Source organism: Acanthopagrus latus, chromosome 19 (genome assembly GCF_904848185.1).
Source record: "Acanthopagrus latus isolate v.2019 chromosome 19, fAcaLat1.1, whole genome shotgun sequence".
NCBI lineage: Eukaryota > Metazoa > Chordata > Actinopteri > Spariformes > Sparidae > Acanthopagrus > Acanthopagrus latus.
This window is the reverse complement of record NC_051057.1, coordinates 13,041,124-13,113,011: the sequence shown is the minus strand read 5'-3', so window position 1 is coordinate 13,113,011 and position 71,888 is coordinate 13,041,124. Positions and strand designations below refer to the sequence as shown.

The 71,888-nt window shown below is 42.9% G+C and overlaps 4 protein-coding genes across 7 annotated transcripts in view; 1 reads left to right on the top strand and 3 right to left on the bottom strand.

The window, feature by feature from the left end:
* flj11011l (probable ubiquitin-conjugating enzyme E2 W-B) overlaps positions 1-8,497 on the bottom strand; it is a 10,766-nt gene extending 2,269 nt beyond the window's left edge. Inside the window, exons 1-6 of one of the 3 annotated variants that reach the window (XM_037079531.1) lie at positions 8,318-8,497; positions 7,343-7,434; positions 2,943-3,045; positions 401-556; positions 221-296; positions 1-122 (exon numbers count right to left, since the gene is read on the bottom strand). The exon at positions 1-122 is cut by the window's left edge and continues 2,269 nt beyond it. In XM_037079531.1, the coding sequence (XP_036935426.1) occupies positions 109-122; positions 221-296; positions 401-556; positions 2,943-3,045; positions 7,343-7,434; positions 8,318-8,332 (456 nt within the window). In that variant the 5' untranslated portion in view covers positions 8,333-8,497 and the 3' untranslated portion in view covers positions 1-108. Of the gene's footprint in view, positions 123-220; positions 297-400; positions 557-2,942; positions 3,046-7,342; positions 7,435-7,548; positions 7,894-8,024; positions 8,279-8,317 lie in introns of those variants that run through there. The other 2 variants (XM_037079529.1, XM_037079530.1) reach the window with 2 other exon arrangements.
* A 716-nt stretch (positions 8,498-9,213) lies between these two features.
* Positions 9,214-11,668, bottom strand: eloca (elongin C paralog a). Of its 2 annotated transcripts, none has more exons than XM_037080179.1 (4): positions 11,538-11,668; positions 11,009-11,036; positions 10,649-10,792; positions 9,214-9,675 (listed from the first exon to the last, which is right to left on the bottom strand). In XM_037080179.1, exons 2-4 carry the CDS (start codon positions 11,010-11,012, stop codon positions 9,485-9,487), a joined length of 339 nt encoding a protein of 112 aa, XP_036936074.1. In that variant the 5' UTR covers positions 11,013-11,036; positions 11,538-11,668; the 3' UTR covers positions 9,214-9,484. The 2 variants fall into 2 exon arrangements, with proteins under 2 accessions (XP_036936074.1, XP_036936075.1); XM_037080180.1 differs by lacking the exon at positions 11,538-11,668 and adding an exon at positions 11,155-11,432.
* Positions 11,669-20,289: 8,621 nt separating this feature from the next.
* On the bottom strand, positions 20,290-58,090 carry jph1a (junctophilin 1a). The gene is made up of 8 exons (XM_037079777.1): positions 57,925-58,090; positions 56,158-57,805; positions 55,489-55,997; positions 50,868-51,636; positions 33,024-33,142; positions 23,129-23,865; positions 21,664-21,760; positions 20,290-21,475 (listed from the first exon to the last, which is right to left on the bottom strand). Exons 3-7 carry the CDS (start codon positions 55,865-55,867, stop codon positions 21,680-21,682), a joined length of 2,085 nt encoding a protein of 694 aa, XP_036935672.1. The 5' UTR covers positions 55,868-55,997; positions 56,158-57,805; positions 57,925-58,090; the 3' UTR covers positions 20,290-21,475; positions 21,664-21,679.
* Positions 58,091-58,205: 115 nt separating this feature from the next.
* gdap1 (ganglioside induced differentiation associated protein 1) lies at positions 58,206-63,532 on the top strand. Its single transcript, XM_037078958.1, has 7 exons — positions 58,206-58,252; positions 58,939-59,102; positions 60,414-60,606; positions 61,019-61,192; positions 61,338-61,432; positions 62,517-62,631; positions 62,758-63,532. Exons 2-7 carry the CDS (start codon positions 58,944-58,946, stop codon positions 63,108-63,110), a joined length of 1,089 nt encoding a protein of 362 aa, XP_036934853.1. The 5' UTR covers positions 58,206-58,252; positions 58,939-58,943; the 3' UTR covers positions 63,111-63,532.
* The last annotated feature ends 8,356 nt before the right edge of the window (positions 63,533-71,888 follow it).

Here is a 71,888-nt window from a genome sequence, read left to right as displayed (position 1 = left end):
TCCATTGTTCCAGTCAAAGGTCAGAGTTCAAAGACTGAATGATTTAAAAAGTGCTTTACGTAGGTCAGTAGGACTTCTCTCTTCTACATTTATTACAAAGTTTGTACACTAGCACGTATCATCTGTGAAGGAAAAGAAAAAAATATTTCAATGACATCGCCTTTGGAGTCACATGCTTTTGTGCTAAGTGAAAAAGGCATTAAAAGCTGAAAATACTCACCATGATACCACCATTTTGTCTTCTTTGGATTTTTGTTACACGTTCTTACATAAAAGGAGTTATCAGGCGGTCGTCTCTGCAGAAAACAAAACATTTAGAATTAACATTTAACAGGCGATTTATTCACATAAATCACTGCATTTTTCCCCATGCATGCATCATTACAGGTAAAAGGCTTACCTTTTCTTTGCAGCTGGACAACATGCTGATAATGCTAAGACAAACTGATTGCACTGAGAGGGCTGGCGACCAATCTTCCGTTAGAATGGATAGACAGATGTGACCGTTACTATACACATGAGGGTGGACAGGTATATTCTCTCCTGTGAACATTACCTGCAATGAAACAAAGAAAAAAATAAGGATTATTCATTAAATATGTCATCGTAATAAGCCTGTAAAGGTGTTGAGGATCTGATGCCTAAAAGATAGATTTTGGATGACTTAAATAACCACTTCTATTTTTTTCCACTGTATTGAGGGCATTTTGTAGGTCAAAGATACAACTTGGCTGTGTCTGGAAAAAGTTGAGATTTTTTTCATTAATGACAGAAAATAATGAGACTATCTGTATAAGCCCAGGCTTAGCCCTGTACAGCGACATGAGGCTCTGGGATTAGGACAGAGGGGCCGGGATGGGGTGAGAGAGGGGAAGGGAGAATGGGAGACTAAGAGGAGAAATGTTTTATGTACAAAAAAAAAAAAAAAAAACCCACACAGGGACATTAGCCGATAAAAGGGTGTAACAGTAAGGGAAGATACAGAAAGTGTGATGAGAGGGAATCCAAAACTGAGGTGCTTCAAGTGCAGAGAATGGGAAGTCAGAATAGGTAATGAAGGGTAACAATGGGTTGAGGCAGTCTGGCACCAGATAGGGCCTCACAGGAGAGTGCAGCCTCCACATCACTGGGGCTAGAAGGGGGGGTGACAGGGTGAGTGTTACAGATAGGAGCAGAAAGTAAAAGGCGGCACTACACTCAAAGCATCAAGACAAATGAGCGCTCGTATCACAGATACTCTTGTCCTGCTCTTGCTTGTTGTGTGCTGATTTTTGCTGTCCATCTTCTTTCTGGTGTAAATCTCAGATCTAATTTTTCAAAACACTAAGTATACTTAGAACCGCATCCACTTAAATTAAATCACACTGTCTGTTTTGCAACCAACACAGGTGGGGCTTTTACATACATAATATACTGGCTCATATACTTTAACTGATCACATGCTCATCCTGAATACTAAGTCAATGGAGCAGCTTTAATTACTCTACTCTTCCGGACCAGAGTACTATTGAAGAATCGTTCTTGTGTTGATTGTGAAGCAGCAAAATCCTGAAATGCTGGGTTTTCACCAGCAGTACCTGAACACAAATCCTAAGCAGCAGCTGAAGGCAGACATTATGAGACTGTAAAATACAGCTAATGTTTGAAGCTACAAAATTACTGGGAGCTGAATGTACAAAGACTTTTAAAAATGTTTTTCTTTCAGGTTTACGAACTGACGTTAACTAAGTATTGCTTGGCCATGTTTGTGTTGTCACGGGTTGGCCGCAGTCAAAAGACGTCACCGCAGCCAGCCGCTGTAAAACTGGTAATTGAAGAGCAAATCAGTGTGGCATGGTTTGACTCGGTGCTGTGAAAAGTGTCAAGAGGAAAACCCCAAAACTAGGTAGCCTATATCAAGGACATATACAATACAAAATCAAATGTAAGACAAGAGAGTGTATGGTGAGAAAACTAAGAAAACAAAGCCTTAATAGACCGTGGTAAAATTGAATCCAAAGGCATGAAATTGCCGACCAAAAATGTATTCCTACGTGTTGGACAAAGCTATGTGATGCAGTTCATCAAAACTAACAACATAAATGTCTCCCAGTGAACATGCAACAGAAACAGTATAACAGGACCTCCGTGACAGGCCTTTATCAAGCAGAAGCTAAAATGATCATCTTTGCTGTGACATTAACATTATTCAGTATACATATAGTACTATCACAACTACATATGTGCCATATAGATTTACCGCTGAAGCACACAACCAGTAATGCACTGTAGCAGTCACCCTGAAGTACATTCAGGGGCCCCAACAGAAGTATAACAGAGGGCCGATCCTGTCCTTCCTGTTTGAGAGGACACTAGCTAAGTGGCTAAGTTTATCTAATTTTCTCTACACCAACTCATCCTCTATTTTTAGGTGGCCAGGCTCCTGATGAGTGAGTGAAACAAGATTGCTGAGTTAAACTAATCCCCTCAAACGTGGCATCAGTGCGAGCTCTGTATTGATGGCTGTCAGTGAATCCTGGCTCCAATGTTTCCAAGCCGAGGTTCATTCCCTGAACAACTGCAGAGCAGGTGTGTTCTTGTTCTCTGTGATTATTGCAGGCATTCAGACAGTGGATAAGAGAGGACTGTTTACACAGGTCTTCAGTTTTTGAATTGGTTTAGCAAAGAGCATCAATGTAGACTGCACCTGTATAAATGGCAGCATGTGCTTCTGTTTTGGCAACCACTTTCATAATAAACTACTTTATACTTTTTATCTAACTATCACAGAGAAGTACTAGATAATTGGTTAGGAAATCCAACAGTATAGTTGAGACTTGGGGGTTACGGGTGAGCAGCCGGGACACAGAAAATTAACTGCACTTACATAAGCGTCACCTCACGTTTACCCACATAAAAAACAAACAAACACTGACGGTTGCCGCAGAGCTAGTTCTACTTACCTGAGGTGAATCAAAGGGATATCGACTACTAAATTTGAAAAGCAGCTGAAATTTCTCTCCTTCATACAATGTGCCGGGTGCTCCCTCCATGTCTACAATCCACCTGAAAAAGAAATGCACAATGTTAAAATATGTTCAGTGTTCAACATTTCACACAAACAAAAAGAGAAAACATACAGATCAACCAACAATTAACACAAAAAAAGGTAGTGTCCAAAACGTATATAATATTAAACCCATTTTGATTTAAAATACTGTATTTTTATGGTGCAAAAGAAGCAGTTTTGTGTACTTTGTGGACAGATCTGTGGACAGATTGGAGTGTGAATACTCATGTTATAAAAACATTACCAGCTGATGCAGTCATGGTACTCACGTAATAACGTAGTGATGACTACATGTGCAGGCATTGTGTCTGGTGCGATCCCATCACAAGATGAACTTTAGTGCAATTTTGTCATTCATTTTCTAACCTTGTTAATAATTGAAGACTGACATTTGGCAAAAAAAAAAAAAAATCAAGGAAGAGGAGCAGAGTTAAATTCCTGCTGTCATGCCATAATATCAGGTTAAAACTTCCTTTAACAACAAACTGTTATTGTGCTTTGTTAAGACATGGTTTTATGCAATTCAGGATTGTTTTTTTCCTTTTACCAGCCATCTCTATACTAGCAGCATGGCCCTTGGGACAAAAGTGTCAGTCTGTCTGTACACCACTTTGTTCCAGACTGAAATATCTCAACAACTACTAAGTAGATTTCCAAAAGATTTAGGGCTGACATTCATTGTAATGTATCCAACTACTTTGGCAGTGCCTAGATTTTTCCTTTAGCCCCACATCTGCATGTAGTTTTGAGTGAATCGTCTTAACAGCTATTGGGTGGGTTGCAATGAAACGTGGTGCTCATATTCATGTCTTCTCTCCGGATGAAAAACACTAACTTGACTTTTCATCTAAAATCCAAAATCTCTATCTGTCTCATTACCCAGAAAAGCGAATGCCGTTCCCCATCACCCTCCACTGTTCTTTGTGTCACCTGCTAATTGACATATGTTGTACATATACTGTGCACATGTAAATGCCAACGCCTCACACAGCTGCTAGTATGGCCATTGACTCTTATTTTGTTAACTAATGATCAATGACGTGCTCTGTTCGCAGCACCCTGGAGTACATTAGTTTGAAGTGTGAACAGAGTGACTTGCAAGAATCATACAAAATGTGAGCTGCCAATGCTGCAGTAAGTGTGTAATAAAAAGCTTTTAGTCTGACTCATTCCAGTGACATTCAATATTCAGCTGGGTTATGACAGTGGTTTAGTAATAATGTGATACTCTATTGATCTGGTGGACAAAATCTATTTTTGATCCTGTAGCCTGGCTACAGAACTGTGCTGACTGAGCTGTGAGGGATTCAATGTCCTGCTCAGAATGGGAGCTGATGACAAACAGGGGTTTGATCCTAGGTCTTTGGGATGAAGGACAGTCCACCTTCTAAATATGACCCCGAGGCTAGATGTTGCTTCGCTGGTCACAACATTGAACTGTAGTGCAGAACATTTATGGGGATTGCCTGCTCACAGTAGAAATCTTGGTGGAGAAGAAAAAGGAACATTGATAGCAGCATCACAATCTCTGGCCTAATTTCTTCCAGGCATGAAGTGCAGATAGGGCACCGAAGAGAACTGTTGTCATTGTTCGGGTTCATGGCCTTATGTCTTCTTCAAATGGACCCTCGGGCACAGGATCATTCAGGCCTACATACGAGGTCAATCCTTTTTTGAAACTTCATCCTTAGAAAATCCAACTGTAAGAGTATCTGAAAGCAGCTTTGTTTTGCTTCAGGAAGTAAAGCTTCGAGGCCAGCAGTATCACTGTATGTGATGCTGAATTACACCTGATGCAGCCCACGCTGAACACAGGCAAGGACTCCGAGGACATTATGCTCAACTTGCTCAAATTCCCCATGGCCTGGTGATTATATGATCCAGTCAACAAAAATAACATCGAGCCATTTAGTGAGAAGAGGGGGTCTGAGTGCACAGATGAGAGACACTGTAGTACTTTAAAGAAGCAATTTCCTTGTTTGCAACTGCTGACAGCAATCAAGCCATCTGCATTATCACAGTCAACTGGAGGACTTTATAATCTAACTAGCGAAGCAATTGCTGAAGATATTGCAGTAAGAATTTTGAAAAGCTGTTGCCAATACTTAATTGTGGTCATTTATTTGTTTTTAACGAGAAGCAGATAAAAGGAGTATGAATAGTTGGAAAATTTGAATTTGACCAAATTTGTCTGAATGGGATTTTAAGGCTAAATAAAACTCGTACTGTATGAAAGAAAAAAGCAGTAGATTAAGTTGAAAGGAGTATGAATAGTTGAAAAAAGTTAAACTGGGCTTAAGGGTAGAAGATAAGGAATATGAAAAAAGGGTAAACTGGGAGCTAAACTGCATTGCTGTTTTAACATTGTATTTGGAAGCAGCTGATGGGGTATGAAGTAGGGGTGGACCGGATATCGGTCTGTCTGATTATCTGGGCCGATACTCAGCATATTAAGACGATAGCTTTTTTTTGCGTCTCACTGCCGATAAAGATATTTCAAATTTTAAAATTTAGTACTTTAGCTCTGGGGTCTCATTCACCGTCATCTAATGTCACAAATAATAGCCAATCAGCAGTGAACAATTTTAATTTAAAAGGTAGTTTATAAGTACATAAGTACAGCACTTGAGTAAACTGTAGTGGACATATTCCATCACTGGCTTTTCTCAACTTTGAGACGAGTATTCCTGTATATGTATTTCAGTTATCAGTCCCCAGAATTACCAATAATTGATGTCAGCCCTGAAAAAAAACATACTGGTTGAGCACTTGCATGAAAAGCTGGTTAAGTTGGAAATGGACAAATCAATATGAAGGGAATTTAAAAGACCATTTACACTCCTACATTTCATGGGGCAAACTGCACCAGTTATCGCATCTCAGTCCCACTGTGCGTCCCCAGCTGTAATCAAGTGTCACCATGGTGATGACAACTGCTTTGTGACTCCTGACTCACAGAATTAATTTCATGGAGATTTTAGCTGAGACGTTCCTCTAACACTCCTGCCTTCTAACTCCAAGATCATAACTCATGACGCCTAACTCAAGATATTGTAAACACCCCTGCTGAAGGGGCTGTACTAAATCTATGTGCATACTGTCAAAAATCTCAGATTATGAGCAGATTGTGGCTGTTTCTTCTTGAAAATTCTGTTTTCAATTTCTGTTGGAGTCAATGAGCGGTTGCTTAACACTCCTGTCATTTGGAAGCCTGCACTGCCAAATGTGTAAGTCTGTCTGATGCCATTTTTACTTGGGTCAAACCAGCGCACATTCCTGCACGTTTTTTGTTGTTGTTTTTAAACGACAGGGTTAGCTTGAATGTCAAGCCAGGACACAGTCTGCCCTAGGACAACCATCACAAAATTCAATCAGTATGACACAAAACCTACCCAGGGTCATAACCTAAAAGGTGAAGATGCATCTACACATAGCATCTCAACCCTGGGATGCACAATGAACATAGAAGCCAGTTAAACTGGTTGGGATGCTTGTCACTCTGCAAAACACAAAACATTCACTTGGTGTGGCCAGGTGATTGTTATCTGACGTAATAAATCTTCCATTGTTACAGGTATTCTTTAAATAACCACGGCACAGTAACATGTAATGTCTCACCAAATTGGCAAATGTGCCAAACTGGAAGACATTCTGACAAAGTAATAGTAACCTTTAAAGTCAATGTTGGAGCTGAAAGACATTTGAATGCCGGCCAGAACTTTGTCTCGAGTCCATTTACAGGACCACAACTGACTTCGTCCTCACTGCTTATCATACACAGTTTGATACACTCAGTTGAAGTATTCACGGGCATTTAAAGGAACAACAAGACAGACACCCAGACAGAAAGGTCAGCCTCTGCTCCTCGATAACCTAGCCCAGCTACTGCATGCCAGCCGTTAAATATTTTATAAGGATGAATAGTGACACTGTGCATTAGAGACACTCTGCTGAGGAGGGGGGGTGAGCTGACAGTCCCTGGAATGACCCTGATTCCTCCTCGCTAGTCACTGCTGAGGCTAAGAGAGCTTTGTGTCCTAATACCTCCTATCATTTCTACTGCACCAGTAACCTTTAATGTCTTTAAAGCATGCTCACCACACCGCCCCGTCACAGTGATGACGAGACATGGCATTTTGAAAACCCACATTAGATTTGTGTCACTCAAACAGGCGAACCTTTTTTTTCCAGTGCCCACTGTAGGTGTGAGGTGTTTACTGTGAACAAATGAACCGCATTAAATCGTAAAGAAAAAGAAGAAGAAGAAGAAGCAGAAGAAGAAAAAACACTTACTGTGTGATGGTGTTCTGTACACTTTTCTCGTTTAGGGTCATTCCTGGGGGTGGATCATTTTGCAGGGCTAATAATTCCTTTTGTAGCCTTTTCTGTTGGAGAGAATGTGTTTGGGTTTTCTAGCACATTCAAACGTGTAAATGCAGCATCACAACTTGTACACAACATAATGAACAAAAACGGCAAACACAGAAAACGATGCCTACTTGTTCCTTCGTTGTATTAAGGGATAACATAACCAAACCGCAGCTAAAAAAAAATAATCTACGATTTTGAGATACGTTGCTTAATGACGCGACGTAGCTAACGTCCAGCTAAGCTAACATTAGGTGTAAATTCAGTACAACTCCACCCCGGCTGATATGAACACTTTATCTTATACATAACTCAAGCGGGTTGTGTCGGACATAAGCAGCAAACCCATCTCATTGGTGGATTGGTTCATGTGTTTGGGATTTACGGGTTGTTGTTGTTGTTTTTTGTTTTTTTAAATGTGAAACAATTCGACACAGCTGTCCCGAGAAAGCGATACACCTGTTCAGCTCAGGAGGAAACTGGAACTACTCAATCTGCGCACCGCCTCGTTAGCTAGCTAACGCCAGCGTCAGACAAATAGCAGCTAGCACTCGTTGAAAACACACGAATTGATACCAACTCAGAACACCCCAGTCCCTTGAGTTACCCTCGGCATAAATACATCGGCACTCAGCGATGTATACATCCAGGAAGCTGGGGTCTGTGCTAGCCCCTCGGCTTGGTGCTGTTGGTGATGATGGCTACTTGTATTGCTAGCAGGAGAGCGAGCGCTAACCCCTGAGCAGTTAGGGACACGTCTCGTCGCTTTGGCGTTAATGTCACCGCTGCCTCGAACAAACGCGCATACCCAAATTAAGTGGTCAACAAACGAGCAGGCGAGGCATCAGCCGAAGGTCAGGTAAATTATAAATACGCGACCGCTGTCAATTGTATTCTTACCTGCATCGACGCCATGATGGAAACCCCCCCTGCATAAGCGCAGAGTGGAGGACTGTACGTCAGGGAGTCACGTGAGAGGAGAAGTTGTTTTGACAGACGAAAACAATCCAGTGATGTGCGCTGTCAGAGCCCAGAGCCTGCTCACCTCCCACTCCGTTTCACATCCTCCACGGACCATTTAGGAGTTTTACCACATTATGTAATAAAGTCTAGGAATGCACGTCGCGTAAACAAGCCGCTGAGGTCACATGTGACATCAGGGGAGGAGGGTCGATGACCTCTGCTCAAGGATGGAGCCTGACAACCGTGATCCAGTCCCACCAAACACTATTCATTTTATTGTCTTTTTTACGTCTTGGTTTGCGTTTAAGTGAAATATTTAAAAGCCCGTATTCCCTGATTCACCATATTACCATGCTGTTTGCTATCAATCTTTGATTACAGTTTAAATGGATGAATGAGGCTTAACAAAGTCATCAGAAGCTAAAAAATGTGAGTTAAAACCTTGTGTCTAATTACTCCACTTTGTGTATAAAAAAGCCAGATCATCTCAAGCACAGGATCGGTAGGAATGTATTAATACATCAGCAGTTTTAGAACATTTTATTCAGCTGCAGTGTAATTTGACCTAGCCTTCTAAGGTTTCTGCAGAAATAAAACAAACCCTGAATCTTTTGGCCAATGGTAACTGTAATGTGATAGCAGCTCCCACCTGATATGGCTGACGCAAGGGGCAACACGATAAGCGAGATAATAGCTCAACAAGAGACTGTGTTCTGTATTTGTAGTAAGATATAGGACAAAGGAACATGTGACCACACTGACATTTTTTGTATGTAAAGTCAGTACTACTACAGTTCTGTACTTCATAAGAAACAACACAGCAACTGTCAACAAAGTGCTCACCAAACAGGTTTTTATTCAGCTGGAGAGGTGAGGAAATATGTATGGGGCAGGGGAACATTTGTCACATTCTGGGGCAAGTAATGAAGCCTGCCATATCCATTTATAACATTAAAATTAAATGCTTTAATACTATTAAAATTATGACAGAAAAAGCCAGGTGCAAAATGAAAAAAGTTTCATGTGATGTAAATGGCAAAAACAATTTAAATATTCAAAAAAAAATCTAAAAGTGTTGTAAGCTGCTACATTATCTCCATAACTTTAGCAATCCAAAAAGTTTGCAGCCATGAGCAGTTCCAGTGCGATCTCCGGAGCGATGGGGAATTCGGGTATTTCTGTGGAGCTGTTGGTGTAGCGGACTTTGTAGGTGAAGTACATGCAGACCTTGGACAGGACGTGAGACGGAATCTCCCTGAAGTTCACTTCGTTGGTTTCGTTCTCAGCAAACTGACCTGCAGTGGCAGAGTTACAGCGAGAGTCAGGAGATGAAATGATGAATTGGATGTTTGATTGAGTCTAACGGTAACAGTTGTATGGAGGGAGCATAGTGCCACCACCTGGACAGCAAGAACTAAGTAAACACCAATAAAAACAACAGCAGGCTCAACCCCCACAACATTATAAATCTTAATAAAGAAAAACATCACCAACGTACACGTTCCATATCCAGCCTTATGCACACCGTAATAGGAGGCAAGCCAACATGGTTATCAAGGGGAAACATGATATATGGCAAATTTTAGAGGACGCAGAAGCTACTTCTCCCCAGAAATATCAAATCACACTTACACCATGCTAGGTAAGAAAACATTTTATCATAAGTAAGCAGATTCATGAAAAAAAATCCTATTTCTACAACTGTGTTTTGTGATGCACATCATGTGTATGTGTGATTTAAACAGGTTAAAAACAATGATAGGAATCTGGACTGACAACACTTTGAGCAATTCCCCACTTACTTCTGACAGCTTTGACAGTGTATCACCTTGCTGCATTTTATATAATTTCAGCTCAAACTGGATTTCATTAACCAATAAACACTGGGTGTATTGAGGAGTTTATTAATCTGTACATTATTATTATTATTTTGGAGTGATATTCATTTGCACTACTTCCATTTTCTGCTGCTTTATTCTTCCTCTCCACTACATTTATTTGATAACTTTAGTTATTAGTTACTTTGTAGATTCAGATGATTCAGTGTTTCCAATCAGATATTGTTGTGGTGTGGGATGTTGTGTGGGGGGATTTTGCATCAGAGCCAAAGTGGCACAGTTTTACATTTGTTTAGTTTATCTGCAATCTGATAGATAAATGACTGAAACTGATAATCGCTCTACCCCTTATACACAGCTAAGATATTTACACCATTATGGGACATTACAGCTGTTTTCTATACTTTGACTACTTTGCCCAAGTCCTCACCTGGCCCGCTTAACATGGCTTTGATGGTCCCAGATGTCAAGGCGTGTTCTCTTTTCACAATAAACTCATGGCCATCCGAAGAGATCAACTTTACATACATGGCATCTGGCCCTTCACAGCCGCCGTAGGTTCTCTCTTCCCCATCTGTGAAGCAAACTGACAATCTCAGACAGGTGCAGGACAAATGCTTAAATACCACACATGCACACACACATTTGACCAGCTGTTTGGACGCCAGTAACTTTAATTACAAATGAAGGAGAGTAACAATCGAACCCCCTGTGACCCGACACACTATGATGTGAACAGAACATGTTACGAAATAATTAATTAATATCTGGAAAGGTACATATTACTCACCCATCCTGTTCAGATATTTCTGTTAATCCTGAAGGGGAACATTAAAAAAAAAAAAATCACAATTATGACACATACTATAAAGTTGCCTAGGTTGGATATTAGCTGTGATACTGTTATGAGGCGTAAAAACAATCAATCAATCTTACGTGGAGATGCCTGTTTTATGTGAATTTGTGAAAATCGCCGAGTAACGTCAACGTTTAGCCAGCTCAAACAAATGGCTAGCTAACCAGTAGTTAGCTTCAAAATACATCTGGATCCCCACAGCTATATTATGTGAAGCTCGTATCAAGTTAACAGATGGACTGGTAAGTGGCCAGGTCTTTCTCAATCAACCAAAATGTTTTCAAGGGAGTTCGCGGCCGTCGGCGTTAGCTAGCACTGGCTAAAAATGCTAATGTCTTGCCAAACGTTTTCAAATTGAATTTATTTTATCGATTGTTTAGCGCTTCACGTTCATTTCGGATAAACCATCACAGATACACCAACACACATGGGCATATAGCAGAAAGACAAGACTGTTTCTTACCACTCCGTTGAAGAAGGTGGATTGGAGATTTCTGCTAATGTTAGCCAACAGGCTTTTGAAACCCGGAACTAGTTTGCAGAGGCATCCGTCCGCGATAAATGTCTTCCGTGACTTTCATTTGCAGAGACAAACGGTCCCCCTTGAAAACATCGCTCATCACAATAATGTATATTTGAAAAATAGATATTGCTATCTTTTCTTGTACAATCACACAAGGAGACAAGACCTTTTTTTCTAAATATAAGTAACATTTACATAAATAATTAACAAAGCGGAGGCTATTTCTGGATAACCTGCGCTGTCCAATAAGCCTGATGTACGTAATTTCCACAAGATAATAAGTTAGAATTCGAGGTGGAAATAGGCTTGTTAATTTTTAATTCTAATAAGGAGCAGAAATTACTTCTTATATTTACACTGGCTTGCAGGCCATGAATTGAGGAGGTGAGATTGTGCTGTGGAGCCTATAGGGGGCGCCTGTGCTTCAGGTTCCCCTCCATGACTGTCTGCACTGGCTGTGATGAGCGACAGCAGGTGCTGATTGGACTTGACAGAGACATTTTGCAGGCCCATAAATCTGGATTCAAGAAAGAATTTGAGAGAGAGGAAGGAATGCACCCTGCACTATCATGCACTCTCCAGTCCAGTTAGTAGAAACCATTCATTTTAATCACACCGTGCTTTATTTGAATTACAAAAGCATGGCTGGACAATTAAAAGAGTATTGACCTGTACTGGTAGAGTTATGACCACACAGAAACATCTAAAATAACCCACTCCTTTTTTTTTTAAAAGAAACCATTACATCTCTTCTAAAGGGAATGTAATGGTTACTTTAGAAGTGGGCACACACTCTAGTCACGGTCAGGTTCGGCATGTGACTTTGCCCTGATCCTGCCTGGACTTCTTTCATGCAGGAAAAGTGTCGACTGTTGAAATCTGAGGCTTCAGAATGAACGCGGAGTCATCTGAGCTGTGACACCAAGAGTACTGAGACTACTGAGCGTGCCTCTAAATTGTGCCGTTTGACCCAGAGGTCGGGTTCTCCTGATGGAGGATGAAAAGGAAATTGACCATTTTTATTTATTTTATGCTGCATTTGGAGATCAGGCATCTACAACTGACCCGCAGGTGGCATGTAGGCGATCGTTTTTTTTTTTCTGGACTGCTCAGGTCAAGTCTCCTTTAATTGAATGTGCTCACTGCTCCCGATTACATCTCAATGGTGACTTCTGCAGAGGTGACACCTGACCTGGTATTTGTCTTACAGTAATGCCAGGCTTAGCTATGCTGTCAGTGTGTGTTCCAGAAAGTTCTAGTCGCTTCCCGCCTGTTGACTGCTTTTGACTCACACGCTTAACACGCGCACGCACTAACACGCGCGCGCTCACACACACACAACCAAAAACAATCACTGACCTTCCAGTCCCCCATTACACTATTAGTGCTTATGATCAGAGCGGGTGGATGGCGGCAGCCGCTTTGATGTCTCTCTGATACGACCCGCCCCGCTGCAGCTGCTCTCAGCTCTATTTTGGGGAGGCTGCTGTGGGCCCTTAGAGCAGGGCTTCCTTAACACACAAGCACACACACAAACACGCACAAATACACGCAAGCTCTCTTGTCATGCCAAGTGATATAATCCATCCTTTTAAAACACTGACTGTATGCTTTGTCAGATCACACTCTGGTCATTCTGGAAACAGTGAACTTGCTAGAAAAGGCACCTCTCCATCTGTGTGCTTGTCAGTATGTATAATATGTATTCATTCTGAGTTGAAATGTGTTAAAACGACTTTGTTGTATAATTTGTTGAGTTGTGTTGCCTTCGTCGTAGAAAATGTTTCCGACAATCATCAAACCCGGAGAAATCCACAGCCGTACTCACGTTTCAATAGGTCAGTCTCAGGATAGCGAACGCAGCCGAACAAGACAACACTTAAGGTGAATAAGACTTTCAAACATTACATCATCTGCGAACATTCATGCCTTTAGTCACATTTGATGGATTTTCTTTGCAACGGTGGTTGTTTAATGTTGGCAGGGTCTGCCAAATCTAAACAAAGTGAAACAGTATGAAATTGTGCTGTTCTTTCAGGTTGGTTTGTTCATTCAGTCATGAAAACAAAGACAGTTTGCTTATTTAGTTTGCTTAGGCAATAAAAAAAGAGATCTTTCTCCTCCTCCCCAAAACTACATATCGCTCCTTTAAATGTCGGTGTTTGTCTGATGTCTGAAACTGAAATCTGTTACATTCAGCACTGTTTGGATTCTTACAGGCCGACACACTAGCAGATACAATGATGTTGACTTAAGTAGTATAACACCCTCACCCACCCCCTCAACCCCCTCTTTTGCCACCAGTTTCATCACCAGTGGGCCAGTCAAATGTCAATACATGAGATCATTTATGAGCAGTACAATAGCTCAGCTGTGGAGGCCCTCTGAATGAAACCAGGTCAGAATTTTGGTCATGATAGTGAAAGATGGGGGCGGGGGAGGAAGTGTCTTTGGGCAGTTCTCCTCTGAAAAGAGGGAAAGGCCTGTCACAATGAATTCCAGGGTGCCGTCCCTTTTGCCTAGAGCGAGTTGTGTTGCCCCGCTATTCTCATGGCGCTCCTTATCTCATGAATCCTCGCTGGGAAGGAACATCATCGACCCGTGGCATGTCACAATTATGTCTCACTGGATGAAAGGTGAAATAATTATGTGCACCATAGATTATATACCTATTTAATAGGTTTATTATAAGTATTTCTATAATATGCTCATCAAAATAAACTTATTTTTATTAATAACAGCTATGTTCTAATTTACTTATCATCAAAATATATCTATGCCTGTTTGAATCATGGTATAATCTAAAAGATCAGATTCTCGCTTTATTAGATGACTTCAAGCTCAGACATGCTGAAGCCGATCAGCTCCACCACCCTCACTAATATTATTTGGCGACGGTTTGAACACTGACTCACGCGGCACACATCTGTCGAGTGCGATGCTTGGACGGACACAACGTCTGGCGAATTGTTAAATCACTGGGTTCCTCAGGAATCCTGTCACACGCCGACGGGTCGACACTGGCATCCAAAACGCGCTCTACCCAACAAAAAAGAAGCGCGGTCATCACGACTGCTGTTCCGTAATGTGATACCAAAAACACAGTGGTGGGGCCTCTTAATCATGTGCCACTTGGATAAATAGGCGCACAGGTTGCAGAGCTGTTTGCAGACACAAGAGTGGCAAGAGAAGAAGAGGCTTTCATTATGAAAGAATGTCTCCACAAAACGACAGCATTAGGAGCATGTAGCAAAGTGGTAGCAGTAGTAGCATGACAAGCCCTGAGTCACAGAGGCCGCAGTCATTGCAGTCATGATAAAGAGTGCAGCCTGCAACACAATAATGTTCATGAACCCATTAGGACAGAGTAGACTGCTCGTGGTCACAAGCGGAGAGTGGTGCAACATCTTCACAAATCACAAAATGGTCCCAAATGTCCTTGAAAAGATGTTCCTGCTTTACATGTTTGTTTTGAACTAAACAGTGTCAGTTTATTGCCCCCACTCCCCACATGATGAGAGCTTCAAATGGCATAACAGACAGATAAGTGGATGTGACAACCATTTACTTTCAATAGCCCGAGGCTAATGCACTGTGTTGAGGCCCTGCTTGTTTGACCTATAATGAGTCACCCAGCAGACCCCCCGATGATAAAACCTTCAGCATAATTCCCGGGGAGATGAACAGGACGTGAAAAGTCTTGCGCTTCACCGGCGTGGCTGAACGTAAGGACCCCAGCGATAGTTTTCTTTAGATGACAGGGTGATTGGTTTACGCTTTTTGCAGCTGAGGTTTGTTTGTGCAAATTTAACACACGAAGTGATGCTAAGCTAAGCTAGCTATGCGAGGCATGGAAAGGGGATCTGCTTAATACTGATGTCTTAGCAGCGGTTTTTAAAAAACGCCGGGCACTGATATCCCCTCACTGCTTACAAGACTTAATCCAATTTTAGAAGCACAACCAAGTTGCTTTTTAGTCAGAAGGTGGAGGCTTGAGTCTCAGAGAGGGAAGTTAAATATACACACACGAGGAACTCTGGCTTTCATGAAAGACTCAAGATGCCCACGGTATGTTGTGCGTCCGAGCCGATCCTCACATGCACAAAGCAGATAAAGACATATAATTATTGAAATTGATCAGAGTTATTCTTAATGAAACAATCAGCAACAAATGTACAGATTTTGTAACAATCTATAAAACGTCCCCCCTTTATACAGTAAATGACAAATGGTTTGTATTCAACAGTAAATAAATATAGAATGTTTGTCTTTTTGTTAATGTAGGCCTATTAAATCCTTCATAACTAGTGTATATACACTTAGTAATGGATGCTTAACCACGCAGTATAACATACGTGTAATCATATATAATATATAATAAGCAGATGCGCTGACAGTTATTGCTCATCATTGTCCACCATGTTTATTCTCTGTCTGCTTATGGAGATAATTCAGCATATGATTACATTATATAGTATGTGATATAATTATAAAAGCAGTCAACAAACTCTTTATGTACCCGTTTTTTGGCCGCTTGTCATAGCATCAGTAAAGACTAAAAACAATCACAACATGTTTGTAATACTTACTGTAAGCATCATAACAGATTCTGTGATCGCAAAATCTGTCAGATTCTCACCTTACTCAAACTGGTATGAGCTAATAACCCTTGGAACTGATCATGTCTAAATAGAGAATATAATTAAAGGCATTTCACTAACTGCTATTAAAATTGGAAATAAAAAGCAGAATTGAAAATAAAGCACAAACGAATGCATGAATCTGTCAATAAATAGGAAAAATTAAAAAAGAGGCCCTAAAAAACAACATTAATCTATCAATATACAGTATATATCATCTGAAAATCAATCACCCCCGTAGTTTTTCCTTCTCTTCATACGTATTATATCATATCATCTTCTTGAAGCTGCACTGTCCAGTTTTGAGGCAAGAGTTTTAATCAGAAGATGAAGATGTTCATTTACTGACTTTTTTATGCTTAAAACAAACTGTATAAACAAAATCTTTGTTTTCATGACTGAATAAAATGAATAAATAAACCGACCTTAAAGGACAGCGCGGTGTCATACTGCTTTACTTTGTTTTATTGTGGCGGACCCTGCCACCTTTCTACCTTCGAACAGCGTTCTGGGACCTCATTTTCCCCTGAGAGCAGCTTGTCTATTCAGTTATGGCAAAAAAATATATATATATATCTCTGGGTTCATATTATTACCTCATAAACACCAGGACCTTTAAATACCACCTAATGAATACTATAATTTAATTGCATTTTGTTTATTTATTCTCTGGTTAACTAAATACATGTTTGATAACCTTTTTTTGTGGCACTCGTGGGCCTCTGTAGTGCATCTCTAAATGTGACCTTCTCCTTCAAAATCCCCCTCTGCAGCTGTAAAAACGTTACAGACAATACAATGTGGCTGGTCGGTTCGTCAGATGGGGAAGCTTCTAACAGGCGCAGCACCAAGAAAATGAACACATCAAATGCATGTCGGGTTGTGTTGCCAACCACAGCCCTGCGGTCGTGAGTCTGCTCCCCCGGTGCAGTTTGCCGAACACAAACAAGACGTCGCTGTCACTGGAATTAGTCAAACAGCCTTGATGAAGGTGTGATACGCTTATAAGGTTTTGGTTTATATTTGTCCGGGAACCGCTTGAGCAGCTAAATCTCGTCCAGCGCGCCGTGTCACATCAGAATAGTAACAGAGATATTCTATACTATTACTGACAAGTTCAGCTTTACATCAGGCTGTCGGGTGTCAAGATTATACACTTTTTTTCAGAACATCCCCTTCAGAGGCAGTGATACTATAATAAATACATAAATGATGAGGCTGCCATGTGGGGTTAAGACAAACACGTGGCAAATCAGAAGCGAGTTGAGGAGTGACATCTAGTGCTGGCTCCATCAGCTCCAGGCACAGAAAAGCCACGTTTACAATCCCAAACAGCAGCTGTGGTCACACGGACAGTGTTGCTTCAGTCCGATTAGACCGTTTGCATGGATGCTAAAACAAAGTGTCCGATAAGATGTGCAAAGTGGTGCTGCCCCCTGCGAAGCGTCCGCAGCAGATGCAGAATAACAAAGTCAATTCCTTTATCCAGTCATTAGCTCCCTCTGTTACTACACCCACAGTGCATCCTGGGAACACGTTGGTTCGCCCCTTTCAATCATGGAAGGCATCGTCCTTAGATCTCTGACAAAAAAGTGGTAAGCGCCACAGGCCATTTCCTTTTGCCAGGGCACAATACGATATAGTTGCGTATTTACATGATCATTAGGTGCTATGTTTCCCCTTCTGGACGGCTTGTAAGAGGCTTAAACTGCCCACCATCTCAATCTGATTGAAAATTCAACCAGATTCAGGAGGCCTGATCAGATCAGTCTTTCCCCAAGTGAGCTGTTTACGTAAGGCATCTCGTGACTGGGCTTTTATTCTGATCACAAGTGGAATATCAGGGTCCGTGTAAACGCGGCTAGTGTGACATGTGAAAGTTTTTGCCATTTTTTTTGCAGCGTCTGCCGTCGCCAGGGCAGAGGGCACAGCAAGTGCCTGCCATGGCGTCACAGATTCCTGGCAGGTGCCGCTGCTGGTGTAACCCTACACTAATCTGAGGCCGATCAGCAGTGGAAACAGGACAAACTGACCCCAGACAAACTGTGGCACCTGCCTGTGCTCTGTGCTCACACCGCTAATGTGAGACCCCGACCAGGATACTTTGATTTCATGCCCACCCCCACCCGAGGTCTCATTACGAGTAGGTCACCATGAGGCCGTGACTGCCGAGAGGCTGAGCTCAGCTGAGACGAGGGGCCTCAGAGATGCAGAGGAGCCAACGTCAGAGTGGAATTTAGCATGTTCTTGTGAGACTAGACATCCATCTATTCAAATCTGTTTGTCGACCTAGTTGATCTTATACTATTTATGTTGATATACCGTATATCAAAGGTGCAACATGTGTGAATTTTGGTTGAGAACATTCAAACTTATCCAAAGTAAAATTACTAATGGACGGTTATGGCATTGTTAGTTGTATGAACTGTGTTGTGAGGCATGTTCAGAATGCTAACCAGCTAGCTCTTATGCTAGCAAAAAATCTAAGTGCTGTATCGCAGGCAGCCAGTTTCTTCAAGAAACTGAAACAAGTCCAGCTGCCTGCGATACAGCACTTAGATTTCCCATCACCCGGATGACTGAGAGCCTTCATCAACATCAACACCGACATGTCCAAGCTCCAAGTCCGGACGACGTTAAAGCATCACGTCTCCTGGATCCCCTTCTCACCTGGAAGTTGTCAGGTAGTGATACTTGGAATGACGCGTCGGCTCAAAAAGAGCAGCAAAAATGTCAGAGACGAGCAGAGTTCAGTTTAACAAGGCATAACATCTTTATTGTTATACACATAACTTCATCTCCAAAGACTTTGCACAAATCAGTGGGGTAACACGAACCTTGAGATATCAAAAGTCTCACGCAGTTCCTCGTTATATCCTTAAAATACTCAAAACAAGTACATCTGCCTTTCACATCCCCAAATGGTACATACAGTACATCCAATTAGAAATAAAGTATTTTTTTTTCCACTGTCAAACATTATCATATGTGCATTACATTACCAATTACAAACAAGTTTATAATCATTGTCAAAATACAGGTGTGCAAATTGTTAGAAAAATACCAACTCATACCAGATTCTGGATTGTGCTCTGTAAAAATCCTTACAAATAGTATATAATAATCTATATATAAATGACTCCAACATGCAATGTTGCATTTCAAAAAATATCCCATAAACAGGCTGCTCTGTTAAACCCTCTGAAACCTCGGTCTTCACCATGCTCGCGTGAAGACGGATAAAACAAGAAAAAGAGGGTGTAGCAAAGAAAAAGGGAGAAAGTTGTTAGTCAATGCATTACATTTGTAATATAATAATTTATTTTTCTTGGTCTGCGTTTATTGTCTATTCCAGATTTTGTCAGTTTTCCTCCAGTAGTCATGTGGACAGTTTTGCAAACATCTAGCTGGCTGAAGCGTTCTCCAAATGTGCTGCTCGTTGTGTCACAGACAATAGAGTCAAGTTGAACTAACAGCAAAGATTAACCATAATAAAGCCCTTTTTTTTTTAATGATGACCAAAGTCCACAAACACATCAGTTGTACAATGAATAAATAATTAATCTTGGTAGTGATGACAGTAAATGTCAACCTTATAAATAACCACTTTTTTTTTTGTTTTTAAATCAAAGAAACTCATGCCATAACTGCAACAATGACTACCAACAGCTACGATGAGGCAAGTTAAAAGCATGATTCAGGTGATGACAACAGTCAAAGTATCCCCCCCACCCCGCAACATGACAAAGTTAAGACAAGGATGGCATCTCTTTACCCCCCACCCACCCCCACCCTTCCTCATCTTTATCTGAGGTAAACAGTAGTACTGTTAAAGACATTTAAAGGCATCTCTCCTTCTCCCTGGTGCCACATTCCCTATGGCCTCAACCTGAATAAATTCAACTTTCACCGTCCACGAGACTTATCCAGTCTCAAAAAGTACGCAAGCACTGACGGGCCGACAGGAGCAGCCGTGGGAGCTGCGCCTTCGTGGTTTTACACTGAAACAATGAAAGCAAAGACTAGAATGAGGGAACACAAGCAAAATGGTCTATCATTTTACCCAGGATTTAATAAATAACATAAGACATCTGTTACTTCACTCTCACAGAGATAGGTAGCTTTAAACGCGTGAACCTCCATCCTGAACACAGTGCCGGATATGAATCGACACCTTCGATCAAAACCAGTCGTCGGGATCGGGATCAAAAGGATTTTCTATAACTTTTTGTTTGGCAAAATATACTAGAAGCTTTCCTTTGAAAAAATAAAACATATTGCACTTTCAGTGACATGAATGTGTCAAATTAACAAACTCAATTTGTTAGAAATGAGTACAATTTCTAAATAAAAGGGAAAACAAATTGATTTGCTCCTTTGAGAAGAGATTTCTTTTGTCAACAACAAGCATATGACTTCAGGTAACCAACATTCAGAGAACAATGAACAAAAGAAAAAGCTACAGTTAAAACAGAAAACAAACAAAAACAAAAATGTTAAAAACTGTACCATGCACGGGGAGTGTTTCAAAGCAGTGTATCCTGGGTTACAATGGACGGAGCTCGAGGGAGCCGCTGCTGTGATGATTGGGTAAACAGAGTAAGACTGGCGAGTGACCGTGCTAGCACTGACTGCTGGCAACGGCCGTGCCCAGTTTCCTGCTTGCAAGAGTGGTGTGAACCCCCAGAAAACTCTCCGTGCACCCGAGCACGCTCCCGCTGTGGCTGTGACCCCCTCCCACCCCGGCCGCCGGGCTCACATCTCCCCATCAAAACGTCAGATGGCAAAATAGAAAGGCAGCTGTTTGCTCCCATCATCTAAAAGTGCATCTCCACACTCTTCCAGCAAAGTCCGTCAGCCCACCGCTATCTCTGCCAAGGCAGTGGGAGTGGGCTACAGACCAGTGCTTGGATCAGCACACGTGTGGGTTTCAATTACTTCTTTTTTCAGACTGTGTATGTTTGGTTGCATTTTTTAACTTTTTTTTTAAATATATATATATATATCTTACTAGATACGACATTTCACCTCAGCTTTAAGAGAAGCCAAAGGAGTGCTAATTCACAGGGCTGGCCCTAAAAAAGGCCCATGACAGGTTGGTGGTAGCGATGCCTTTCCTCCTGATTCTCTTCGGTGTCACGTTGATTCCTAAACACCTACGGCCGCCCCCGTGTCTCACTGGCGCCATTTTCATTTCTCAAGGCCGGCGATGCAACTGTACCGGTTGCCATGGTTTCACTGCAACATAAGATGGTTTTGTTGGGATTTAATTGCCTGCTTGTCACATTTCAGACACACATTGTGGCACACAGGACACACTGGACATGGATAAAAACACACTGATCTTTAGAAATGCATTAAATCATCTGCTCCTTTTGCATTTGTGTTGATGAATAAAGGTGTTTAGGGAAAATAAGTGAACTTACCTGAGAAGCAGCATCATCATGTCAGAAAATGGACAAATATAATTGCAAGGCCAATATTCAACAGCATTACCATAGCAACAAGGATGGAGTTAGGACCCTGCAAAATATGACACGATGATAAAGATCAGATCTCACATTCCTCACAAAAAAGATTGAGAAACATTTGAATAAAAGAAGTAGGCAGTGAGTGAAACAGGAAGTCCTAAACCTGGAAAATGAGTAGGCATTCCTGCACCTCCGGTGCCCTCATCTCGAGATCAGTGGGCATGAAGTGAGGCCTGTGGTTTTGTTCTACAACATACATCGGTGAATATCCACTTGTTGATTTTGAAGCTTCAACATGTCTTAGACGGTCAGTTGTTAAATAGCAGGAGTGGAGGTAACTAATTACATTAACACAAAATACTGTAACTAAGTCACTTTCTGGGGTACTTGTAATTGAGTATCTAAATTGGCTATTTGATCACAAACAGGCCGATGAAAACCCTGACATATCAACCAAAAATTCAGAAGTCCCAGGTTTAGAGAGGCGACTGTGACCTCTGAGCAAATTGGAGCAGGAGTTGGGAGGAATTCAGACTGAGGATTTGGAGAAACATGAACCACATTGACTGAATTCCAGCTATTACTAATGCGTTAAACATCAGTGGTTAAAAAGTAACCAATACTCTGAGCAGCATTAGGGAAGAATACTTTGTACTTTTACTGAAGTGTTATATGAATACCAGGAGTTTCAGTTGCAAGTGAGAAATATGTCCTGAATGTAACTCCACTCATACTTGGATACAGATTTGAAGTACTCTTTCCACCACGGCTAACTAGTAGCTAAATGAGACTAGAGGTAATGGCAAACACACATGTAGGTTAACTTCTGTTTGCCACAGACCTTATTTTCTGCAATAATCCCAAGTCTAATGGAAATATAGGCTTTTTGTCAAGGGAACTTGGGGGGTGCCGACTTCCAGGTCTGCCTTGAATGTGTCATCCCTACAGCACTCTATAAAGGAATAGTTCTATATTTTGAGAAATACACTAATTAAATTTCTTGCCAACTCGCCAAGATGATAAACCTCATGTCTTAAAGATGCAATATGTTAGAATTGGGCATCTGTCAGATGCATTCTCAAAACGGAAAGGGGGCAGTGTAACCAGAGTAACTGCTAATTGCTGCTAACTGTAGCTGCCATTAGCTAGTTAGCTCACATAGCCGTGCAGCTAGCAGTCCGGGCTGGTACGGTATATGGAGCACCAGCATCCACTTTCTGTAGATGATTTTTTTTCGTTTTCAAATAAAAATCTTTTATGTTGCACCTTTAATGAAGCTACAGCCAGCAGATGGTTAAATTGGCTTAACACAAAGACTAAAAACAGGAGGGGGCCCCGGCCTGAGCGCTGTCCGCAGGAATACACAGATTTTCTCACTCCTCCTTAAAAAATGATTTCCAGTCCTGACACTGATACTTACTGTTTCTTCCATGTTTTCTGCAATCTCCATACTGGCTTTCTTTGTGTCTGCGAGGCTCTTTGGCTTTAGGGAATCCTGCTTCCTGAGTTTGTGGTCGCTTTTGCTCTCCCGTATGGAGGCTGGCTTAGGAGTGGGGGTACTTAAGGACCTAGGGGGTTGTGGGGGCATACGTGCCAGGGCCAGGGCACTAGGCTCTTCCTCTATATCCTCCTCAGGGTCGGGTGGTGGAGGGCCCTTTGTAGGGGGCTTGACATAGTAACTGTGGTACTCTGTGTGGAGCTCGCCATTGACTGGAACCGCAGGAGGCTGTGGAGGAGGAGGAGCTGACGCTGCAGTAGGCTGATGAGCTTTCGCAGGTTTAGCTGGAGCCTCGATGTGCACATGAGAACTTTTCGGGCCGTCAGGTACAGACGGCCTCTCCTCTTTACTCAACTTTCTGTTAGGCCGCTCTTCCTTGCTGGCCTTGTGACTTGACCTCTCTTCTTTGCTTATCTTACGGGAAGGTTTTTCCTCTTTGCTGGTCTTGCGGCTGGTGCTGTTGGCGAGCTGACCTTTCTTCTTGCTGGACTGAGGCGAGGGGGGAGGCGTGGCTACAGGGCTGGTCACAGGGGAGTGCGGAGGAGTGGTGCCTTTACGGTAAAAGTGTGGAGAATCTTTTGGGGACTTTTCCGTCTTTTCTACAGGAACCTCTTTAATCTCAACGGGCTCCTTTGACTGTTGTTTTATGTAGTCAGGTCCTGCAGAAGTGAGAGAGGTAACAGACATTAACATAAATAATAGTTTACAGATTGATGCATAAACTGTTTATCACCACACTAAGGTCACATGGTACATTATTGAGATATAACAGAGCCAATAATGCATGGGCATAGATACATGAGGAGGTTAGCCTGCTCACTGGTGTGCTAGCCAGTGTTTTTTTTACAAATTTGTCAAAGACATGAAGCAATACTGTTATGCATGCACTACATGTATTGCAAAGCTAATATGCCATCGGCATTAGCTAAACAAACGCCTGACTTTTCACATAAAAATACCTATAAGTAGCGCTAAATCACAGTCTTTAAATAGTTGGCTAAGTCCTTTTTTGGGCTATACTAACTTCCTGCGGAACACAGTGAATAGACTATGATACGTCCGAAATCCAGCACAAAAGTTAAATGTTTTTATTGCACTCAGGGCATAATTCAGAGGGAAAAATAAAGAACATCGAACTGTCTCTCAAGTTTACGAATAGCTTAATATGAAGCTAACACCACTAGTTGGTTAGCTTAGCCTAGCACTAAGACTGGAAATGGGGAAATGAGCTAAGCAGCTAGCAGGGTTCTGTTCAAAGATAACAAAGTTGGTCAGTGAACTTCTGAGGTGCTGCGGTTGGGTTTTTTGCTAGGCTAACTGTTGCTGACTGTCTGCTGACTGTAGCATCATATTTAGGTAGTTGTATCTGTCACCTTGACTTTCAGCAAGACAGCAAATAAACCTCTTTAACAATTTCCAAAGGTTTTCGGAAACAGTTTTTAAAAATTATCATGAATTACATTTCAATTTAATGATAGTGTGTAAAAGGCAGAGACTAGTGCTGCTACACTGAGAATACAACTTCAGCCAAGATTCAAAAGCCCCATTCTCTGAGGTTCAGATGGTTCAATGGGAACACAAGAGATCCAACCAAACAGTGAGAAAATGCTATTCTGATGTTTCTGCTCCAGCCACCGTCCATAAAGCCAGATTAGGAGAACAGAGCGCTCCTAATTTGCTATCCATCCTGCCAAGCCACGAGCTAGATTTAATCCAGAGCTGGCCCTAAGCGTAGTTGAACTTTCACTTAAAATATTCATGAATCAACATTATATATGCAATCATCCTGCACAGGCTGAGGCAGACGGGGAGAAACAGACTGATTAATGCAGGGTCACAAGCACCATTTCATGAAGAAAGCCTCCTCTGCCAGCTCATCTTTATCATCAGTCATTCTCTTTTATCAGTGTGTTGTTTTCCTGGAAAAAAGGCCCCCTGTCACATCGATTCTCAGCAACAAACTAACACGGCTTTACAGATAAAGAGAGCCGACCTTAAGCTGCAGTGATGCCTCGTTTTTTTTTGGAAGCTCATACTGTTTGCGACTTCCTTTTCCTCCATCAGCTTTTTATGTACTGACGCCCAAAGACGATAATAACACGACTGCAGCTAGACAAAATGTGCACTCCTCTTTTAACCACGTGTCACGTATTTGAATTTTCATTGTGAACATTAAGCACTCTAATGTATGAACAATGGGGCCTGGATCTGAATGTAAATGCCTTCCTGCATGTGAGAAAAATGACACTTTATCCGTGCCTTTGTTCTGCACTGAATTAATATTTATTAGAGACATCAGGCTCTTTGTTGGCCTGTTTTTTTTTTTTTTGCACTTCGCCTAAATTGGACAGTGTCAGAGTGACTAACACAGGGACAATGCTGCTTTGTCTGAAGTACATCAGATGGCATGACCAGAGAAGGATCCCTTTGCATTGCATATAGTCGCTTCGAAATAAAGAAATTACAGACTATCATATTTAAATGTATATGATGATGCAGAAGCCGGTCCAAACTATGATCTGTTTGATTTTTTTTTTCACTCAAATTCACCTCCAACAGATGCTATGTACTCAGTATGTTTCATGTTGCTGTGCTCAGTATTGACTGGGTTATTGGGCTGGAAAAGGGGTTAAACTCAGAGATCAATAAAAAGGATTTATGAGACGCCTGTTATATGCATCCCACCTATTACATTCACACACCGTAACTCAATAAAAGAATTCATATCAAGCCAGACTTGACACTTGTTAGCTCTTGCAACCTCAAACCCAGAAGGGAACAAGTGTATCCAATCCCACATGAGCGTAAACGGCCTTATCGCAGAATCTTCTGGGCCTCGGCACTCATAAGCCCAAAGTATTTTTCGGCTGCGTGGCGTTCTTAATTTGTTTCATAACCGCCGCGACCAGTAAGACCCACTACAAAGAGAGCAGGGGACATCTGAACATCTGTGGGGCTTAATATATCTGCCGAGCTTAATTTCACACCATAACTCAATAAGAGTTAGGGCTTCGTGGGCGGGCCCGAGCTGATTCGCTCTGTTTGGGGACAGATTCCTCCGAGGGGTTCCAGACATTTCCTGAATGGTTTCTCTCAGCGTGAAAAAAGACCCCCAGCCTCACACACACAGACACCGCACCACAGTCCTGAAGCCACGCTTAATTCCAAAATAAGGCTGAACTGAAACGTGCTTTTTTGTGTCAATCAATAAAGCTAGTGAACAAACTGACAACGCAGTTTAATACGGCTTTACTTTGTTTGTATTTGGCGGACCCTGCCACCTTTCTCGCGTCAAACACTATTCCGGGGACCAGATTTTTCTCTGAGAACAGCTTGTTTATATTTGACTTTGTATTATTACCTCATTCTTACTGTAAATATTAAAATTCTGAGTCTGAATTTCTGCTTGGTTAATTAATCTCACCGCTCATGGTTGATATTTCAGCATGTGTAGATGTTGTTGTGAAGAGCGAGTGAAGATTTATTGGATGTGCTCTACTAAGGAATCCTGACAGGTCAGCTAGAACATGTACTGGGACTCAATTACCCAAATGGCCGTGGTGTTTCTTTCATTTAGACATTGATCAGCTGGGCTGAGGCTGCAGTCCTAAAGAGAGGGTCATTAAAATAGGCCGTGGTATCAGTCATGACCGAGACAAAAATACTCAACACAAACCCGGAATGAGCGCAAATGAAGATGTGGATTGAGGCATTAAGTATATTTCTCTCTAAATTTAAAATGTGTCTCAAAAACGGATTTTCTTCTTTTTAAGAAAAGTGAACAAATTTGACACATTCAGTGTCTTTTTCTTCCGGCCTCATCGTCTCTATGAGGATATTTGAAACACAAGCTTTTGTTTAAGCTGCGGTTGCCAGTTCTGTTCATGTTAATCCACAGCACATTTTCTGCTCCAGTGCACTCTTGGCAAAACACACGCGCTCACACACACACACACACACACACACACACACACACACACACACACACACACACACACACACACACACACACACACACACACACACACACACACACACACACAATCATATACGCAACAAACCAGAATGGCTGTTGAAGACCCAGCCTAACCCCTACTGACCTTAATATGAGATGAACAGCAGTAGCAAGAGAGGAGCTTTATGTACGTGTGTGCGTGCACGGATGTTTGTATATATGTAATGTGAGGGAGGGCACAGTGTGTGCTGTTATCACATCTGTTGCCAGTGTGCATCACTGTGAGCTCAGTGGAAGATTTGTTGACAGTATCTCATGAATTTAACGTTCAAGGAGCACTGCTGTACGTACAGAGAGAGACAAAGACAGATTTTTTTTCAGCCTAAACAAACTCTAAGCAAAGCAGACTGTTTGTATTATTACCTCGTGAATATTGTAAATATTAAATTATGAATGTGAATTTCCTCCTTAAAACTACATATAGCCTCTTTAGTGGAATGCATGAATGCATTTGCATTTTCCTTTTTTTACAATGTTTTTTTATGGATGCATTCGGCTCTGTTTTAGTTCATATTCATTTGGATATTATCGATGTATTAGTCTGTTCAGTGGGTTGTGATCTCAGCATGCTCCCAACACTGTTATATTTACCACTCATGACTCAATTTGTAGCGTTTTAGATTGTCTCTTTCTTCCTCCTACTCACACTGGCAGATGGGCAGGGGGAGCTGTCATTGTTTGGATTACTTCCACTACTGTTACATAGACACATTCTCTCTCTCTCTCTCTCTCTCTCTCTCTCTCTCTCTCTCTCTCTCTCTCTCTCTCTCTTCCACACTTCCATTTGCACCGAACACATGCAAATAAAGTGTACTCCATTGTCTGTGGCTACTGGTTGAGTGTAATCAGTGTCATCCGGTGCTTTGTTGGTAATTTGCTGCACAACAAAGCGGAACATGGAGGGTCTCGTGTTCATGTGAAATGACGTGTGTTTGATGGAGACACTCGTCATGCTGGAGGATACTGAATGAAACACACCAAAACTAGAGAAGGAAGCTACAACCAATACTACAGACTTAGACACAAACTTTACATTTGACAAATCAGAATACAACTCAGATCAATTTTAATTCCCAAATTCAGGAGTGCACTTGAGCTTCACCTCTATCATTAACAGCTCTGGTTGTGCTGTCTGGATTATGATCACTTGTTTTTAAACTGTCCGCCAGTCCAGAGACTGCTTTTCAAAACCTTACCCACAATGCAACATAGCCACGGAGGAACGTCACTGGAGGGAAATTGATCAGATTACATACAGCTTCCTCTGGAGCCACAAAAGGCTTAAAACGACTTTTTTCACATAATAATACTGAGATCTGTCATCTCACTTTAATGTGTTAAATTGGAGGAGCTGCCCTCACAGTAATGAACTGTCAATTGCTGTCACAGTAATAAGCATTACTTGGTGACTACAATTTCAACAAATGGGATATATAATAAAAGGTTTTCAGCGTTTGTTGGGAAAAAGGTCGGATCAGTTGTATTTTGAAATACTTGATATGCTGTATCCTTGAAAGTCTCAAGTTGCTGCATGACTTTAAACTTAAGCTGAACTACTGTCTTGAAACTTACTCCACGACACCTGCTGCCATGAATATAAAGCAACACCTGCTCATGTCCGGTTCTCAGCCCTGACAGGTCCTGGCTTTTATGGTTCCACCTGGCCCAAGTGTACCTTGACTGGGTCAAACAGGGCGGAGAGGGATCCCTGCTGGGGGCCTCCCAACCTCCAACCCTCCCCACACTCCCCACCCTCAGTGACCGGCTGAAGGAAGGGACAGCTGCTCTGCGTCAGCCCTTGAGAGGGGCGAGTGCAGGGCCGAGCTCCCTCTCAGTGCATAAGGATTTCAGCTATGTCTCCATTAGACCCCAGTGAGCACCAAATATAGCCCAATTAACGTCACGACACAGGCCACGCCCAGCTAACCCTTGCTGCTCCCCCTCCAGGGTGCTGTATGTGAACCAATAATAAAGGTCAGGGTCCTGTTCCCTGTGACCCTCTCTTCCCTTTTGAAGTACACACTCCCAATCTGGGTGATAATCTGCTATGAGTCTGACATGCCAATTACAAACAACAAGGGGTTTAGACCCCTGGTTGTTACCCTAGAGGAGTTACTGGAAGCTGACGGACAGAGGGAAGTGAGAATATTTCCACAGTAGAGGTAGACGTTGAGGAAGCAAAGCAGATTAGTTTGGGAAAGTTACACAAGTTCTTGTAAATGCTGTAGATAGTCAGATTGAGCAAAACTGTCCCTCTGTAACGCTGGGATAGAAATGGTGATCTGGATTCCTCACCCACTTGGTATAGTTCTTTAAAGTATGGTGGTCATTTTGTGAGAGAAGTGAAAATACGGGAACGTGTTTACCCTCAAACATCAAATAACCTGCTTGAACCAGCAACACACCTTCATTAGACAAGTCCTGATTACTCAAACTGCTACGAGACGACTTTCATTAAGTAGAATTAAACTGAATCAATTGAAAATGGGTTCTGGCTATATGCAGGTGGCCTGTCTGGGCTTACCAGACACGCTTACGCAACCCGACGTCTAAACGCAGCGGCTCAGATGTCGCCCTGCGCTGCACATTATGACAACATCGTCCACTTTCTCATTCATGATCTGACTTATAAGGCAAGGACACTCTCCGCATACAGACTTGCGAACCAGGAGATCACCCGGCCTGCCAAGGATGACCGCTGTTTTCCACAACACAAACAAGCCGCAGGATGTCTCTGGCCCGGGCTGGCCATTTCTGTGGCTTAGTGGAGGGACATGCTTGAATGGGTCCCATTGTCAATCTATTTGTCACCCACTATTTTGTGGCGCCTTTTGGCAAGGGCCCAAGGTCGGCCAGCTCATAGGCCTAAATATATGACACGCAGTGAGAGAGGCGGGGTGGTATAGATCTTACACTATAAATAAAAATAAACAGAAAAAGTATGACATAGCACTTCTGAATATGCTACTTGTAATAGAATTGACACACACTTGTTTCAAATTAGTGTCATCTTAAAGGGGCACCATGTAGATTTTGGAGAATAAATTCAAACCCTGTTGGAAGCTAGAAAGGTGGCAGGGTCCGCCAAATATAAACGAAGTAAAAACAAGTATGAAATTGTGTTTTATGGTCAGTTTGTTTATTCAATTTATTCAGTCATGAAAACAAAGAGTTTTTTTATTTAGTTTGCTGAGACATCATTTTCTGAAAAAATATAGAATATGTTATCAAAATATATTTGTTAAATATTCTTAAGGCAACATGACTTATATAATAGCATGTGTTCTAACATATAAAGGTGTAGTTGAAAACATAAGACAATAACTAAAATTATCTACAGAGTGGGAAGAAATGACAGTTTTGACAGTACTGACATTAGCATGCTACCTGGCTAACCCATCCAGGTCCAACGCTCTCCTGCTGCGCCGATCTCACTGACCATACTGTTAGCTACAAGGCTAACTGAGCTAACTAGCTTCTTGCAGCTACAGTTAGCGGCAATTGCCGGTCAGCTGGGTGATATGTTACTCCCTATTTGTTTAGAGTATGAATTCAACAGGTGGCTAATTCTTATATACTGCACCTTTAAAAATGTATCTTTTTAACATATGACAATGCATCATTTAGTATTTGCCAATAGATGCTTGTTCTGTAAGTGTGCTGAATGCTTGCTTAATTGCTGCAAAGATTAAAAACTTGATCTAAATCTGCTCTCAGAGGAAGATCTCACAATTAACCAAGAAGTGAAGAAATGCGGCAATGCTAATTTAAAAACTCCATTTTGATTAATTTTTTTGTGACGCTGCCCTCTTCGTGCCCTTGTGCCCACCCCTGAACCCATGTGCATCATGAGCCCTTTGACAAATAAGGATTTGTACCCCTCACTATTTATGTAGTATTATGTGTCCTGCATAGCCCTGTAAAACTCAGCTTACCTTGTAAATGAACTAAACAGAGTTGAGTCGACACCCTACGCTGCATGCTGCTGTATAGTATGGCAGTGTGCCTCTTAAACCCCCAGGCAGAGGAAAGATGAGAACCGCTCGGTATTGGTAGCAGTAGGTGTTCTTGAGCACCACTCAAGCACAAGGTTGACATGATCTACATTCTGAAAAAACAAATAAACAAATAAAAAATGCCAGAAGAAAAGAAGAAGAAACCATTTTGTTTTTCTCATTCTTTTTGGCAGAGTTTACTCCGAGCAGTGAAACACGGGCCTCTGAGAGCAAAGACAAGGCTTCCATCCAGAATACAGTACCCTGCTTCAAGCAGGCTCCGCTTTGTCTAAGCACAAACACAGCCCTCCATTGTGGTGTTAGAAGTCATCCTCAATACCACTAGTCTTCGATTACAGTCCTGGAACATCCAGCCCTGTGCTTTTTGTGCACCCAAAACAAGCTCATTAGTGACTCTGACACAGCCTGTGTAAACAACTCTGAAACTGTGCAAACATCATTATTCATACAAAGTAACCAACCTCAGCAGTTACCCAGTTCCGAAAAACATGGTCTGAATGCTGGAGGATTGTGGCGCTAAAAAGGGGATCGTGGAGGTGAGGGGGGATTTTAGAATAGCTTGGCTGGGTTGATGTCCCGCTGTTGAGGATGGACTGCTCATGTGTTTAAGCCCCCCTGCAGCACTCTTCCTCTTCAACACTTGGCCAGTCATGTTTAAAATGTACTGTATGTCATCAAGTGCACTGATGTGACATTGATAAGACAAGATGATATTTCTGCTAAGCCATTAACATGGCTAATATAAATGACTATTCCTGTTTACATGCAGCAGTGAACATTTATGCCCCAACATGCCATTTATCACATCAAAATATGACAAGGAGAAACGGCTGGATCGGTTTGTGCCATTTTGCTTGTTTGCATCAAAATGCAATTTTCTTTTTAAAGAGAGAAAAAGTCCAGGGTGCCTCAGAAAGGTCAAATAAACTGTGATGAAGATGCTCTCTGGAACACTGTATATTCCAAAAGTTGATGTTGAAGTTTTCTTACTTAGTAAATGTCCGAAAGCCAATTACCTCAGAATTATCAAGTAGACTTTTATATTTCAGATGTACCATCTAAAATGATACAATTTATATAATTAGTCTACTTTATTAAAAAAGTAAATTTGAGGTCAAAAGTAAGTAAAATAATTTAGTAAGATTTTACAGAATAGGAACTATTGAAGTTCATGCACTGTCAGTGTTTTTTAGAATTTATGAAACATCCATCTCAATAAAGGATGAATAAACTTATTACCAGAAGACTGTTGGATTCTTTCTTTTATTCCCTCCACACTCTTTGTGAGAACGTTGATGTTTAAACCTTTGCGCATATCCAAAAACCTTTTGATATCCTGCCGTGTCTTTCATAAAGTATGTCTGTTTCTTCTTCTGACCAGAAATGGGCCAATTTCTCACGATGTACTCTCTACACCAGTCTTGCAAAAGGGTTGGCTCGGCAACACACAGAGCAAACAGAGCTGCGTGTAGCAAACTGCGGTGAAAACTGAGGGTTATATTCCGAATGTGCTGCATACATGTTGAACCTGAAAAATTCTGCAATGTCCTACATGTCTCTTTAGAAAATGCTAATTCATAATATCCAAACAGAAAATTCAGACTTGTACCAGTGAAACATCAGTGTGCATGTAAAAATAGTAATTGATTTGACATTTGACCTCCCTGACCCCGCAGTGCACCTAAAGTCAAACTATGTTTCTGCCAAGACGCCCACAGTTTGCCACCAGGCAGGCGCTTTAAAGTATCAGACGTGTTGTGTATGAAGGCTTGTTGTTAAAGGTTACCTGGTTGGTAGAAGTTGGGGGAGAGCTCTCTAGCAACAGCCCTGGCAATTTCCGAGTCGTGTACAGCGGAGATGGCGGCCTGCTCTGCGGCCTCGCTTTTTGTCCTGGCATGGGCCGTTCTGTAAAAACACAAACAGAGACCAAAGGTAAAGAAACCGCGAGATAAACAGAAAACCACAAACAAACACTTTATGTTTTTTTCCATGATAACTCGAAGGTGTTGGTCATCGACACAACAGCTTCCTTTCCAGAATCTTTTTCCTCTTTCTTGTTCCTCTCTCTGACTCTCCACCCCTTTCTTTTTTCTCCCTCTTTCTCCTCATCTTTGAGCTGTATCGCTCAGCCCGTCCCTCTTGGGGATGACATAACGCCTCCCCTTGTGCTTCTATCTCAAATCCAAATCCTGATTTTCCAAATGGAGCGCAGCCACAACCAAGCAAGACCTTAATCCAGTCTGGAGCACTGCGCAGGGAAGCAGAGTCCAAAAGGCGCGTGCACACACACACACACACACACACACACGCACACACACACACATATGATCATATCATATCATGTATAAAAAGCAGCTGGTGTAGTAAAGGCTTAGGTTTAAAAGCAGTCCCAGTCAACGGCAAAACATTCTCCTGATCTGACTGAGGAAGGATATTAATACATAAATTAAGAAAATAACACAATACAACCCGAGGTATTTTCCAGGCCTCTGATCTTTTAATGACAACAACCTCTGATCCTTTAATGACAACAGGACACCGGTGTGAGGAAAACCTTGCGTCCGCATCCACTGCTGATGTTTCCGAAACCAAAAGGCAGAAGAGTAATACGTTTTGGGATCAATGTGAGCTTAGCATTAGCACTGAGAGGTATTATGGGAGCATACTAGGGTTAGACAGACAGAGGCCGGGGGGTGACCTGCTTAACAAATCCCTTGAAAACTCTACCGAAAGACACTGTACATGTACACGTGCGAAAAAAAAAACCAGATACAGAGAGACGCGCGAGCAGTGGCGAAGGAGGATGTTTTCCATCCTTTCGCTCCCACCAGACTCCCTTCAAAACAAGACCTAATTATGCAACAATATGAAATGCATCAGCTAAAGCCAGCGGGTGCACTTACTGTACGAACAGAAAAGTGTGTGTGGAGGCCTGACACAACACATGACAGTGCACTGCGGACCGCGAGGATCCAGATGGGCTGTCCAAGTATCACTGCAAGTATTGACAGCTGTGCCTTGTGCCCTGCTTAACCCCACTCATCCGTCTTCTTCCCCTCCACCATTCTCCCTTTCAATCAATGCTCCTGTTTTTTTCTCGATCCTTCCTCATCGCTCCATCGACGCCGCATCCCTTCATCCTTCCCCTCCTCTCCACCCCTCCCTCGCTCTGTCTCTCTGTCAGGAGTGACCCCAACGGACAGATGTCTCTATTTCAGACTACTTCTCTGTCCTTGGACTCTGGACTGTCCTGTTTTTGACGGGGCTGGGGACAGTCAGATATTAAAATGCATGAGGAGCCATATGCTGGCAGGGGGGGACGGACTGTTTCCTCTCCAGAAATAAGTCCCCGCATCACCAACAGACAGAAGACGCACTCTTTACAGCCAGCACAGCCTCTGGAAACCACTGAGCAGCTGCAGATACAAATTCTGATTCAAGACATTTTTAACAGTACACAGACACACAAAGCTTTGTTAACACGTAGGAATGCGACTGGTCTGCAGCTTTATGGTCTGAGGTAAAAGCGCTTCACTGTTAAAAAACCGACATTAAAGCATTCCAGTAAGACCACGCCACTGACATATACACCGTCCACATCCACTTGCCGCACATGCTGCCACAAGGACATACACGCGTCTATTTCTGAAAAGTGTGAAATGTGCAGCCGAGTGAAAGGAGGCAAGAATGTGTCACAAACGAATACAGCGTGCCCATGACATATCCTAAGGACTTTAACAGTTCCCTGTAGGTTGAGTTGGCATAAAGTCACGGTGCAGACACAGGAAGCGACGCAGACAGGATGTCTGGTGGCGGGAGGTGACAGGCAGAGAACGATGGGAGTGCGATAGAGCAGTGGTATGAGACGAGAGCGAAATGGAGGGCGAGGAGACATTGGCATGCGGAGCGGAGAGACGGTAGGGTTGGTTGGCTTTCTCTGTGGCATCGGTACGTTCAATCTTTTTGATGCTTTGACACAAAAACCTTCCACAATGCACTGACTTTCAAAGCGGCTAAATTTTTCAGCGCATTTCAAGGTCATCCATCATCATGCGCAACAGTCTATATACACAAAAACTGACATATTCTCTTAAAAGTAAAGGGTTGATAACTAAGATAAAGCAGAGACGGACTTTTGTTCAGCAGCTATTTAACCTGTTAGCACAAAGCACACAGCCCCTGATGGCTAACGCTGAAACTTTCGCACAAAGCACACACCCACAGCAGTGAGCAGTAACTGAAGGAGTAAGCTGGGTAGACCGTCCTGACTGAGGAATGTTTGTGACGGCTATTTTGGCTTTTTGGTATTTAGCAGAGTTGCTTACTTGTGTGTTTATTTGGCTAAAAATCTAAAGAGAGCTCATGTAACACGGCACACTCGCCGTCGAGAGCTACGGGGCAGTCAGTGAAGCTGCGTACATTCATGTGTCTGCTGGTATCTTCAATGTTAGCTAGCAACCCCACCTCTGGTTTTTACTGCAAATGCAGAAACAAAGCAATATCAAATAACAGAATTCATTTGGGTTTGTGTCCGCGAACACTTGGCAAATGTAAGGGCAATATTCACTTTGTTTTATTTGCTTCTCCGGCAAATATCTGGTGACTTAGCTGTTGAAGTCAAAAATATGCAAGCTCACGATTGACCTTTGAAAAAGTTTTAAGTTCCATAACTCGTCAGACAGTCTGCAGCCTCCCTACTTGAGGCCGATCTGCCTCTGAATATAAAGCAACACCTGTTCACGTCTCGTTCGGCGCTCTGCATGCGCTCCTGTCTAGTCGAGCGCTGAGGCTGTGTCCAAGCAAATCAAGGCATTTGAATCCATAAAAGCACCTGCTGGCATGAATGCAAATATCTCACGAGCAAACATACAACACAACAGTTTGCCAGGCGTTCGGATGAAGTGTAGAAAGGAGCAAAGACTTCTGAAGCAATTTTCTTTTGGACTGAGGCGCCACTTGAGAGATGATATTGATGGCGGTCCGAGGTTGTTTCATTACTGTGACAAATGAATTGTGTGAAAAGTGTTGAGTCAGTTTGGCAAGCAGCGCGGCGGATGCTCGCTCGCCGCGGAATGTCTGTGTATGTGTGTGTGTGTGTGTGTGTGTGTGTGTGTGTGAGATGGAGGGTGAGGGCGAGAAACGCACATCAAGAGAAAAAATGTATGGAAATGAAAAAGAGGGAGACAGAACTGGAGAGAGCGAGACAGAGAATGAGACAGATTGCCCCTCTAAAGCCTCCTGGGTATTTAGAACCGCTGAGGTATGCATCTCTGCCCCCTCTAATTTTACCGGAGGGTTAAATTTCAAACCCCCGCTCCCATGCACCGCGGTGCATCTTCCCTTAAGGTTGGTCATACCTTCGCCTCCCACGGCATACTGTATGCGCGTGCCTGTATTATGTGTGTGTGATAGCGAGTCGTGTGTGCTCATTCCCCTGAGTGAAGCTTCAGTCCATCACTCCCCGGGCTATGGCCTATTTGAGGAATCTCCCTCACATATGCTGACACAGATCTGTGCCCCCTCGTCTCTCGGTCCCCTCCACCCCGCCTTTGCTTCCTCCAACGTGCCGCCCCCTCCCCTTCCCCTTTTTCCGCATCTTCCTCCTCTCCATCACACTGAACCGTTCCCCCTCCCCGCCAGTCCAAGCCTGGTAACTGGAATGCTGACTGGTACGGTATATAATAAGATAGAAGATGAAGTCTTGACCTTGTCCGTGCTAAACGTCAGCACTTGACGGTCTTCCTTTAGACTCTCTTCCGTCGCCCACGACCATGACAAAAAAACTACTGCCATGCAGCAAGAGTGGCATTTCAAGACCATGCTTCTTTTTAGGATGCGATGCCGGAATCTGAGCATGAAAGGATGTTATACATCAACAGCAATTACCGCCCTGTGTCTTGCCCTAACAGTCCCCAGGTCCAAAGGAGCAGCACAAAACATCACAGAAAGTCTGCACAAATTAGCACTTAGCTTGCCCTGCACATATCTCTTATATCCGTGCAGGCCCACTATTGAATTCCCGGCTGGTGCTAATTCAGGATTACTCGAGCATGACTAACACCATTAGTGGTTTGCTAAAACCGACTCTGAAATTATTCAGGAATTATTCTTGGGATGAGGTCTGGGCTCACATTACCAGGGGCTGCAGTGCACGATGGGGGGGGACAATGGCTACAGCAAATGAGGCTTTAAACGGGAGACGGAGTGGCTGTTATTATGAGATAAGCTAACTTTATCCTGAAGAGATAGATCGTGGTGCATAATGAGAATATTTGGGCAAGGCTATGTACTGTAAGTGAAGCCTTCCAGCTCAGGAACATTGCGGCTGATTTGGCAGACTGGGAGCTCTGGGCTCAGTCCTCTTCTTTCTCCGTCTCCGTGTTACTCTTCTCGTTAAAAGTCGGGTTGGGACGTGCTTGCTCAAAATAGAAAAACAGCATCTATCAGATCAATTAGGCTTATTGAATTTTCCCCAGTCTTATGACTGACCCGGCAAAAATAATACGCTATCTGAAAAAGGAATCTGAATGTTTTTCTTTACAAGCTTACAAGGTTTGTTCCACTTAACTCAACATTTCATGCAAACACAAGTACACAGAGCACTGCAGCAGAATAACAACAGAGTGATAGCCACAGACACTTGAAGCGGCAATCTGAAAAATACCGTAGGTGGTCGAAAGGTGACAGATTAAGGAAGGGTATAGGGAAACGGGACAATGAGCAGGAAAGAATATGACTGTCAGGTGATGAAAAGGCCTGTCAGACTGCAGAAGAAAAGGACAAAGACAGGCTGATCATTAGCTTCTATCTAGAGAAGCCCTGAAGGAAAACCCAATGCATGGCACTGTATGAGACAGCTTTAAGGAACAGATGCTGTCTGGGTAACACACCCATATTTGTTTTATGCTGAGTGTTATCTTAGGTAAGACGTTTGATATCACTAGCATGTTTGTTTGCTAAACATAAAGGTACAGCCAGCAGGTTGTTAGCTTAGTTTAGCAGCCAATAAAGACTGGAGGCAGAAGCAAACAGTTAGCTTAACTCTCAAGCTAAGCTAATCTAATTTGTTTTAGCTGTTAAGTTATTGTAAGTTATTGTTTTACAGGTAGTTACGTTCTGGAACTAACTTGTCGCCAACAAAACAAAACAAAAAAAAACACCGTAAACACCAAAAGATAAGGATTAGAATGGCTCCATACGGCTCAGGCAGTGTTGAAACCAAGACTCTGGAGGACCTCACACTGATTTGACAGGACTTTATTTTCATCAATGCATGGTCAAGCTTGTGCACCCGCTTCAGATGGTGTGGGTGCTACTGCTTTTAGTGTAGCGGCTACAGTGAAGATTCCAGCTTTGAAAAGGGTGTAAATAAATAATATCATCATTGGGATGAGTAGCTAATACCTGAATTTTTATTCTGTGTTGAACTTATCCTTTAAGTAATGCAGTCAATAAAGGGTTTGTACTTATGTGTTTGGCTTTCAGAAATTTGGCAAAAACAAACTATAACACCATTTAATGCCTTGGAGTAAATTATGATCTGTACCTTCATGATTTTAAAAGTCAGAATTTACCATTTTTGTTTACCCTGCCCCCGAGCACTAATCAAGCTGAGGCCACTCGCTCTAACAGGCAGGTAGAGACAGATTGAAATCAAGCCCCAGAACAGACTTCATTTCTGGGAAGAAGAATGAGTCAAATCAGTTTTTGATTAAACAAGGAAAAAAAGAAATCCCTAAACTCCACTAACATTTTTGGCTGTGGATTACAAACAGACCTAATCTCCCACTGGTGCTCTCTACTTTGGATCTCTGTCCTGAACCCTCCGCTGAGACTTCACCTGGCCTTTGTCCAAAAACACATGGTTGCAGGTAAGGTTTGTGCGTCAGGATTGTGTGTGTGTGTGTACAAAACTACTGAATTGCTGTGTTATAATAAATACTCTTGAAATGTAAGTGCACTTGGTTATGTGGTTCATGTTCGGCCCGATATCTTCTCCTCTGACTGCTGATGTGAGTCTGTTGAGGGAGTGACACAGAATCCCTCGCTGAGATGATCCCTCTGGTTTTTGGTGAAGGGCAGCGGCAGGGATTCAGACCTCCGCTCTGTGCACTTTGTGTCAACACTGCACATGAAACATGGCCACAGCTGATACAGCTAATGACACAAAGGGGGAGGGGGCCACGCCGCACGCTACAGAAAAACATGGCTGACGTTTTGAAGCTCGGAGGGATGAGGGGAAACAGCGACTATTAAAGCTGAGACACCCGTCAATCAGGCCAATGCACAGTTCGAATCTTAATCCTGTCTGAGCCAAACTCTTTAAATAAATAAAGAAAACTGCTCCTATTTGTTCTATTTACAATGGATTTAACTGACATATAACCCAAATAAGAAATTTACATAATATTCAGCCGTTAAGATCACCAGCTAAAGTTCATAGTTCACAGAAGCGCAGAGCGTCACTGAGTAGTACGAAGTTCACAGGTCAAAGTACTGAACCTTTGTGGATTAGCCCCAAATCCAAGGATAGGACTTTAAAAATGATGACTGGCGAGAAAAATAAAGTAGGGTTGCGTCTTTCCTTTTCATTGTTGATCGTTTCTCTGATTTCTTGCGCAACTGTTTAATCTATAAACGTTTTAGGCTTTCCAGATCTGTTTTAAATGGATCGGGTACGTCTGATCCACGTCAAACAGTGTCTTTGTCAGTGCCTTAATAAAATTCAGTGTATCTTCCGTATCGATCGGCTAAATTGAATCATGGCAGGCTGCTGACTCAGTTTTTGAGCACCAAAGCATTCCCCTGACCTCACTTAGCGGTGAGGTAGCCGGTACGTGCAGTTAAGGAGTGGGATTTGGTATCGGGAGACAGAGACAACATTTGCCAGAGCGCACACATATCAAGTTTCAAAAAGATATCCCACAGAGAGGAATATTTTGACCAACTATTTAGTGATTATCAGAATTGTTGTTGATTCTTTTTCTGTTGGACTGATGCTCTGAGTTTTTGTTTCAGTGCTAAAATGCTGAAAACTAATTCATAAAAAAAACATCACTTAAACAGGAACTTTGTTGGTTTTAAATCAGCTTTGTATCACCACAGTTCTGGTTGTATATGCAACTGGACAATGCTAAACTAAAATGGTGAAACTAACAAACCGAGCAACTTTAAGTCTTCATGCTGCATCGACAGCCACCTTTACGTTGGTGAAAATACTTTTTTGAATCAATATTCTGAACTCACGGTGTGATTCTCAGGACTGCGAGGTCAGTCTGACACCCAGGGGAGTCAAAACGTTGACAATATCAGCAACCCAGCCTGGGTGTTTGTGCTGCACACCGGAGGCCCACTGATGCAAATCAAGACAGGTTGTCACATGACTATGCAAACATTTAGACAGCATACACACATGCAAACACACACGCACACAAACACACACATGCAAAAGCATGATAAATGAGCTACCTCTCATGCAAATGACTGTCAACTCTAATTTACCCACGCACACGCATCAAATCTGCATGAGAAGTTGAAAAGGACCATTAGTGAGACTGCCGTATTATAATGAGGCCTGCTGGGGATCAGGGAGACGGTGTGAATGGAGGACACGCTGAGGTGACTCGTCTCTGCGATAACAGTCTATAAATCTTTTTGTAAACCTCCAACTGGAAACCAGACACGGCGAGCGAGCCTTAAAGGATGAATAAACACAATGTCAAACTCACAACGCCTCCTCACTCTACTACTTCGTAAAAGAAAAAAGAAAAAAAAATCAACAAATGGCTGACACGGTGATGACGGCGGCGAGGCAGTAACCATGACAACCACCACAGACACTTGAGCAAGCTGTCCAACCAGGCATCTGCCGTGTATTAATGAATTTGCAAATGAACACACTACAGCCAACTGTATGGGCATAACGTTGCGCTCAGCGTGTGTCTCATTTAACTACGAGGCTCAACATCCGAAGCTGAACCTGCGCGAGTAAAGGTCACATTGCCTGGCAACCACTTGAGCTTAAGGAATCGTTTTAATTATGGTCTGTGCTCTCTCTCTCTATTCCAATCTCCTGCCACCATTCACCCGACTGTCTGCGCGCACACACACACACGCACGCACACACACACACACACACACACACAATCATATACACACAAACCATCAATTTCCTCTTCAGCCCAGAGCCAGAAGGGGCATTAGGTTACATCTGCCCACAGCTGAAAAAATTGTGATGCAATTCTTTGTACAATTTATCCTTGATGGCTGTTTCATTGACTGAGCAGAAGAAAACCTTTTATGCAATAATGTCTCACTACCCTAAAGAAAAAAAAAAATGCATCAGGACCTCACATACGGTCCAGCATCATCCATGCGTGTGATTACAAGCGCGGTTGCATGCTTCACAAAGGATTTCTGTGGCGGAAAAGCAATACTGTGACTCAACAAGAGAAGTGATAATTCCATAATCCAATCCGTGAACATCTGGAGGGGAGAGCGGCCTAGCTAGCCAATCAGAGTGGGTGAACAGATTTAGCGGGGCACATTAGTATCCAGAGGTCAAAGACACAAGGCTGTGGGAGCAGGTACAAAAAAAAAAAAAAAAGAGGCAGATTCGGAGAACTGCTTCAGGCGACACGAACACAAACAGACTCATTGTGGCTAAATATGATATTGAAGATATTACAGCTATTGATTATTGATACTTTACATCTATTGATGTAGGTATTATATGTATACAATGTTAGCCAATAGTCACACAGGGCTCTGTGCGTCTGACAGGGTAACACAAACTCAGATTCAGTACTTCAGCTCACATTAACTGCGTATGGCGCGAACCCGGTTCGCAGGGATAAAAACAAAACGCGTGTGGAGTACGGCTCAGGCTCGGTTGCTATTCACTCAGCACCGGTCGGGTTTGGACAGAGATGCGGCCTGAGCCACACTCTAATATGCTCTCCTTATTGAATTTCCAGACAATTCACTTTGTCTTAATTTCTGCTGCAACTAATAGACAACCAGTCGAGCGAAATTAGTCAGTTAAATCATAATTGTGATTCATTTCTTTTTTCAGAAACTAACGCCCCCGAACCACTAGCTGCATGGCTAACGGAGCTAACTAGCAGAGGGCAGCTACAGCAGTTACTCAGGTGAAACGCATTACTGACTTGTGGCCAATTCTTACACCTTTTAGAGTTTAAGAGTTTAGCTCTTTAACTTCTTATAATGATTCATCAAGTATGAAACTGCCAAGACAAATTACACAACCTGAATCCCAGAGTGGTACATTTTGATTTGAGGAATGCTCTGCCTCTCCAGTGCATATCTATTTATAGACACTGCCACAGTCACAGTCTGCGTGCTGTTGCCTTTGAGGAGTTAACAGGTTTATTCCCTATCAGTGGTGGCGTCTCTGGAACAGACCAAGCACAGAGTTTTGGGCAGTAAGTCCCCCACAACTCAATTACAGTGTAATTGTTATAGGCCTGACTTTTTTTATCTGGAGTCTCCTTGCTAGGAGGCTGTGTGTTTGAAAGCTGGCATATGTACCGTGCCGCTGTAAAGTAATGTAAAAAGCTCTCGAGCAGGTGCATGGACTTACATACGATGGCACACTGACATTTGGGGGATTTTTACATTATATCCTGTCACGTCATGGGAAATTCTCAGGAGGATAACACACACACACACACACACACGGAGGGAAATCCTTCAGGATCGAGCTGCACTGTTGCGCTCATTATTGCTCTACATCTCAAATTGCTCAATACTGAACACACTCCACTGACCCTTACTATCATTAACCCTGTTCCATGCACAGTTAACACGGAGACAAGAAGATATGCCATGAGAAAGAAGCAGCGCATCACGCCCGCTGTTTCATAAAGGAGAGAGTGTGCTCTTGTAGGAAATTCCTCACAAACAAAACCAGGGAGAGACTGTAGAGGAAACAGAGGAAACCAGTACAGGGCGTACTTATGCATCTTTAATGACTGCAGGTGAGCCACTACAAGAGGTAACCTCTTTGTACCAGCCTTGGACTCCACATGACTCTCTCCTCCGCCCGCCTGCCTGTCTGACTCATCCCGGTCGTTCTTGAGGGGCTGCAGAAATATGTGCCATTCTCAGGGAGATTACAAACCACAGCCACACAGCGTAATGGCATGCTGGTGAAACCCAATCCTATCACCGCCGCTGTCGACACAGCCCAGCGCCCCGCTCACATTCACACACAGCCGCTCTCGCACGGGCTACTCTCCTCTGCTCCCCCAGGAACAAAGCTTTCATGAGGTGTGACTGTGAAGCAGAACACGTGGTCCGTTTAGTGCTTCTCCAACTCCGATCTACGTCATCCCTGAGGTGAGGTATGTAGAATCATAGCGGCTGTCAGCAGCAGCAGCAGTCAATGGAATTCACTGAGGAGGCTTTTCCATCAGAGTGAAACCCGTTCGTTGCGGTTCTTGAGGCCTTGCTTTGACTTTTAATGAGCTTTTCAACCAAAAAGAATGGAACAACCTAGAAACGCACTAGCTAATGCAAATACAAAGTCACTAAGTCAATTCCTTTACCCTGGAGTGTCCTGAGCTACTTATTTATGTCTGCAGTGATGAGAATATGATGGGAATGTCATTAGTTTGACAGGTATATACAGACGCTTCACATTTTCACACAAGAGGGGCCCCTTATCATATTTTCTCGCAGACCGAACCACTGTTAGGGAAAGGTTATCATGTTTTATTTACCATAAGGGCATCTAAATTTCAGAAGAAGAGATTTTGTATATTTCTTTTGTTTAGGCATTAAAACACTACACAGTGCACCTTCAAGGCTGCCAACTATGACTGTTTATGATGATAACACGGTTTAAGGACAGAATAAGATTACATTACACGCTGTAATTTGGTTGTGCTGTGGGTCGTTTGGAAACTGCTCGACTAACCCATGATGCATGTGCCATTGCATCAGCTGCTTTATTTATAGCTCTTTCGTACGTAGAAGATGTCAATCTCTCCGGTCATTAATTCTACTCAGATAATATGAGGCCAGTTACTTGATGTGTGTGTGTGTGTGTGTGTGTGTGTGTGTCTGCGTTTGATTCTGTCAGCAATAAATGTTGTGTTACCTTACACCATCGCATCACCATAAATATGAGGCACGTCGGGGGGGATAAATATACTGTGTGACGTGGCCAGACTTGTGATTCAGACGGCTGGCAGGCCTTCCCGCCGTTAGTTACTGTACGCTTCGTGCCTCATTGCTACTGTACATTTTGTCACTTCATAAAGGGGCAAACTTGAGATACCGCTTATAAGTGTGTGGCGCCACTTCATAAAAAAACTTCATAAGAGGTGGCACCAGGATCAAAACACACACATGCCCACACATCGAAAAAATAAGTAACCCAGTTCCACTTCTGGCCATATTTGGGGCAGAAGAAAGTCAGCGCCGTCGAGGACGGCCAAGACGGAACCTTACGTGATGTACCGCGGCTTGGGATTATTTTGCTCACATATTGAAACACAGGCTGATCTATAACTCTCTCCAAAAAGGGCAGGTGGTGAGTGGCTGAGGTCATCACACAGCAGGTGATAAACAAACACCCCTGGACACAAACACACCCCCCGCCACACACACACACACACAGACCAAACACACTCTCTCTGTTCTCCTGCCAAATGATGCCAAACCTTATCTCATCTCTCACATCCAAACAGACAGTATCTCCCATTCTCTTAAAATCTCTTCCTCCCATTTATATGAACACACACACACACACACACACACACACACACACACACACACGTAGACATTTAGGAGAGATGATAGTGTGAGTGAGATGGCGGGCTGCTATATCAGTGGTGGGACGGGTATATATTCCTGGCTGGTGCTGATAAGCCAACTGATGCCTTGCCTTATTTAGTCAGTACTCACTGCTGACACACTAGCAGAGCAGCACACACCACATGAACTCTCACTGTATGCATTTGTCTTGTGTGTGTGTGTGTGTGTGTGTGTGAGGTGTTCCTGTGTGGAGAGGTGAGTTCTGATTAAGTGAATGCATATAGATAGTCTGTGGCTATAAGTGTTCCTGAGTGTGTTTGTGTGTGTGGGAGAGGACACGTGCACATGTGCATCTGATATTTTAGCTCTAACATGTGCAGTTGTTAGCTTAGTGTGTTGATACATTAAAGGATCAAGATGTTGTTTTTGGGAAGACATTTTCATCAGAAGAGAAAGATCTTCATTGACTGTTTTTTTTTTATGCCCAAACAAATTAAATTAAAAAAAAAAAAACTCTTTGTTTTCATGACTGAATAAACTGAATAAAACAAACTGACCTTAAAGGACAACACAGTTTCACTCTGTCTTACTTAGTTTATATGTGGCAGACCCTGCCACCTCTCTAGCTTCAAACAGTGATCTGGGGACCTTATGTTCCTCTGAGGACAAACTTGTTTATCCAGTGATGGAAATAAATATAAATAAATATTTCTGGGTTTGCATTATGACCTCATTAATATTTTTAATATGAAAATTCTAACTTTGAATTTCTTTTCCAAAACTACGCGATGCCCCTTTAAGTAAGTATTTTACATCCGATGATACCATAGACAGGTGAAATCAGCACATTATTTTTCTTGATTTTCTACTTCGATAATTGATAAAAAATTTCCTGATTTATCCCATTTAATGCGAATATTTCTTGGTTTCTTCACTCCTCTCTGACCGTAACCTGAATGTCTTTGGGTTGTGGATGAAAAAAAGGCATCTGAGACATAAGATGGTAAGCTTCCTTAACGGTGGTCGTCAGCCCGTGGTCATCTCTTGCGCATCTACCTACAATCAAGTTGCAGACGTTACATTTTGGATTATCCGATGCCAGAAAATCCGAGTTGGATCACCTCCAAATTTCACTTTTAACACTTTATCATAACCATCATTAATACATGGTCAATTTAAAAATAAACTGGAGTTAATAGTAAGGTTAGGTGTGGGTAACAGGATGAAATGAAATGCTTTATAAACATATTCTAAGCAATTGTAAATTTGAAGTGGCACTTGATGCTTATAGACCTTTACATCTGCTTCATAAAGGGTTTATAACACATTGTATTGTTTGTTAACAGTGAAATAACACTGACTAGAGTTAAATCAGCTATAAACCTACTGGTGTATATTAATGATGTGCTCCAGTAGTGTGACTATGTTAGTCGCAAAAGGGCCCAAAAATCTGTCAAGTGCGCCTAACATTTACATCGGTCACACCTGTGCGCCTTAAACTTAGCAGTTTATTTTCTTTAAACAACTGAGGTTAACCCAACTTCTTGTTACATGTTATTTAAATTAAGTAAACTATGCATTTGCACCATTAGTCCTGTCGACAGACATTTACTTAATGTGGTAAAGTGGTTGTTATTCTGAGGTGTCTGAAATGTCTGATCATCTGCAAATCTGATGGAAATCTATTGATGCGAGCGAGAAAAGGATGAACGACACAGTCCAAAAACAGGCTCACTAGCAGAGGTGAAACCGTGCCGGTGATAAACACCTTCTTCCTGAATATCATTAGTCAACGTTTTGCTGATTGCTGTGAAGAAGAAAATAAGCACCGTATAAATATCTTCCCTATGTCAGGACGACCTGCATATTAGGTGTTGGTTAACCTTTCACCAGAGCCTGCAGAGCAAACAGTGCTATCAAATGGAAACACACACTTGGCCACCGCTCACGGATTGGCTTGCATCGTGTTTGTTTTGGCATTTTAATCATTCTTAGCATCGTAGAAGGGAGCGTTAATCGACTTAACCCGAGAAAAGGAAGGTCAAGTGATAGAGAATCAACACAGTTTACATTGTAAAGAAGCGCAAATGTGTAAAAATTTGAACTTTGCAAAGCCATTTTAACACTTGACACAGACACATCACTTTAAGTCTTCTGTTTTTGTGAGATAGCACAAGGATGGTTTTGGCACGACAAAGGCCATTACAGTGGATTACACAGTGTATACACTGACACACCGCTGAGCCACCAGGATACCTAAACTACTGATCTGTAACAAAAAGGCTTTACGGGTGAGGCATCGTGACACAGTGAATGTTTCAATGGCACAGCCACTTATCTCAGTTCACAGGCCTTGGACACAACCACACCACACACACCCACACACACATACACACCCACCCACGGACACAAGAGCATAACTGTGCGTGGTAGTCCATTTGGCATAGATAATGAAGTAACAGTGAATGGGGGTCACAGACGCAGAGCTCCACTTCGCCTCATCGCACTAGCTCACTATTGATTGGCTGACCACGAATCATGAGGTCATCAGCTCCATCACAGCAGCGGCTGATGGGATAGGGAGGGATGGGTGTGTCCCCTCTGAGCCCTCTTTTTAAAATTCACTCTTTCTCGTTTCTGTCCACTCCAGACTTCTCAGAAATGTGCTGCTCAGCAAAGGCGCTGCACCCCCCGCCCCCCCCCCCATCTCATCCAATCAACATCCATCCCCTCGCTCTCTCACTTCAATCCATTTTTTTTTTTAACTCTCTTCCTGTTTCTCCTCCGACAGCTCTGTCTCCCTCCCCTCGTTTTCCCTGTGGATCCGCCGCTCCACATCCAAAGACAGAGAGTCACGTGACCAGAACTGGATCGATACGAGTGCATCTTTTTTTGCAGTGCACTGTATAATGAGACTTACATAACCGGCTTACGCGCAGCCGTCACAGCCTGCCGTTCTTCGCTGTTTGTAACGCAAATTTGGTCTTGATTTCAAAAGATCTTGATTCCTGTCAGGAGAAGGGAAGAGCTTGTTTTGAGATTTTCGGCACAGCACATGATGGATGGTGGTGCGGGCACGTACCAGCCAGTAATTTGATCACTTACTAAGGTACAGGGGACCTTGTTCGCTGCCATAAACACTCTGCATCAGCTTGAACGCTCTCACTGTTATTGCTTTATCGCTATGCATCAGGTCATGTGTTTACTCCTGCTGCAAATTGTTGCTCTAACGCACAGCCCAACAGGGGATCTGGTCCTTTCAACACATTATTCATTCTTCTCCTTCCCCACTAGGTTTATCCTCAAACTCACCGGCTCTTGCTGACATGGATACAGACTCATAATATCATGGGTCTTATCCGTGGAATAAACAGTATGCTGGAGTTTTCAATATCAAGCATGTTAAATCCACCTTATGTAATCTCCGTCTCATATCCTCAAAATCTGCGGAATAAAGCATTTTCTCTGTGCGCTCGCCAGAGAGGAATCATTGTATGGATATGATAATAAAGCCTGCTATTTATCGGGTCTGCTATTACTGCACCGCTGTAAATGTCTGGGTTCAGCTCTGAGTAAGAGTACTCTTATTTATTCCCTACAGGGTTTTATAAATGTGAGTACTTCATTTAATCAGTTAAAACAGATTGTTGATTAAGCATTTAGTCTAACAATGTTGAAATAATGACACCATTTAGTTAATAGTCGAGTTGGTGGAGAGACTAAAAAGAATGTCAGGTTGTTGTTTGGTCTACCAATTTGGCACAGACTGTCAACTATTCTCAGCTATTGGATGAATTGCCCTGGAATTCTGTTCAGACTATCGTGATCCTCAGAGCATGAACCTTACAAACTAAGGTGATTACACCATACTTTTCCACAAGTGCAAACATGAGGTTGAATTTTCGAAATGTCTGAGGAACCATCTCCACAAGATAGTTTGTACAGACATTCATAGGCCCCAGAGGATGAACCCTACTGAGTCGAATCCATTTAATTATTCTAAAGTACCACCATAAGGTTTGTTTTATTTTAGTAAATATCCAAGCAATTATTTAGGACTTAGGTGCTTGCCTGCCTTTTTGTTGCACCAACAGCAGGTTGAGGTTTTCACTAATCCTGACATCAACATCTCAGAGAAGGAGTGGCATAATATTTCACGACATTCACCTTCCCCAGAGCAGGAATCAATTATGGAGGATTTTCATTTATTAGTGAAATGTCTCAGCGTGTATCTTAGCAAGATAGCAATAACAGTTTGTTTAGACACTCACAGCCCCCAGAGGATGAACCCTCCTTACTGAGGATCTCTTATGTTTTCCTTTAGCGCCTGCTTTTGTACAGATATTCAAGGTGCACGGGGGCTGAATCCTAAAGATTGTGGTGATCCCCTGACTTCTTGTTTCGGCACAAGCAGGCTAAAGGTTTCACTTTACTGAGAAACATTTCAACATTTACTGGACAAATTCACATGAAATTTTGTAGAAACATTCTCAAATCTTCAGACGAGGATAGTAGTATAACAACTTTGTTGATCCCCTGACATCTTTGGACATTTTTGGTATTGAGTAAAACATCTCTAGATACAATAACTTGAGTGATCCCTTAAGATTTCATCAAGCAGCATCATCGGGTCAACTTTCCCTTTTTCCAGTACTTGGGTTTATGACTAGTATGACCAGAGTACATACAAAATGTGCTTAATGCTAGTTAGAACTTGTTAGCATGCTAAGCGTCTAAGCTAGAATGCTAAACATGGCATTTTACCCATTTAACACCAGCATCTTGTGAACTGTGAACATGTTCGCACGCTCACACAGTACAGCCTTAAGAACTGCCAGCATGGCTGTGCAATCTCAGTATTATATAATTATATGAAACATAAAAAATAACTCTTTTGTGAAGCTGTGCCCAGCAGGACAAAAGACTAATTCAACTGATTAATTGATTAAGTACAATTAAAGTTCATTATCTTGATGATTTACATTGCTTGTTTGCAAGTATAAGTGCTGTTTCCTTGAGTTGAGTGTGAGACAATAAACTTGTCTTGGATTTTGTGTATTATAATTGATTCTTTATATCTTTTCATGCGTGTGTATTTAGGTGCACATCTTGAGCAAGAGAGAGACAGAGAGAAAGAGATAGGGGGAGAAAAAAAAAATCAAAATATGCTTGATTGCATGGAGACCTTTTCACAGCTTGTACACATCCTCGCAGTCTTGAGTCTAATAATTCCCTGATGCAATGAAACCAGAGGATGTCAAAGTGATGCTGCGTACGCTGAACTGTGTCCCAGTAGGAGGGAGGCTTTAAAGGAAAAGGTCACATCTCATCCACCTGTTAAAGAGCAGATGCCACATCGGAGCAATACTTGGCAGGAGGAGCAGGTATCGTTATTGGGCACACGAGACGCACTTGGCACGGTCGCAGGTATGGCTATACTGCTCACGCACATGAACTCACAGGCACACAGACCGCAATCTCACACACTCACGGACCAACACACACACGCGCACACACACAAGATCCCTAACCCCTCTCCCTGGGAATGAAAGATATGGGCAGAGAATAGAAACAGAACCTTTTCCAGGGATGATGGCACTGGCCACACAAAAGCCTTGACTGTTGATGATGTATAAAGGTCGGAGCTGTTGTCATGGGACTCCACTTACACACAAGACCGAGCCTTCAATCAGACCAGGAAATGTTTGTCAAACAGGCCACTGCTCTGACTCCTCAACGCTGAAAATAAACTGCCGAGGATTCTCGCCCTGTCTTTTTTTGTGTTTACACAGTATACACCCACATGCACATACAGAAGCATGAATGGACACACACATAGACACGGTACCTGGAAGCTGCTATTTCCACTTTACTCCTGGCAATGGCTGCAGCCCTCTGTGCCCCCTCCACAGCCCGGTCCACCTTCTCTTTGGTTTTGGGGTTCTTAAGAGGAATCAACTGCTTCCTTATTCCACGCACCAGCACGTTATTTTTGTACTTCCCTTCTTCTTTGGTGGCGTCTGGGAAAACCGTGCACCCGTAACCATGGCGCTTGTTGTTAAGCCACTCTCCTTCATACTTCATCCCATTCGATCTCTCCGAAACACCAAATCCATTGCGTTTGTCGTTCTTCCACTCGCCCATGTAGGTCTCAGTCGTAGTGGCATCCACATGGTCCTCTAGAGGAAGGTCCTCATCCTGCAGCTCGCCGTCGCCGATGGATATGGTAGAGTTGGCGTCGCTGGAGCTGATGCGGCTCATTGCAGCATCGCTGCGTGCAGAGCTGCGCTTGCTGGAGATTGAGGTCCGAGAGTCTGACTTGCGCAACTGCCGGAGGCTGCCGAAGAGCGACCCCCGGCGGAACAGGCCCTTCTTCTTGCCGGTGACGACCTCGCTGTCTGAGTGGAAGTTAAGGACGAAGCCGCCACGGCTGCCTGTCGGTGTGTCTGCGGGGGAGGAGAGGTCCTGGAGCACTGTGCCGTTGCTCTGCTCGGAGCGCAGGGAGGCCAGAGACGTGCGCAGAGGGGAGCGGATAACAGTGGCCATGCCATAGGGAACACTCTGACGCACGCCGTAGCCATGACGCATTCCACCCATCCACTGGCCTTGATAGGTACCTGAGGAACAGGTAGACACAGGTCAGGGTCAGTCACAACCACAGTACACATTCACAAGCAGTGGTTCCCAACCTCAAGTAACACCATGAGGTTTTTGTTTTTTTAGTAAATTATTAGATGTCATACGTTTGTCATAAAATTTGCTACTGATTTTCATGGTTCCCAGATGATGAATCCTACAGACCGTGGTCGTTTCCTGACTCTTATGTTACACCAACAGAACGTCAAGGTTTTTACTTATCGTGGGTAACATCTCAACATCTTCTAGTTGGATTCATATAAAATTTGAAGAGACATTCGTGGTTCCCAGAAGAAGAATCGATAATTAGTTGTATTGTCATGAAATTTGATACAGACATCCATGTTCCAAGCACAATGGTTTTTAATAACATGAGTGCCATTATCTGGTCCAACTGTAATTTCTGCAGGACTGTGATTTATGATGCAAAGTGTGCTTATTGCTAATTGTAGCATGCCAACAGACTGAAAATTCAACTCAACATCAGCATCTTGTGACTGTGAACATGTTAGCATGCTGGTATTAGCATTTAGCACATAGCATCGCTTAGCTGACCGTACAGCACCGCAGAACTGCTAGCATGGCACATTTCACCTTGCAGCAGCATCAGGTCAAATTTCCATTTGTCCAGTACTGTTAGCACGCTAAAAGTCTAAATTATGATGGTGAACACACAAGAAATTTTACCTGTTAAACAATAGCATTTTGTGGTGGCGTGCTGACGTTAGCATTTAGCTCAAAGCGTGCCTTGAAAGACTGCTAGTGTTGCTGCAGACTTGTATAAGTCGTGTATAATTATAAATAAAAAATAAATCTGGAAATTGTAAAACTTTGCTCTTTGAAGATTAATTCAACTAAGTGACTGATTAAGTAAAATTGTAGCTCATTATAATTCATACATACACCAAGAGGTGGTTCCCAACTTTCATATCTTATATACCCTTTAACATAAAGCATTGTCTGCTCTCATTACATGCTGTGCATGTTGGGAACCACCATTGTCTAGGATGAAACAATACAATGGAGTACTGAAGAAGTCATATCATTGCGAACATGATTTATGATATATCTTCACATGATAATTTATTTAACAGAGATTCAACATGTGATATTCAAAAAAAAAATAAAATAAAATCCTTTAACAACAACTTATTTTTACCAGGTAAAGAGGACAGGAGTGTAGTGTGTTTGAAACTCTAACTCGATAGGTCAACCATGGTAAAATACCACGTTTAATAACACTATTTTGGGGAAATTAAATTAACTCTCTGGACATGATCTCTATATCTCATCAGTTCCAAGAAGAAAAATTGAGCATTGGCTGGTATCATAAAGCGCAATCAGCAGTGGTCTCGCAATGATTTTAATAAGCATTAAAAGTGCTGCTCTGTGTCTGCTTTTGCTTGCGTGCACAGTCTGCTTTGTCCCACCGGGCCCACTTCCAAATTGAGCCGTCTTTTATCTTAAATCAATGGGAAGAAGAGCATATAAGCCTGGATAATATCTGCATTGTGGGATTTCCACAAACTATCTGCGCAAAAACAAAAAAGGCAAAACAAAAACAATTTTAAAGTGGCCCATCATTCGAGTCCTTGAGGGGAGAGTCTGCACCGACAGTGAGGATAACAGCTGACTGTTTCAAGATATGGACGTCTGAAAAGCTTAAAGGTGCTCTATGTAGTTTTGGGAAAGACACTCTAATCAGAAGAGAAGTACCTAGACAAACTAAATACAACAAACTCTCTTTGTTTTTTGCAAGGTTTCTCTTTTTCCTCTGCTGTACACTTTGCATTTTTCTGGCCAGACATTCTCTACATCAGCACTAACTCCTTTAAAGCAGCATTACCGGTACGTACGGGAACACAGAGGAGCCCTTTGCTGTATGGGTTGCAGACTTTATCAGCCAATGAAATGTTTTCTCTCCTTCCCCACATATCTGGGACTGTGAGTATAACTAACTCAATCACAGAGATTTGATTAAGGTACTGATACTGAGGATCACTTGGGATGAATGTGAATCACTCAGCCTGGAGCCTATTTTCAGGCAGCCACCGACTCCCCCACTGACAGTAGGCGCATTCGCCACCATCAGCTTGTCTCTGACGGCAGGGAATCGCTATGAGTCACATAATGAGAGGAATACTTCATTAATCCCATTTGGTGCTGCTGAGCCCAATGAGCATGTGCTGCTGGCCTACTGTAGCTTCTTCAGAGCATCACATTACAACCCCCCATCCTGATGATAAGAAACGCTTGTTGATCCGGTGGCCTTGGGTTCTCGTCGGCCAATAACAATGAAGTAAGCCATAACGGTGGGATTCAAAACAGAAAATGATATACTACCCCAGGCAGGAGTTTAGATGGATAAACAGTGTGAGATTAACAGGCTGGCTCTGTGCGGCAGTTCAAATCAGCGACCCTGCAGATCAAGTTATCAGGATGCGGCGGGGTCAGACGGCCAGATGTTCGGTGGATCCTCTAGGATCAGCTGATTTCCCAAGCCCAGCCCTCTGTAGCTCTCATACGTGAGGCATTTACTCTGCACCATAAGGCCTCGCTTAGCAGAGATGATGCTCACAAATCACAGCGGGGACTTAGATGTTTTATAACCACAATATGCCTCGCGAGCGCTCGTGTTTGCGGACCCTCCCTGATCACACAGGTCTGCAGACAAACTGTGAGCACAGCCCTGATTAGTGAGATCAAAGCACCAACCTCACACTTTCAAGCCTGAGAGGGTGTCCTCGAACACAGCACAACTCCTAGCCGGTGGATACATTTGTTTATTTTCAACCCCGTGGAAATGTCTGGTTTATGTGTAGGAAGTTAAATAGAAATTGGAAACAGCATCCACTGGGTTTTCATCAGTTTTCACCGCAGGTGCACCTGTTCAGTGGGCTTATCTTTCACTGAGAGTCGCACTCATAACACTGACATCAAATCTTTGCAGTTATTTAAGAGATACACTCTTAAAGGGGCACTGTGTGGCTTTTGGAGGAGAAATTCATTCTCATGGCCTTGATATTAAGAATATCGATGAGGTAATAACACAAACTCAGCTGTATTTGCTTCTTCCATGACTGACTCAACAAGCTGTTCTCAGAGGAAAACAAGGTGTTTGCAGCTAGAAGGGTGGCAGGGTCCGCCACATATAAACAAAGCAGAGCCGTATGATATTGTGTTGTCCTTTAAAGTCAGTTTGTTTAATCAGTTTATTTAGTATTCAGAAGGAGAAAAGCAAGTTTGTTTATCTAGTTTATCTGGGCATGAAAAGATCCTCCTCTTCTGATTGAAATGTCTCCCCCCCCCCCTAAAAAAAAAACTGCACAGTGCACCTTTCAAAGAAGTTAAAGGTTCAAATGTGAAAGCCACAGGGAAGCAGGTGATAGTCAGGTTATAATTGGCTCCAAACACACTGATTTGCTGTGATTTCCGAACTCCTCATAGTTGCCAGCTCCCTCCCACTGTCATGTGAGGAGCAACCGGTAGTTGCCAAACGAGATGGAACATTATCTTAAACCGTATCCGGCGAGTTAACATCAGCAGGGTGATAATAAGTCATAGCTTTTTTTAAGGCTCGGGGGGAGGTAAACGATGCCGGTGATGCGCTTGACCACGGTGCGCAGTGCGCAATCTCACCCGCAACTCGGATCATATCACATGGACGAGATACATGATGTATCTCCATGAGCCTCCATCGGTTTAAGCCCGAGCATCCTCACACACACACACACACGCACACGGGCTACATAACACACCATCAGTCACAGCAGTTAAAGCGACACGCACGTTAAACAAGCACCGGAGGAACACCGTCTTTTTCTCCGTCCTACCTCCGTCTCCGTAGGTCTCGATCCCGTATCCATCCTGCAGTCCGTTGCTCCAGGTGCCGTCGTATCTCGCAGGTGTGTTGTGGCTCTGCCGGACACCGTAGCGACCCTTGAAACCGTGACTCCACTCCCCGCGGTACATCCACTTTCCTTTATTCTCCACGCCGAGCCCATGCCTCTTCCCCTGGGACCAGTAGCCCCTGTAGGTATTCCCGCTGGGCCAGGTGTACACCCCCACTATCTCGAAGCCGTGCGACCAGGACCCGGCGTACTCGCCCTGGCCCTTGGGTCCGGTGCAGATGCCGTGTCCGTGGGCTTTGCCATCCTCCCACCCCCCGCAGTAAGTGCCACCGTCGTCGAAGTCGAACCTTCCGCCCGTCATTCAGATAAAGGCTGGAAAATAAAAAAAGCAGATCGTGCTGCAGACTTCAGGCGTCTCCAGGACCGAGGCTGAGGGGATCCAGGACCGGTGGTGGTGGAGGAGAGATGACAGTATGATGCCGACAAGATGACTAAAAAAAAAAAAAAAAGAAAAAGAAAGAAAGAAAAAGAGAGACAGGAGGGTGAGGACAGAGGGCAGCGCTCGCAGACACTGACATGCAACACACACGCACACACAAAGGCGTGCGTAACGGTAAAAGTGTGGAGGTATGAATGGTGGGCGTCGCTTACCGGAGGCGCACGCCGGGTTTTCTCCGCTGTGTGCTGCTGCTCGTCTCCCCCCTCTCACCCACTGATCACAGAGGGAGAGAGAGAGAGGCGTCGAGTCCCTGCTAAGGAAAAGACACTGGGCCAATCGCAACGTCACGCCACAGGGACCTCCCACTCTCCTCTCCTCTCTCCTCTCTCTCTCTCCCCCGTGCGTGAGGAGGTGCGTGTCTCCCCCCCAACCCAAAAAAAGAAGGTTCCTCTTCCTCATCTCTGCTACACATCTGAAACCGTAGCTCTCACTTTACAGGTGTGAACGTTACGTAACGACGTCAGAAGTGTGGGATTCTTCTGTGAATCCACGCCGACTTATTATATTTAGTCTGATCTTATCAGTCATAGTTACATAATCACACTCATGTGGCCCATTCCTGTGAGCTGTTAATCTATAGCAAGAAAACCATACAGCTTCATTAAGTTTCAGAGATCATGTTATAATATGAATATATGGATGCAACATATGTTTATGTCGTATTCAGTAGCTACATAATTGTTTGAATGCTTGCTCCAGTCCTATGTATATATGATTGTATTAGACATTATACTATAGACAGTATTAAATTATGCCAAACTGTATCATATTTATGTTATATCTTAATGCTCTACTGTACTGTATATTGTGTCATACTACACTACATCACCTATCCTTGTATCTTATATCTCATTAAAGGTGCGCTATGCAGTTGGAGAAGAAATTCAAGCTCAGGATTTTTATATTCATGATATCAATGAGGTAATAATGCCTCTCTGTCTCCCCCCCCAACTGTAAAACAAGTTAAGGTCCTCAATGTATGGTTTGAAGCCAGAAAGTTGGCAGGGTCCGCCACATATAAACAAAATGACACAATATGAAATTTGTGTAGTTTAATTCTGTCATGAAATCCAAGAGGAGTTTGTTCATTTAGGTTTGTTTATGCATAAAACAATCAGTGAGGAGCTTTATCTTCTGATTAAAATTGCATCTCTCAAACTACACAGTGCACCTTTAATATATTGTTATACATCATACAATATCAAGTGTTATACTGTTTTATACATTACACACTAGGTCTATAGTGCATTTATCTCATAATTACCTTATTAAATACATTATTTACATACATTTCACGTGACTTTGGGATTTTGACATGTTAAGTGTCTATTTTTGCCTTTTACTATTTTTATTCAATTCTTTTTTGTTATCTTCCAGTTTTCGCTATAAGACTTTAATTAGGTACCCCTATTCACTGCTGCATGGGAGATCGACAAAGGGTTTTATCATCTAATATTACTTAATGACTCATTTTCCACATATTATCTTATTATTAGCACTATATATGAGAAGTGAAACATTCTGTTTGCACTGAGTTGGAGTGGAAAGTGGTTTAGGCCTTCAAAATAAGGGTATAAGAAAAATCCTAAACATTAAAAAACACTGGGCCACTCCATTTCTAAAAGTAAAATCACAAAAAATCAATTATTCCAACTGATTAAATTCGTACGAATAAGCATCACCTTACGTGACACTCGTGGCCTTTAGTGACCTGCTACCTTTTGTATCAGGGCTGACCTGAGCCCAGTTCGTTTGGACGAACAGCAGCTCGCACATTGAAGAGATGGATAACAGCGACCTCTGCTGGAGAAACGCACTTATTACACCGCCGGAGAGGCTCACTAAAGTCAGGCGTTGAGCTGCGGAGCTAACAGTCAGTTACAGAAAGCATCCACTTTGCCTAACTCGTTGTTACTTACGATGTCAGTCCTGAAAGGCCTACTGACTGAAGTGTACTTACACACATCAGCCGTGTGGGGCTTGGTTATGATGTATGTAGACATTTGAAAAGTAAAATACGTAGTTAATAAAGTTAATTTAAACACGGGTTACCACATGCTACATGTTAGCACTACTACTACCGGAACTATCACCAACAGGTGTGATCGAGAAGAAGAAGAAGAAGAAGAAGAAGAAGAAGAAGAAGAAGAAGAAGAAGAAGAAGAAGAAGAAGAAGAAGAAGAAGAAGAAGAAGAAGAAGAAGAAGAAGAAGAAGAAGAAGAAGTCGTCTCAAACAAGGATTGCTATGTAACTTAATATCTAACTAACTAATTAATTTAATAACTATTTCGGCATAATATTACATCCTTAAAATGAGAATGCTTGAAATTGTCTCCTGTCACACTGTTAGAGATTTAAAATCATATTTGACATCCATTGAATTGGTCTGTCACAACTGGCAAAAACAACCAGACAAATTAGATATTTCAGATGTACTTATAATTAGCAGGTCCCTAAACTGAGTTGTGTTGTGTTTGTTGTCGTTTGTTTGGTTGAGCTGAGGATGGACTGAGATTTTGAACTTGTATGGATTGTTTGTATTCACTTCACTTCAATTAAATTAAATTCCAAAAACTTTATTTGACCCTGGAGACACGCGGAGTAGTTGTACGCAGACACAAATCAGATAGATTAAAATATACTGAATAAATAAAAATACAAAACGTACATTATCTACATGAGGTGCAAAGTAACATAGAGGTAGGTTGGGTTGTGCACAGCAGCACTTAGTGTATGTATTCAAAATATTCTGGAATAAAAAAAATTAAGAATAATATAATATCAAGGAAGAAGTAATGGTGGTGACTTTAACTAATTGAAATAAATGTTTGGAAAAAACGCTAAGGTGTATGTTCCACTCCGAGCCACTAGGGGGTGCACTGTGTCGACGGTGACGTGACGCTGACCTCACTCGTCCCCTAAAATACTAACAGAGAAAATGGCGTCCGAAAACAGCTCCGACTCCCAAGAAGAGAGAGCAGCTCTTCTGGAGACTGGCTCCGAACGAGACGAGCTACAGCAGTGTGACACGGTGGCGACACGGAGCGGGTCCAGACTGACTCTCTATCACTGGACGCAGTCGTTCAACTCTCAGAAGGTGAGCGTCTTCACGGTTCAGCACCACAGGGCGGCGGACAGCTCCCTGCTACATGTCTGCAGGTTACATGATGAAGGAGAGACATACTTTACAGAGGCTTCCTCTCAGGATACAGGTTGTAAAGGCTTTAGTCAGATACGTCTAGTGTTAATGATATGATGTGAATATGTGAATGAGCTGAACACCGATGGGAGAATGGGAGAGGCTGACTTCACTTTAAATAGTCGTCCATCTGAAGATCGTTTTGTTTTTAAGTACTACAGTAAGTTAGAAATATAGACATCTTTAGATACTACTATTAAAATGGCTCTAATCAAATTAACCTAATAAACTAATCAGCTCTAGTTACCTTCAGCTTAACTGCAAAAATTCCCTTTGTTGGGAGAAAAATCTAGAATTTTCTGGGATGATTTATCTGTCATATCCAGTCTTACTATATAACATGTAAAAGGACATTGGAGTTTATAATTTAAGGCTGCACGGTAAAGTACCTTGAAAACATCATATTGTGAATTGTTCTGACAGACATTGTGATTACCTCATGACTCCCCTTTTGTGGGGTTAATCAATTTTGCATCACAAATTAACAAAAAAAACACTATGTGCTTAATATATTCTTGTCCATTGTGTTGTCCATGTGATACCTGTGTTTGATGCTGTTGTTCTGTTAAACTGAATATAAATATAAATATATAAAACGTAGCCTATCTGTATTTGTATTCTTGTTGTGATGTGTGAGAAACACTCGCTGAGATGAACATAAATTTTTTGGTTGGGATTCCCTGAACACAACATATGCCTTTGGGCTTGAGGGCACAGTTTCAAAATGCAAATTCAGTCGTTATCTATCCATTCCCAGGCTCTGTGAGCTCGACCGTGCGCCAAGGGTGTAAATAACATATTTTCAAATCAATTTAAGATCTCTAGGCTTCTGGAGACCTGGATTACACTGGATTAAAGTTATGGGGTTTTTTTTCCCCTGCAATGCCATTTTGGCCTTAAAGATCCAGACATTTTTTGTGGAGTATCAAATTGCAGCCAACTTTCCATCTCCACTGGGGTGAGTGGATAATGACTGAATTTCCATGTGTGGGTGAACTGTTCCTTGAAGTCAGGGTTGACTTAAAGGAACTGCTTGGTTGTGATCTTTAATTAACAAGAAGACACACCCCCTAATGGTTCAAATCATTTGTTTTGAAAATTCCAGTTCACACCATCAAGATAGCTTGAAGTGTCCGACAGAATGAACCACAGGAATGATCACTGAGGTATCTAAACGTCTACCAACAGTCCAAAGTTGTTGTTTTGCAGGTGCGTCTGGCCATCGCAGAGAAAGGTTTGCGCTGTGATGAGTATGACGTGAGCCTACCGCTCAGCGAACACAACGAGCCCTGGTTCATGCGCCTGAATCCCACCGGCGAGGTGCCGGTCCTAGTCCACGATGACAACGTCATCTGTGACCCAACGCAGATCATGGACTACCTGGAGCAGAATTTCAACAATGGTGAGACTGAATGAAGACTCTTTGTCACCCTCAGGTGTTTTGATCCACTGTAGCAGGGCTGGATTGGTCTCGTACCTCTTTTATCCATTCTTGAGTTTCTTACTTTGCTTTCTCATTTCAGCATTTGTTTGTTGATTATTATTTGGTTTGCCTTTGTTTCTTTTTCCACCATTTGTTCAATCGTTTCTTTTTACATTTTTCATTTTCTCTCGGTTTGCACTCGTCCATTATAGCTTTGATCTAAGGGTCTCATCCAGTCGCCTTAGAAGAAGTGACAGTCTGGTAAGCATGGAGCTATTTGAGCTAATTAAAAAATGATGTGTCACTGCTGTTAAATTAAAACACTCATATTTTCTTGATTCCCTTCTGTTTTGACACCTCACATCAATGCCCCTTCCTCGTTTGTCTCCAGAGGGCACCCCCAAGCTGATCCCTGAAGAGGGCAGTACATACTATCTCAGAGTGCAGCACTACAGGGAGCTGCTGGACTCGCTGCAGATGGATGCCTACACCCACGGCTGCATCCTCCACCCTGAGATCACGGTGGACTCCCACATACCTGCATATGCCGCCACGTGTATACGAAGTAAGACGTGTAGTCATCCTTCCATGTTATGGGAAAGTATCATGAAGGCAGTACAGATTATCTCAAAATGTTCTGGTTATTGGAGCTCTGTTCATTCGTGCCTTATATTTCTGCGCTGTGTTTTTGCTGTGTTTTTGTGTGACAGCACAGATCGGAAACACACAAACTGAGCTGAAGAAACTGGCAGAACAGAACCCGGAGCTTAAAGATGCTTATGTTGCAAAACAGAGGCGCTTGAAAGTAAGTAAAGATGTCAGTATGCCGAATGTGACTTACACTGAAGACTGAGGGTCGAACCCTCCGAAGGCCACGCTGCCCTGAAAAGCCAAAACACAGCAACTAACACACATTTTATTGGAAGCACTATGTTTCCTCTTAGCACTAGATTCTGGCTAGTGCACCCTGGTTAGGTTATGTCTGGACTCTGTCAGCCGCACTGCATCCTCTGCCATAGAATCACAGCTAACTACACCAGTATTTCTTCAACTTCTTACAACACGCACAGAAAATATCCGGCTCTCCAAGTGCCACCATATACCGTCACAGAAGCCTACTCCATTCAGGTTGCTCTTTTTGCGCTGCGTGCTGCTAATGCAAGCAGGTGCTGTGGACGCTTCACCAGAGCTGCTTAAGTCGCCACTATAAAAATTCATTCTTTAAATACTCTCCTCCTGCTTCTCACTTCTTTTCCCCCATAGTTCCCATTTTGAGCCACATTTGTAGTTTCTTTTTGAAGCTTTCAGTTCACTCCTGCTCACTGTTCTGCCATCAGAGTTTGAGTTTAGCCTGTGACTAATAGATGACGTATGCTAAAACAAAAATGTTCCTGGAAAGACACAACTAACTTTAAATCGCATTTCAGCTGAGGTGATCAAATTCAAACTTCTGCAGTGTTATGATAGCATAAACTATATGTTAATACTAGACGGTTATGGCGAGAGAGCAACATCAAAAGTTATCTAGCTGGTTAGAAACAGCAGCCACTGCTACGCTTTTTTACCCCGATAAGCTGTTATCTGTGATAGATAACGTCCATTTTTGTTGAACCAATATCTCGTGATTCAGTTTGTTATTTCACATCATTAAATTAATTACTACAAAAACATACTTAACTGCTGCTAAAAATTGGAATATATAACATTGGAATGTGTTTTGGCAAACTAAACAACCTAAAAAAGCCTAAAATGAAGGCATGACATATTTCTATGCGTATGCAATTTGGTGGCCAGCCTGAAATGTTTTAAACATTTTTTTTTTCTTTGTGTACAAAGCGTAACAGAAGTGAACGCGCTCATGCATTAATATATGAAAAATGTCCCTGCAGTCCAAGTTGTTTGACCATGACAACATGAAGTACCTGAAGAAGCTCCTGGATGAACTGGACAGTGTGATGGATCAGGTGGAGACTGAGCTACAGAGGAGGGTGGAAGAAACACCAGGTACACAACCACAGCAGCCTGTTGCTAAGCAACCATATTACAATGAATGAAAGAGTGTAATCACGTTCACGCAGTTTAATGTCGGACGTCATGTAATCTCCTCTTCATGTCCTCTTCCACCCGTAGAAGAAGGCAGTCAGTCCTGGCTGTGCGGCGATTTCTTCAGCATGGCCGACGTCTCCCTGGCCGTCACCTTACACCGCCTGAAGTTCCTCGGCCTCTCGCGCCGCTACTGGGGCAACGGTAACCGCGTGAACCTGGAGACGTACTACGAGCGCGTGGTGGAGCGCCCGGCCTTCAGGAGAGTGCTGGGCCACGTCAACAACATCCTGATCTCCGCCGTCCTCCCCGTGGCGTTTCGCGTGGCCAGGAAGAACGCGCCAGTTATTCTCGGCACCACGCTGCTGATTGGCGTTCTAGGAGGGGCCACGTACCTCGCCTTCCTCTACATGAAGAAGAGGCTGACTCTCACCTTCTGAGGGAGACGACACACGTTTTCAGCTGCTCTGGGACTGAATCTGGGTCTGGGAGGTGGAGAAACACAGAAAAATATGAGAAATGTTGCCTATTTAAATAATTTAAATGGTTTAAGATTCAAGTAGAGCAATCCAATCATTCAGCAGGCGTCAGTAATACTGTATGTAACTAAAACAAACTTTAACTGTCTTGTGCTTTTGGCACAAAATGCACTTTTCATCATCCCCTATGCTGCATTACACGCCCAAGGATTGACTTAAAGGACCATACTGCTGTATTTACATGTTTTTGCTGTTCATTACAAATCACATATATCACAAGTTGTGTGTTTTGCAGCTTTACAAATTATGTCAACCTCCAAACAGCATTGCAATTACAAGCTATCGGCAAGTTAAGAATAAATTACACGTCAAAAGATGAAAAAGTGAAGACTATCTTTGCACATCACAGCTTATGAATGTACCATTGTGTTACAGGTGATTGTAGCATAACTTTGATATACATATGCAACCAAATGTTCATAGTGTATTGAAAGTGATGGAACGCAACAGCTGCTTGGACAAACAAACCTTTACAAATAATATAATGTAAATACCCTCATATCAGATAGGGAGAACATTCTTATACACAATGGCAAATATTCAGAAAAATGTACATACATCTGCTTTAAAAACTCACAAAACCGTCCCCGCCGTTGTGTGTGTATGTCACAGTTTCACTCCTCTGAATTGAACGATTTCATGATGTCACTTTCTCGTGATGAATTAATGTGTTATCAAGAGAAAACAAGGTGTCCGAGATGAATGAATAGTTAACTTTGGATTCTGAGATAATGGCATCAAAAAAAGAAAAAAAATTTGTAATCATGTCTGTTCTCATCTTCCGTAGAGTCGCAATGTAGTAACAGAATAGCTATTTTATGGAAAAATGGGCTAAAATGTGCAAAAACACCAATATGGTCAGATGGCTTTATATGTACTTAAATCACTGTTAAGAGCCTGATATGACTGATGATCTTATTATCGTTCATATCTGCATGTTAAAAAAGTTTGCCAGTGTTTGACAAACTGATCTGCTCGGCCGTTAACATGCGTGAACTGCAGGAACTTTGTTATGACTCCCGCACTCGTGTTTTACCCTGCGACCGATGGATAACTGTTTTGAAATATTCTCTATGTAATGACGGTCGAGTGAAAGCTCTCGAAATCGCATTAACATCTTGGAGCTTTCACGTGCAACATCTGTCTGAAATTAAAGCGCTCCCAAACAATCTATTACAATCGCAGCATCGTTTGAGAGATCGTATGTCATAAAAAAGGATTCAAACACTTTGTCAGAGGGGAAACATCTGAATGCCGCTAATCACATTTCTCGGGGGTCTGGATGTAAGTCAGCGTCTACAGTCATTTGTTTGCCCAGTCAGAACCTGCGGGCCAACGCTGACATTCAACATGCTCCGCTTTCATTCAAACCCCTCCTCACGTGAGCTCAGCCTCACATAAAACAGACACATGCTGGGGCCTTTCAACAAAGTCTGGCCTTTGTCTCCAGTGTCCAGGGGGGTGCTGTCAAAGAAACGCCTCACACGTGTTAAAGCCACATGCGAGCCAAGCTGTCAAAAGGGACCATAAGCTCATGCTGGAGTGCGAACGCTGGAAAAATCATACCGCCGCAAAAGTGACATCACCTTTTGACATCTAGTTCTGGGATCGGTCCAGTAGATCACCTCAGCTGGGAGGCACAACATGGCTGCAGCCTAATCCTCCGGGGCAACTGCGACAGTCCAAGTTAGGCCCTCTAAAAGCGCCAGTGACGGGCAAAGGCTGTCGAAACGATTCCTCCAGAGACAGACCTTGATGTTCATTAACTGGATCCTCTTTGTTGCCAAAAAGGCAAAGTCTCATTCTCGCTCTGAAAATCTAAGGAGGATGACGGTGGAAACCTGAGAGTTGGCGAGAGGGCTTTCGAATTTACTTTGAGGAACGGCCAGCAAGATTTTATCTCGAAAAGATGTTGCCTCAAAAGATTAAGGTGCATCATGGCAGCCATGTGACGTCTCCCAGCTGAGGGAGTCTAATGGTCCATAGTTGCTGTGTCCCAATTCAGGGCCTGCATCCTTCTGAGGCCACATTTGAAGGCCAATTACGTCACTACGCTGTTCAGAGGCTGTCCCAATCCGCGCCCCACAAATGTGGCCTTCTTTACCTTCTTGTTCCTCGTGGCGTTCTGGATTGTCCTCAGTTTTTTTGTGTTATTATCACGTTGTTTACTATCCAGTGTAGCTGACACTGAGGGATGAACTGTTCCTTTAAAAACTGAAACTGAGAATTCTCCTACTTCAGGAGCACAGTCGGCTTGTTAGAGACACGCGGTTTTGAAATGAGATCATTCTTAAACATTGACAGCATGAAACAACAACAAACGTATTTCTGCAGAATTACTACTTTTACTTCAGTGAGATTCTGAAAGCAGGACCTTTACTTTTACTTTTACCTGTTTATTCCACAACAGAAGCACCTTTAACAGACAACTTTGTGAGACATAGTACCTGACAGTTCTCTGTGTGATGAATGTGACTGAATAAACCCACTAGGGGGCAGTGTTTCCTCAACCAGCACTCGCCTCTTTGACTTACAGTGAGAATACCACACACCCCATAATTCACACACAGGGAGGCGTACTCCCTCAGACTCTTATGTGTTTAAAAGCACTTTTCCTCTGAGAAAACTTTTACTCTTTACAGCGTGGAGGCCGATATACATTTCATTTAAACAGGGCCCCTGTCCTGGATAAATGAATAATTTTCCTGTGGACTGCTATCTATTAGAGCTGCAGCTGTGAGCCAAGAGCGATTCAGCCAGCTGACAAAGTAAACCTCTCGCTGGAGCTGGACACGGTCACGTATTGTTTAAATGATTGGTCCTGACATCTCGCTATTCTGTTGTTTAAAACTCCAACAGGTGGTTCACAATAATTGGACAAAGTTCTTCTCACTCAGACAGCACAAGACTGGTGAGACAATGGTGTTTTTCTTTTCCTCCTTTGTTGCAGAGCCGGTGTCGTGTGATATTAGACGAATCTGTCAGCTCATTAACGGTCCCGAGCACTTTGGCCCAGACGAGTACAACAGAAATATTTGAATTATTTTAAACAGTGGGTCAAATAGGAGCTCCAGACACGTTCAACAGATCAACGAAGACATTTAAAAGGCCGCGGTTCAAACGTTTACAGTAACTGCTCACGTTTTCGGCCCTCCGTATCCAAATCCATTTCCTGACGAACCATCACTCATTTGGACCTCACCTGCCAGAGGAAGGTTTATAGACGTCAGAAACTGCAATGTGCAGAGCAAAGATCTGGAGAACACCTCTGTCGACTAGTTGCGGGGGCAGATTACTAAAGTGATTTATAGGATAGGTTTCATTGCAGGCAATGATATGACTGAATGTGATGAATGTGATTTACAGCAACCAAAAAGACGAAGGCAGCGACAAGAAAACTACCGTGTATGCAGTCTTATAAACAATTAATGAAGCTTTTATGATTTGTCAAAGGCAGCCTCTCATTTCCAGCAATAGTTGCAGCGCCGTTGCCTTTAATTATCCTATTATAGCTAACGTAATACTGGGGGCTACACTGGATGAAGGATGACCCGAGGCCATTAAAGTCTCATTCCCAGGTCGTCAAATATTGGCGATTTTGGGTCGGTGGCTCTACAAATACCGACACTTTGGGCCACCAGTGTGATCGGAAGTTCAGACACAGTGCAATGAAGTTGCACATTGTTTCAGGACGACAGGAGTCCATAAAAGAAAGATCCAAGTCACTTCTGGCAAAGAGTGACAAGGCGAGCTGAGGAGAACACCCACGCAGCTCAGCTTTTTGCCATGTAGAGGGCCTCGGATCTTTTTCGAGAATTGAGAATATGCCTCATAAAAGTTGCAAATGGCGCCGACGAGGAGGCAGAGGAGAACATTTTTCAGAGAAACTGCACTTGTTAGGTGAAATCATGAATACTATGGCCATATCTTTTTGTTCAACGTTTCTCTCCTCTCTCACAGAGTCACTTAGTTGAACATACAATGGGCGATTTCTCTGATCGATGTGCTCCGCCGCAGGTTCAACGTGCTCGATCGGACGCCGGCGAGGGACGACTAATGCAAACGGCGCGGGACACACTGTCGATGGCAAACCGTCAGCCTCATGTGTCAGGCAGTGGCCACTTATAAACAGAAGGTACAGAAGCTTCAACAGCTCGTCTGCGGTGAATGCTACTGTGATGAATGAAGAGAGACCATACAGTGTCCTCGATGATGTGGCATCAGAGTTGAGTCACCTCAGTACCAAAACCTTCTGTTGTGCCGTAATCCTACCAGTGGATTATTTGTATTCCCTGTTGAGAGTGTCTTTAAACCCCCCTGGTGTACATTCGAGATGGCGACTGGCGCCAAGTCAGACCACTAACAGAGAGTCGCACGCGGCTTCTTCGCTGCCACTCAAATAAACAACACCGACTGCGTCTGAAGGCATCACAGACTCCCTCTATTTCTTCCTCCCTCTTTCTCCTATTAACTCTTCGACTCTGAGCGCAGTTATTTTGCCAGCAGGGAGCGCCTACGTCAGAGGGGACGGGTGGGGTAGCGCAGGTGTCCGTGCTGGGAAAAAGGGAGAGCTGCGTGGAAACCCCCAGTAGACGGGCAAGCCCTCAGACAAGCAAACAGAGAGTGACGAGGGCGAAAGAGGTGGAGGCTTGTGGTGGAGTGTGGTACAGAAGGCAAGGAGTGATGGATGGAAACACGTATGCCATGATGAGGAGGCGAAAAAGTGTGGAGCCGAGGACAAAACTGAAGCGTGAATGGTTTGAGTGGAGATGCTAAAAATAGTTTGCTACCACAAAACACGATCACGTGGCTTCAAGAAGATAAAGAAAGATACCAATCCTATATGGAAAAAGAAGTTAGCACAAATTTATTGAAACTGTAAACTTCCTCTTGGCCTATTTTCAAGGTATTTTCTTTTATTAAAGAAAAATACAAAACTTTCCGTTTTTGCAGAAGCTGTGGGTAAAAAAAAAAAAAATTCTATTGCAGATGGCTAATTTCTCTCCCATCAGAGTAGTGATCGTTCCTTCGGAGGAGGGATTTCTTGCTGAATTGAAACTGTGTTTTAAGAGAATGAGGCAGGTGGACGGCGGGGTGATGATGTGTGAGCTGAGCTGGATGCTCACAGACAGGTTGGCTGGGTAAACACAAACCCACGCAGCAGTAGCTGACAGCTAAGCCCGCTTGATGTGGCTCTTGCCCCGGCGGCTGAGTGAGTGGGAGCATGGAAACTTCCACACTTCTCGCAATCAGAAGCTGTGAGCTGCATGGGTAGCGGGGAAAGACGGGATACTGTTTGGGGGACGTCAAACCAGGGACTAAAATCCTTTCTTATCTCAGTTTAGGAGGATATTTAAGATTTTTGAATGAACACAAATGAAAATCCTATCATGTCTTGGAGCAGGATTTGAGCTATTAGCCCATAGTTAGTCTAAATAAAGCATTTCTAAGATAGGAAACTTAAGTTAGGAGGCATACACACTGTGCAATATTGAAAATAACTGCCAGTAGTGGCAGCACCACTATTGTTAGGTGAGGTGTGTATGTCAGTGAAGATGGGGAACAACAACAAGAAGCTAACACCAATGTTAGCCTTTTGGTGAGGCTAACACTGATGTTTGCCTGTTCGAGGAGCTAACATCTATATAAGTCTGTGGGAGACGCTGATGCCAGTGTTATTCTGTTGGATATGCAAACATTATTGCTAGCTTTTGGTGGGGATAGTACTGATACTATTCTGTTGGAAAAACTAACACCAATGTTGGCGTTCTGTAGAATTTTAGCCTACTAGCGAGGCTAACACCAATTTTAGCCTTTTGAGAGGCTAACATGGGTCTTAGTCTAGTTGTAGAGGCTGAAATAGATGTTGAGATGCTAATAAGGATTGTTGCGTGCTGGAGCTGCTAACATTAAGATTTATCTAGCCTATTGAAGACAGTGACACAGATTTTAGCCTGTTTGAGAGGCTAACTGTAGCTTGTGGCGCGATAGCTAACCAGCAACAAGTGAGGGAAGATGCAGCCAATCTTCCGTGTGGCATTGAACAATCACGTTTACAGCTCTGGTAGAATTTCAGATATGATGGGACAGAATAGGACATGGCCATGAGTTTTGGATTTGCTGGCACAATGGCAAGATAGGATTTTTCCTATCTTTAAACTTCTTTGAAAAAGAAGAACAATATTGTAGTCATGGATTATCTAACATTCTTCCATCACATCTGCAAAAAGCACTACTGCAGCAATCCCTCTCTTGCCCTCTGACTGGTCAAAACAAATGGAAAAGATGTTGGAGAAGATAATGAGCGTCATGTGTTCCTGCGTCTACAGTGGCATTACGTAATGACACTGTAGACAAAGGAATGGCACGGCACGATGAACTACCTCAGTGAATGGAGAAGCAGCTGTTTTGCTCTTTGTACAATGTCAGCAGCAGTTTTGTCGCCGTTGTCCAGTGAGCTAATTTGTTGCCCCGATTCTCCACTCTTACATCTTCGCTCTGTTCATTTTGCCCTCATGGTTACTTTGGACGGCCTTCTTAATGGAACGGGTCCAGAGCCTGCTGGCACCCTCGAAAATGTTCTGAGAAAACCGACCACCGGGCCCTTCCAGAAAGCAGCCGTCACCGCCTTTCAGAGCTTCGGCGATATACTGCTTGCTGAGTCGACAGGGGTGGGATCTCACGTTGTTGACACTACTGTTACAATGACCCCCCGCCGGCTTGCCCTTCACAGCTTTATGATGAAATCCTGTGCCACCATTCATCCCCACATGTGCTCCTCAAATATTTAAACCCGGCCTACATAAACACCGCCGCGCAGGAGAGATGATACCCAACGCCGCTTGGAGAGAACCTGCTGTATTATAAATCTCCGTTCAACTGGCCAGATGTGACCAAGTCAAACACGCCGTCTGCTTTTTATTGTTTTAATGAATTGTCTGTGTATCGGAGCTCTGCCACTGCCTTGCAAATTAACCACAGTGATCTTGGCATCGGGAGGAATTATTTTTCCAACTTTGTGTGTCTGCATTGGAAGTGCGCGGGCAGGCTGTGATCACTTTTGATTCATTAGGGAGATACTGTTGGAGGGTAACGGAGAGTCACTCTTGATCCGAGGCTTAAAAGTGACTCAATAAAGAATGAAATAAGAATAAGAAGGTTAAGTGCATCCATTCTTGCCTCCATACATCATCTTGACGCGGATTAATGACACCGTTGCTCTAATGTATCGTCTGTCTCGTCCTGGAGGTCAGTGAAGGTTGCCGCTCCACCCACTGTGACTGTCACAGTTAACAAACTCCCCCTCCCCTGTGGGGGAGGCTGAATGCAGCTGACACCCACATAAACGGACATCCTTGTTTAAATACCGCGTTCACCTCGCGCTTTGAAAACACTTCCTCTCCCATGAACCCTAAAGACAATAAGAACCATGTTGTAATACCATGAAAAATATTCACGGACATTTGACAGACTAGGAACTAACTAAAATGAATTCATAATGAATTTGAACTTAAATGTGATGTAACAAGAGCAGATATTATATCGATACGGATGTGTACTGATCAGTGATGGGAAAGTTACCTAATCAATGTAATCATTTAGATAGTACATATTACACATGTTACGAAATCAGTTACATTACTTTTTCCATGACTTGCATTATGCAGCTTGGCCTCGTCAAAGCTACCTAAAGGACCAGTGTGTAGGATTTACACACAACACAAAAGCCCCTCTCTAGAGCCAGTGTTTGGTTTGTGTTGTTCTGGGACTGCACAAGCGCGGCGGTGCAACATGGCGGACTCCGACACCCTAGCAATTCTTGAAAACAATACTACACATAATATAATCCATTTTCTTCGGCCCCAAATCCCACACACTGGACCTATACCAAATGTGAAAACAGAAAACAAAACACTGTGCTGTAACCTAAGATATTTACTGACCATCAACAGATAGCTTAGCCCTGGTGGCTAAACGCAGACCTCCATCTGGGAAAAACACATGGTTTTGAATGTGGGTTTACAAGCCACGTTAGCCAGCTAAGCGGAGGCATCATGTGAATAACACAATACATTTCTCTTTAGCATGGCTCCCTTTCCAAACGTAGACAGCAACTGCCTCCCCCATACCTCTATCTAACACGCAACCTACCAGAGCAGGTGAATTTAAACTCACAAACTAATCAAGATCAATTGTTAAAGCTCTATTAGCGCTCTCACTGGGTTACATGATTCATGGGGGAAAAGCAGTCGGCCACCACTGAAAACGCTCTCAATCTCTCGCCATCTGCAGTTGGTGGGAAGCCAGTGAGGGATCATTTCCCCTGCCCTGCTCTATAACTCTAATCAAGCACCTCGCTATCAGGTGAACAGAGGCTTTCTAGTTTCTCAGTCGTGCTGGAGGATACACGTAAAGCATTTCAACTCTCAGAACACTACGAGTTAACAACAACAGCAGCCCCTTCAAAATGTCTGCGCAGCTTCCCGAATTGCTCACATATTTAGGTCAAATTTATAGGTCGACTCTGTCTGATCAAGTTAGTGTAGCTATTACATACTTGGCTTACGACTAGGAACATTTTGAAATAACATTTCGAAGCGTATCAAACAGGAAGGGCAAGAAGGGAAGGGAGAATTAATGGTTCTGTGGGGGCTTTACTGAGATATCAAGTGTAACTGT

Excerpts from the sequence above, each read along its gene's own strand:
- eloca (XM_037080179.1), bottom strand. Across the intron at positions 9,676-10,648 it reads AGCCATGTTAAGCGGGCCAG|GTCAGTTTGCTGAGAACGAA; the intron begins GTGAGGACTTGG and ends CTGCCACTGCAG.
- jph1a (XM_037079777.1), bottom strand. The coding sequence starts at position 55,867 with ATGACGGGCGGAAGGTTCGACTTCGACGACGGTGGCACTTACTGCGGG. Across the intron at positions 51,637-55,488 it reads CGAGACCTACGGAGACGGAG|GTACCTATCAAGGCCAGTGG; the intron begins GTAGGACGGAGA and ends CCTGTTCCTCAG. Across the intron at positions 33,143-50,867 it reads GTGGAAATAGCAGCTTCCAG|AACGGCCCATGCCAGGACAA; the intron begins GTACCGTGTCTA and ends GTGTTTTTACAG.
- gdap1 (XM_037078958.1), top strand. The coding sequence starts at position 58,944 with ATGGCGTCCGAAAACAGCTCCGACTCCCAAGAAGAGAGAGCAGCTCTT. Across the intron at positions 59,103-60,413 it reads AGTCGTTCAACTCTCAGAAG|GTGCGTCTGGCCATCGCAGA; the intron begins GTGAGCGTCTTC and ends GTTGTTTTGCAG. Across the intron at positions 60,607-61,018 it reads GGAGCAGAATTTCAACAATG|AGGGCACCCCCAAGCTGATC; the intron begins GTGAGACTGAAT and ends GTTTGTCTCCAG.